General features: G+C 42.8%; 1 protein-coding gene across 1 annotated transcript; it reads right to left on the bottom strand.

The window, feature by feature from the left end:
* Nucleotides 1-7210: 7210 nt before the first annotated feature.
* ptprsb (protein tyrosine phosphatase receptor type Sb) lies at nucleotides 7211-54730 on the bottom strand (the record flags this gene model as incomplete). Its single annotated transcript, XM_079173779.1, has 34 exons — nucleotides 7211-7323; nucleotides 7811-7946; nucleotides 8079-8233; nucleotides 8994-9119; nucleotides 9229-9355; nucleotides 9712-9890; nucleotides 10400-10685; nucleotides 11079-11233; nucleotides 12074-12193; nucleotides 12788-12963; nucleotides 13384-13507; nucleotides 13805-13902; nucleotides 15545-15657; nucleotides 15871-15882; nucleotides 16781-16938; nucleotides 17676-17894; nucleotides 18075-18162; nucleotides 18403-18656; nucleotides 19254-19348; nucleotides 20034-20696; nucleotides 20913-21030; nucleotides 21263-21289; nucleotides 21437-21630; nucleotides 21796-22113; nucleotides 24182-24326; nucleotides 24563-24699; nucleotides 25900-26101; nucleotides 28279-28658; nucleotides 29299-29568; nucleotides 35152-35262; nucleotides 42370-42558; nucleotides 49819-49960; nucleotides 50996-51144; nucleotides 54583-54730. 34 exons carry the CDS (start codon nucleotides 54728-54730, stop codon nucleotides 7255-7257), a joined length of 5883 nt encoding a protein of 1960 aa, XP_079029905.1. The 3' UTR covers nucleotides 7211-7254.
* Between the last annotated feature and the right edge of the window lie 13158 nt (nucleotides 54731-67888).

Below are 67888 nucleotides of genomic sequence, written 5' to 3'. Positions count from 1 at the left end.
CAGTTTGTGGAAGGTTTTGCTGTGCTTTAGGAAGCTCTGTAGGGAAACAATGGGGTTAAACAATACTCAGTATGTATCTGGGATTTTTTTTCTTACATAAGAAACAGGTTTGGTGTTCGTTGTCTGAAATAATTGACTTTAAAATTATGTTTTTTGGCCACTTGGGGGCAGCAGACGTTGTGAACACAATACTGACATATCATCCCCTTTGAAGTTGATATGGGGAACTTGTGCAAACATTTGTTAATTTACACGTCATCTAGCAACACTATTATTCATGTCATGTTTCTGTCCACCTGATGAATGTAAGTCCAATATTCACCCTCTTTAACTCTGTCGTTGTCTCCAACAACAACTGAGGGAGATATCTGGCTCTTTAGTTGCTTTATAAGTGTTTTTTAAGGTTTCTTTTCTCTGAAAACAGCTGCCGGACATCTAAGCAAAGAGCTGAAACTCACAAAGCTCTGTTAAGCCGAGGGGAGCAGCAGATTCAGGTGATAATTCTCTGTAGGTTCATCACTACGAGAGGTTTTCATGTTGTCACATTGTTTTCACGTTGTCATTTGATGCATTGCTATTATTAAAAATACAGATTATAGCCACTTTAATTCTCCTTGTGCTGCAAAGATAAAACATTTGTGTTGTAAGGAACAGGAAGTGGCAGGATGACGAGAAGCAGTCTTACATTTTTATGGACGAGCCCATCTGAACGCTCGATGTTCTCCTCTGCTATGGTCTGCTGCCTGAGGAGACTAAAGATACCACATCAGTACTTTGTCTGGATACAAGATTTTATTGTTTTTCTTAATCCAAGTGTAGTGTTGAAGGCAGAGTGTACCTGGGGGACGTGCTGGAGTTGAGGCTGTGATTTAGCTCCTGGATCTCCAGTCGGGCATCGTCCAGACTTTGATATTGTTTGGATTTCTTACTGCTAAACCTGCTGCTGCCTCTTCTTCCTCCAAGGACTTCAACTGCGTCCGGACAGCTGTCCAAAGAACATAAAGTAAACAACAACATAAAGTTAAAAAAAAATATATATATATATATATAAAAAGATAAATGGATTTATCTCCGGTGGGAACGTCAGTAAATGTGTTGGATTTAGTTCACAGAGTGAATGTGTGGACGTGCTGATGGTAAACATTTCACCATATTTGGTTGGTAAAAGATGTGAATACGCTTTTCTTCTTTGTTTGTGAGGCCAATCTAACAGCTCAGTTTAAGAAGTTCCTTTACGTGGAAGCAAAAGTTAAACAAGCTCCAAACTGAACACCAGCTGTGTTGACTCTGCTTGGGCTAATTGTCAGCTTGCTAGACCTGTGGTTAGTCTGCTGTTTCCAGGCAACACAAATGATGTCTGGACAAAAACCAGCAGCTACAAACACTGGATACATTACAAGATTATGGAGATTGAGGGAGACGTATGTACACTGTTTTTCAACTGTAAAAGATAATATATAAAATAATGCAATACTTTAAAAAATTGAAATTAATTTCAACAATATCTCAGGAAATATGTGAAAAGTGCAGAGAAATGAAACGTGTTCAGAAACAATTATGTATCTATACTTACATAGAGCTGTCCAGCGATAATCTCCTAGATCTCACAGTCATGATGGAAAATAAACACTTTCAACTCATACACATGCACACTCACACACATTCACACAGGCAGTGAAAGTCTCTACTTAATGTCTTTAGCTCTCTCAAGTTTACAAACTAATTTTGAGTGATTTTTTGGCTTTGCTTCCTGGAAGTAACCCTCACGCACGTTAGTAAGTAAGAGGCAGGTAAGACACAAAACATTACAGTAGCCTACTTTTAGGGCTGGCTTCTTAATGTTCAGTCAACCAATCAGCTCTGAGGGGGAGTTTTTTTCACTCAAAACTAAACCAATCAGTGATGGCAGGAAGAGTCGCTATGGGTGGTACTACCCTCACCTTTTGACACAGACACGGTTTAAAGCACACGATGTGACACAGGTATGCAGAGATAGCTATCGCCACAGTCAGCTGTCATGTGAACTGCCCAGCCTGCACAGATTGAGATCAAGGAAGAATTAACACAAACCCAACCTTTACCAAACATGACATTGCAAATTCAGTATTTCCATTTCTCAAAGACGTAAAGAATATATAACATATTCAAAAATAAATGTAAGCTTTGTGCACGATATCATTTGAACTAAAACGCTTTTTTTTTACACTCATGGCTCATGTACATACACAGGACTTTGTTGTAAATTTGCCAAACAGCTCTGAGGAGGAAACAGATTGTGTGGGCGATGTCATTTGGTGAAGTGGAAAGTGAGTCATTCTCTTTTGTTCTATTTGTGTTTTACCCAGAACGAATTTTTAACGTCATGTTTGAAGAGAGGCATTTTCCATCAATAGAATTGTATTGTACTTTATAGTAAATACTTTTGTCAGTGATTTATGAATTGTGTTGCAGGTCTGAAGGTTTAGCTTTAAAAATGGTTTCACAGGTTTTGGCTGTTATTGTTTGAAAATGTATGTGCATCACTAGGGTTCTGGTTAATCGTTTTATCTTTCATTTTAAATTGATATTTCTTAATTTTTTTCCCCTCTAATTCATATTTTGACTCTTATATCAATTAATATAATTTACTGCACACTAGTCTTTTAGCACAGTTTCGTGAGTATGAAGCACAGCAAGATGTTGACACGTTGACAGTCAGTGTTTCCAATTTGCTTGTGAGTTTTGCATTTTGAATGTTCCACAAAAAGTGTTCTAGTTCAAACATTGTGCTAGACAGTATGTGTTATCACAAGTATGATTTACTTTTGCAATCTGCCTGAAGAAATGCGCCATCTTTTCAGGTTCTACTGGTGTAATGTAAAAATGTAATGTGGAACCATTCAGAAATAATCTATGATAATGTTTTATGATCAACATTTAATTGTCCTGCAGAGTTAGAGTCAGTTCTCTTGATTTTTGTATTATATGTATGGCTAAAGAGTATAACCGTGTTACAATCCACACCAATGCCAGCATGTTCAGGTAAACATTGACCTCTGTGACTTTGTATGTGATATGAATCGTCACCATGCGAGGCTGAAAGAAAACTAGACAGCTATCTGCATATCATCTTCCTTGTGCCTGTCTCAACACCTCAAGAAGGAAATACTGCGATGGATCGAACAATCTATTCCCCACATCCTCTTCCTTTTCTTTTTCGTCGTATTACATGGTAACATTAAATACAAAATGAGGTTGGCTGTCTGACAGATTTCAAGGTTGTAGCAGGTAAAGGGTCGGCTAATCACACTCAGCAACTCTTAACAGACCATCTTGGTCATAGTCAGACAAAATGAGGATGCTGCTTTTATATCGTGCATGTGGTAGTTAAAAGTGAAACACGCGTAGAGCTATTCTGTCTGAGAATCTGACATATCCAGTGTGAGTTTCATTTTTAGTGAAATACAGATTACACGTCCTCATGTATGGGTGTGTGCCTGCATTCACTGCAAACATGCTGTCCAAGGAGCACATTCCTCTTCATCTTACAATCACACACACATAACGCAAGTAGTCTAAAGAATGTTACCGATTTAAAGAAAGGGTTAACAAAAGTAGTCTTTGAAATGTAGTTCGATTCATAATCACACTGTCTTTCCCGGTTGCTGTACTGTCTGTGTGATCAGACTCATTTGCTTTCTTGCCATAAATTAGATAGTTGACTGTCATGTCTGTATATGAGGCTAGCGCCAGCAGCCGGTTGGCTTAGCCTAGCACAAAGACTGGAAATGGGGAAGCAGCTAGCTAGCTTTAACCAAAAGTTGCGAAATCCAACTACAAACACCTCTAGAGCTGTAACACATTATATAGTGTTAGTTTAATCTGTACAAAAAAAGTGGGTTTCTGTTACCTTCAGACAGAGCAAAACTAAGCTAGCTTCCCCCCACCTTGCTGTGTTCACCTAACTGTCACAGTGTCTGCACACATACAGGTGTTTTCACTTATTCTTGCTGATTAAACCTCTTCCGGTTGAAGGTGTGTTGACGCTTTGATGGGAATTTATTAGGTCACAAATCGTCATCTACCAATTAGAATAATGAAGGTATAATTTTTCCCACTCTAACAGGTGCAACAAAGCCGCCTGAGAAGAGGTCTGATCTAATCAACCAGATTAACTGCACCTGTGTTTGTTCAGAGGCTTGAACTGTTTGTTATGTTTTGGTCAAATTACTGGTTCAAATGTCAGGAATGAAGTTTCGTGCTGTAAATTGCAGGTTTCCATGCTCATGTCACCTGAGAGTTTGTAATATGCAAATATGACTTTGAAAGTAACGTTAAGTATTTTAATCATACTAGTGGTTAACCTTGGAATCTTTCCCATCTCTACAATCCATCCCATCTATGACATGGATGTGGCGTTATCCCTCTGTCCTGTACTGTAATGCTGCAGCTGAAGTTACAGTAGAACTGAATGCAAGTTCATTTTGTGGCTTTGTGTCAAGTGTATTTAGTAAAAGCTTGCTGCAGTGACAGGAGCGCATTTCTCTTTAGACTTACTTTGGTCCCATCTAGTGGACGAGGAATGAATAACAAAGAAAAAACCGCACTGAAATCAAGCAGCTCATTGTGCTGTATATCCAATCATCCTGCTTTTAATACAAAGTCAAGATACAATATCTACATCCATGGTTTTGAAAGGAAAGAACGGGTACATAAGTGAGGGGGGATGGCATCATCAGAGCTTGCCCTCAACACATTTCATTTTATGTTTCATGTGTGTGGCTTTTATATTTCTCTTGACACAATAATCATTAGAAATCGAAGGAATAACATATGTCATATATGTCACACACTGTCAAGACTTCTGGACCACACATCGATTTCATATCAGAATATTTTCAGATACAAACAATAACGTTTGAGGGTGTGTGTAGCTGGGCCATTGTTAACCTACTCTCTGTCAAAAATACACTTGCTACCATTCGCTTTCCAGCAAACTAAATACCAACAGCTTGAGGTTCTCACCAGAAAGTCTGCTCTATACATCTATCTTCTCGGATCTGCCCTTAGACCTATCACAGTGGGGCTGACCGTACCTGTTGCTGTGATCACGCCACTGCTGTTGCTATATGGAGGTTGAGTGGGGGAGGGCATCACTGTAAACTTAAACTAGGTCTGCCTCTAATGTACATCTCTAGCTAACTAGTCGGACATCAGTAATCAGTATCAAATAGCACCCTACACAGAGGGCATACTTTATAATAATAAAGCAAATAAAAAAGCACCAAAACTGACCATTAAAAATAAAAAAAACAAACAGTGACAATATCATACTTTAACATTGGCTCGCCAAAGAAACAAGTAAACAACGTCTTATTGGTTATAGTTGCTAGATATCCCAAATAAATAGGTTGAAAACAAACGTAAAAAGTAACAAAATAGAATAATAAATATCTTTAAAAAAATCATATGAAATAAATATGACAAAGTGAACAATAACAATAAGGCTTTTTTTTGCGACAATAACAACTACATCACATCCAATCCCACGTTATATCTTGTGCTCAGACGTATGTAACTGTACTGTATAGGACTCCAATGATAGACTGTATGTACAAAATGTGTGAAATCGCCCGGAACATCTGGAACATCGCTGTGCTCTTCAATCATCACGTGGGACCAATAATGATTATATGTCAAATTAATAAAAGATACACATATATATATATAGCGATATCACGGACTTGTGCAGTTGTACGGAGGAGTCAGAGAGGAACATAATTTGGTTAAGTTGGGATGTTCTGTACAGCGTGATTTAGCAACAGAGAAACTTTAAATGGAGTTTATGTGGAGGTGGGACAGTTGGGTGACGGGAGAGGACTGTTCAATTCACCAAATGCGCTCAATGTTTTTTTGGGGGGGATTTCTCTCATTGTCTTTCACTGCCAGTATCCTTAAATAGCAAAACACCAGATTGAATTAACTGCAAAGTGTTGCAATTCAAGTAGGTTAGCTTCAGAGGAGGACGATGATTGGGAAACAAACTTTCCTCCTCGGTTCAAGATACTGTAGGACAATAAAAGTTTAGCACACAATGCATGAACATTCAGCAGCATGTTTAAACACAAGACAGAAGTCAGCATAAGGCAAAGACATACAGTAAAAACACACAAAAAATCATGTCGGCAGAAATGGGACGAGAGCTGTTTTAACGGGATTGAAGCTCAATTCTGTCATTAGCATTTCTTTCATTAAGCCACTGCTGAGCTGACACAATAAGGGGCTGACTTCAAGAGGAGATGAGTTGGAGGATGAACAAGGAATACGGCAAATAACAAGCAAGCTTTAAAATGAAGAATGCACTGGACGACAAATCTCGGCCCAGCTGAGGATATGACGGGCTCTGATCACTGTTCTGAGGCCAGCTGTTACACAGCGACGACATGAACTGATCCTTGGCCAGTGTGGTAAGAGCGGCGTCTAGTCTGACTTTATGTTATGCTGGATAAAAGAGGGAGCCACCTCTCCTCGTAGGCCACAGTTCATGTTCACGCTGCATGGTTTCTCTTGGCACTGTGCGTTGGGTAAAATGAGCATCCCACATGCTTCTCCAACCGTCCTCAGGGTGTTGAGTCTCCACTTTAGGCTTCTGCTGAGGCATTACCTAGTCATCTGCTTTAAACTATATGATCAGAGCCATCTGTGGTAGCAGTAGACACCTTTGAAACAGACTCACGGACACATAGAAATGTTCACCTTTGCACTTTGTAACTCCTTAGTACACCGAACCAGTAGATACAAAGTTGAGGATAAAAAGCCCATTTAGGGTGCAGCAAATATCCAGGCTCTTTGTGTTGTTGTTTTTATTTGTGTGTGTTTTTTTTAATACACATTTAGTATCATAATTCCTGTTCAGAAGCTGTTTGTATTTCACTTGTTCATATTGGAGATAGCTGACCACAACACACATGTATTATACGTCCTTCACACTGGAACACTGAGGTAAGTATATGGATTACACATGGATAGTCTCCACACCCACCAGCTCCTCAGAGAAACCCCTGATGAGTGTGGGTGTTGTTAGACACAGATTTCTTGTTGCTGTTTTTGTTGTTGCTTTTTTTGTCGTTGTTGGTGTAGAATTCATCTTTGAGTCTTCCTCCCGGAAAAAAGGTCAAATGTTCACGTTATTTTCAGCCGTCTTTCTCTCGTTTCGCTTGTCGGTTTGTTTGTGGACCTCGAAGCAGAAAGATGGATGGGTGGTTGTCTCTTCACTTACGTTGCATAGTGGTCAAAGCTACCCAGGTACTCCAGTGCAGCCTGGTAGCAGAACTGGTACTCATCCTGGGTGACAAAGTGAGAGGGAAAAGGGCATTGAACAAAAGGTACGTTTGTATTTTTGCTTTAAACACCTTTTTTCCCTATTCGCTGATTAAAACTCAACTGGGAAGATTAAAATAAATGTAAAAGTAATAATGATATTTAAGAATGCACAATTAAATAAGCACATTTTTAAATAAGACATAGATAAATAGATAAAGCTACATGTTTTAGAAGTTTTTTAGGTGGTACAATGCATGTTCATCGGTGTATATGAGGGATGACATGTTTTCTTTGAAGACAGAAGGTACAAATATTCCATATTTTGTCACCAGGTGACTGATATGCAATTATGCACATTTGTCAGAGAGGAGGGATATTTTCACTTCAATAGTATCATCATTATCAAAACAAAGTAAACAGAGTGTAGTGTGCTGTATCAGGGCTTTCCTTGCTCGTGTCTGTCCGGCCTCATGAATCAGTGAGTAACCACGTGCTGCTCGGTGTTTACCTCAGTCTGCACCATGGCTGGTCTCTGTGTGCGCAGCATTTTGACAGTCTGGAAGATGTCCACCGCCCCTTCGTAACGCATCCTCTCCAGGACAATACTCAGAGTGATGAAGACACCTGTCCGCCCCACGCCAGCACTGCCGCCATGAAAGAAACCATTTGACTGTAGTTTACGACGTGCCGCATTCTGACCAACCTACTGCAGTTATTAATATGCAATCAAATGCACTTCTATTTAGCAATGAAAGGTTCTATCATGAGCCGCTTACCTGCAGTGAACGCTGATTGGTCCATCCTGGCCAAACTGCTCCTTGGTTTTGTGCACTTGGCCAATGAAATCGATGAAGCCCTCCCCAGATTTGGGCACACCTTGCTCTGGCCAATCAGTGAACTGGAACTGACGCACTGTCCGGGATTGGCCATCCTGAGGGAGTGAGGAAATGAGTAGTGAAGAAGGATTTGACTAAAAACCCGCGGGTTTGGTTGATCTGAGAATGTATCTGATGTCTTTTTAACTCGTATGTTTATGCTTGGAAGGTGTAGTTTTTGTTTATGAGAGGTGATTATTTTAAGAGCTCATCCTTGCTGTATTGACTGAGGAGTGAGACTCTGCCAGGCAATATCCTTTTTCTCCCCTTCTAATGATTACTGTTATCTGACGCTGGATCAGTGGCTGTGGTTAACTTCAAGTTGTAACGTCAGTACGTCTGCTATTGTCAGCCACTCAGTAGGCAATTACATCTTTTCTCTTCTGCTCAGCCTCTCTGACTCCCCTTTAATGGAGATCAATAGAGCATCTGTCGATGTGGCGTCAGGGCAGGACAGGCTTAACTGGAGTTATCTATGACTGGCTGATATATGCGCGAGAGGACGTGCACACACAGTCACACACACACACACACACGTTGTCAAGGTGATCTGGAGACAGCATGGTTGAATGAGTAATCTAGGGGCTGCTTGCTGATAGCGTTAACCTCTTGTGTAACATACATTCACATACAAAACACACACTAAGCAACACACGCTACAGGTCGATAGGACACGCTTCGCACCGCTGCCTTCCAGCAGCACTGATGGATTGGGTATAGAGCGGAGAAGTCAAGGAGTGTAATGTTACACTGCTGTTTGAATAAAACATACAATGGGAGGACAAGTCTTTAAGCACACGGACGTCATGAACTCACCCTGGCATCCGTAACTTTGAACTCCCGGAGGATGTACTGAGGCATGTTGTACTCAGCCATGGGGTCCACCACGAAGTACTGGTACCTGGCGGAGCGCTCAGCGGGCCAGTACTGGTGACACTTCTCCTGAGAGAGCAGGACAGAAAAGAAAGGTTTGATGACATTGTGTACAGGGCTGACATTTGCTGTTATTTGTATCACTTTGCGTGTGCATGTATGCTTAATTTACCCCTACCCGTCCCATTTCTCTCAGTTTGGTGAGCATGACCACGATAGTGGAGTTGTGTTCCCACAGCATCCGCCAGAAATCCTCCGTAGTCTCAGCCAGTGGGCCCTGGGTGGCAATGTAGCCTCTCTGCTGCCTGCACACACACAAACACACATGCATTAAGAAGCCATCTCCTCCATTCATTCCTCCTGTCTTCCCTCTGTCAAGCATCAGAATGAAAAGGGGGTCAGCTTCAGGCAAGAAGAGGAACAGTCAAAACACGTGTGTACAACCACTCTGAATGCCTGAATCATCAGAAGCACTGCGACCGAAGCGCGTGCCGTGTAGCGAGACAAATAGTGGGAACATGTATACAGTAATGACAGATCTGACAGGACGTGACAGGTGGAAGCACTGTGGTGAAAACCTATCCAATCCTTTCCCTCATCAAGCCATCATAAGAGGACAAGGGGATCAGGTCATGTTAGTGTTTTCGGGATGAAAATATACCTGTATCCGTCTATGTAACTGGCGTTGATGTAGTCGGAGCCCTCCAGGCCTCTGATTGGCTGGAGGCAGACGCGGGTGGTTTCATAGGGCATGATGTTGACCAGTCGGTTCTTGAATTTGTTGCAAGGCAGGTTGGCTGTGACGAACCGGGACGTGTGGGCTTTGGTGTTAGCCAGCCGCTGGATGGGGCGAGAAAACGTGAACGTGTGATGATGTTTTATAAACAAAGAAAATGATCTAACAATCTAAAACTGATTTTGCACGCAAGACTGCAGGATTATTCAGGATTATTTGCCTGGTTAGCTAATGTACAAGGCCACTCTAGGGGTTCCACAATTCAGGCGGTTGCAAAATAAATCTGAGGGGTGAAGAAAAATATTATTGTATTTGTATTTTTTCTGTTACACAAAATGTTATTAATTAATTACTTGTTTTTATATTTTTTATTTGTATTCTTCATGTGTTTGTCACATTAATCAAGTCAAACTATTTTAGAAAGGAAAAGCAATCTCAAATCAAAGTTCTCATAGACTTATGCAACGTGCAACAAGAGATTATAAGTAGAAATAGCTTAGTTTTAAGGAGCCACGAAACAAAAACATTTGGAACCACTTTTCTATTCCTCTTTTTAGACAAAATATCAGAATGTAATTTGGTACACAACCTTTCCCCCTGTCCTCTCCCTTACCTTGAACTCCAGCTCCATGCCGGTGATGTGCTCCCCAGGCTCCACCTTGGACAGCTTCTGCATGTAGGAGAACAGACTCCTGGCGGCCACCTCGGTGTTCCCGCAGGCCACGGCCTCCAGCAGGGCCTCGTGGATGAAGCTGTATTGGTCCTCCGTCTGCACCATGTAGTTCCTCTGTGAGCGCATCAGGGTCACGTGACCGTAGATGTCTACAGTGCGCTCGTGTCGAATGCGCTCCAGCATGGCGTCGATGACAATAAAACAGCCAGTGCGACCAACACCAGCACTAATAGAGGGAGAGGAATAGGTGGCATATCAGTCGGCTAATAAGGAGGAGTTTAGTTCTGATAATTAATTTAAAGGAACAGTTCAACATTTTTGGAAATGGGCTTATTAGCTTTTTTTTGTCTACAGTTAGATGAGAAAATTGATAACACTCTCACATCCGTCTGTCAAATAGGAAGATAAAGCCAGCAGCTGGTTAGCTTAGCATAGCATAAAAAAACTGCACACCAATTAACTCATTTAATCTTGTTTGTATGTAAAGACAACAAGTTATGATTAGAAAGAACAGACATAATAGTAGTCTCAATCTTCTCATCTAACTTTGGTGAGAAAGCAAATATGCCTATTTCCCAAAATGTTAATTAATTCCTTCGAGATGAACCTGCGTGTGTACCTGCAGTGAGCGATGATGGGTCCGGCGTCAGGAGGGTTGCAGGCTTTGACCCTGCGGAGGAAGTTGAGGAAGGGGGTTGGATACTCTGGCACTCCGTGATCCGGCCAGGATGTAAACTGGAACTGACGCACCTCTCGCCGTTCACTGCTGCCACTCTGATATAAGAGACAAGCACAAAAATAAAATAAATATGGCTTTACTATCACTGAAATGATCTGTACAGGTGCATGTGTAAGCTCCATCTCTTTGCATTATTGAAGGTTGCAACACAAAACCTATTAGGTAAATAAAGGGAAATGACACAGAGTGAAGTTTCTCATATATGTCTGCATTAATCATGACTCCATTCTAAGAAAGTCGTCATTCAAGCCATGACTACTTTCTTCATACAGAATCTCCAAGAAGCTTTTCATTCGTACAAAAAAGTTATTCCTATATATACTGTATATATTAAAGGAATACTTTTATTTTAGACCATAAATATTCCTACGTTGTACACAAAATGTATTGTACACAGAAGACAGGAATAATACATTGCTACATATTTCATGCGCATTGTTCTCTACTGTATGACGGATCTCCTAACTTGACGTTTCCCAACATATCAACAACAACTTTGAGAAGCGGCGCTACACTCGGAAGCTACAGTTGTCCTAGTTTCTGTGTTTGTAAGTAGGCCACAGAGACAGGCTAGTCTGGCGGTCCTAGATTAGCCGTGTGCTGTAAGAAAGTGCTCTGCTTCCAACAGTGATCAAATGTTAGCGCCCGACACAGGGAGGCTGGCCTGGTTTGAACACTCCATGAAGCTCACACTAATCTCTCCTCCTCCGTGTGTCCCGTTCAGTGACAGACGGAAACTTGTGATTACTCCAGTTGCTCCTGGTTCATAACTGTAAACTTGAGAGATCAAAGCAGCTTTCACTGGATACGACAGTAATTACTAGAGGAAAGGACACAGCGGGGTGGGTACAGAAAAAAAGAGTGAAATGATTTACCTTATACAGGGAAAGGGTGCGGACACAGAATGTGGCCAGCTCCATTGTGTCCAGAAGGGTGACCTGGATCATCCCGTACGTCTCTGTGCCGCGACTTGGCCAGTACTGGTCACACTTTATCTACACGGATAATGGAAACGCATCATCGTCATCACTAAAACTATATAGTTTATATATAGTATATATAATAGCTTTCAGACTGAACTAAAGCAACATTGCTCTTCAGTTTCATCATTACTTTTTTAGCAAACAGCTCCTAGAACTATAGATTGCCGTTAAAGTAAGATAAGATATACCTAATTGTCCCCAAGTGGGGATTTTTCTTGGGCAATATACACACAGCTGCATTAACTTAAAACAACACGGAAAAAGATGTAAAATATTGCACATTCCGTGTGAAATAAAAACTATAAATACATAGGCATTATAAAAATGATGAAAGAAATGGTAAACCCATATTGGATCAATCGTTTATGCGTAGGGCAACGCCAGGCTTGACTTAAACATTGCTTTCCTAGGTTTGTAAAACAAAATGTAACAAATAAAAACATAGATATTAGTGTACTGAATTGTTATTTATTAAATTAATGGTATCCCATACCAGCTCAGCCTATTGTCACCGATATCTGATCCATATATTTGAGTCGGCATCGGACAGATATCTGGTATTATTATTGGTATCGGTGCATCTCTAATTGTGACTGGCTTATCTACCCGTGACTTCTCCTCAAGGCGCGTCATCATCACCACAGAGGCGGCCCGCTGCTCCCACACCATCCTCCAAAAGTCCCCGAACGTCTCCGCCAGGGGCCCCTGTGTGGCGATGTAGGCATTCTGCTTCCTGTAGCCATCAATGTAGTTGGCGTTGATGTAGTCGCTCCCCAGGATACCTGCAAACAAGACACTTGTGAGGCTCTTGCTAAACTGCAATCTGCATAAGTGACACAATAAATTAACCTGCATGTATGACATCAAACAGCCTGACGAACTGTTCGTATTTGGCAGCGAATGCTGGATGACTAGTGGACGACAACAAACAAACAAGACTCTGTCGGTGTAAATTCATGAGCTGCAGATCAAATCTATTCTCCCCCTTCTTGTTCTGGAGGAGTGCTGGCTGCACTTGAATGCTCTCGCGCTGTTTGTCAGTCTCATGCCACTGCACACAGCCCGTCTTGAGCACTGTTTGCAATTTCAGATTTCATCCATCATGCAGCCCCCCCCCCGGACACACAAATACGATCAGACTCTCCCATTAGGATCTCTAAACATCTTCTTTAACTTGCCATTCTCTTCCGGTTGATCCTCACCTTCTATGGGAGCCAGGACGACTCTCGTGTGGTCGTAGGCTATGACATTAGCGTAGCGGTTTTTGGGCTTGTTGACCTCCAGGTTTGAATGCTCCCAGGTGAACTGCTGACTGGGGTCGATTGACTGGGAAGAAGAAGCAAACACACACACACACACAAACACAAACACACACACACACACACACACATTAACAGTGCATGGTGGCATATTTAATGGTGCATTTGAGGATAATGGAAAGAGAGTGCTCTGTGATGTCGGCAAGCTACCGCAACAAATTGCAGCGCTGAATAAATCATGAAAATATAATCTGCACACAGAGATACAAATGTTAAGTAATATTTGCTTCATGAAGCGACGTCTTAACAGGCTTAACATCTCTAAACAATGAGGGTGCTCATATGGAATAATGCAGTATCTCACCTCGTACTCCTGTGAGAGTCGCAGGTTGTCGTTCGCTTTCAGCAGCTCGATGTGCTCAGCCAGCTCATTGATGGGGATGGGAGGATGGCTCATCATTCCTGCGTGACAACAAGGGTCAGAGGTGACACAGACTTCAGCTGAGTAACCTAAATTATCGCAGGTCAGCATCACTCACATGCAAAGTCGTGAAGATAGTTCTACAATCAGAGAACATCTCATATCATTAAGGAACACGTCGAGGCAGAAAATCAATTTTGATCCATGTGCGAGGACAAAGTGAGGCGAGTCTTGTTTGTTTGTAAATTGTTTTTCTTTGATAAATTGCTTTCTCCGTGATCAGAGGAGCAGCGACTCAGAGAGAACAAACCGACAGAACACTAATTAGGAGCACAGACACACAAACACACACAAAGGAAGCAACCTATGCCTCGTACAGTCGTTCCTGTTCACAGCTGGAGCGATCTATTGCCTATTCAAAAGGCATGCAGCTACAACAATTAATCAAAGAAACATTGCTTTGTAGGCAATAAACACACTCTATTTCAGTCAGAATGCACTCTCGACGTTTCTAGAATTGTAATGCATCTCGATGCGAGAGCCTTTAACTCATTCTGCTGGGACAGCTATCAAAAACAGGCTCATATCAACGGCTATTTTCTCCCTCAGCCCAGCACTGCAGCACCCACAGTAATCACGACAAAATGCTCCTGTCACGACCAAAATGACCTCAGATGGCATCAACCGGTGTAGTTGGAAACAAACGTAATCTTTGAGGAGCATCTCAAAAGCACAAATCTCAGGAGAGACGATGTGGGTGCGGTGGGAGCTTCAGGTTTGCAGCCATATGAGAGTTAAAAACTCATACGATAGATGAGAAGCGCTCAAGTGCTTTGTCCTGTGGGTTTATTTTGCCTCCCACGAACATGTAGAAAAATAAAAACTCAGACCTTCAACTATGGATTAAATAAACAGTGGCGTCGTTTGACTATATATATTCTGGCAGATGAAGCACGAAACATCTCTCCATGGTGACACACCTTGCCACCTTTTCAACAAGAACTCTGTGAGACCTCTGTAAACTGCAACCATGAAAATATAGTGAGAACAGTGATTCACTTCCTCAAGGCAATGTGTTTTTTAGATGCGGCCAATTTAAGGGAAGAAGTGAAAGCAACGCATCCTCGGCCTGGTGCCACAACCAAAGCAGCTGTGTTGTTAGAGCTCACTCTGTGGGGGGTGGAGAACGGCAAGATCCATGTACGTACTTCACAGTGGGGCTTTAGTTGGTTAAGCTGGCAAGGACAGAATTAATTCCTCTATAAATGATCAGTCAACCCACAACACACCTTTTGATATATCAATGTGACCATTAAACCCAACTGAGAAACAGTCAAGAGTCACAGAACAGCTTTCTGCCTTTTCTGATGTGCTATCTGCAGCCTGGCATGTGGATTGTGGGCGAGCGGAGATGATTACATTTTGTCACACCGTTCCGACAGCCGTGACTAAGCACTGACTGTCCTACCTGGGCAGAGGCCATTTTCATCTCAGAAACGACTGACAGCTGCCGGGTTGGTTGTGGTGCGGAGGCGCATTTTCACAATCTTGTCTGCATGATCTTACCAAAGTTAAAATTAGTCGCATGAATATTTCATCATCAAATGATGAGCAATCGGAAGTACACTCCAGTATTCAAATACAAAGTATGTTTGGGTGCCTGTGTGGGTCCACGCTTCGTACCGGGAGTCTGGAAGTTGATGCGTCTCATCTCCACAGGGTCGGTCGGGTGATGGGCCATCATCTCTGCGTTGCTCAAAAGGCTCTTGGTTCCGGGTTCAGAGTCCTTGCGCTTGCTGCTCAAACACCAGTGAGTCAAAAGAGCAATTAGCACATGCAAACAACCAGGGAGTGACGTGTCATTAGCATAGCTACTTAAATGGAGTAAATAGTGCATTAACAGATATGGTGTTTTACAGCTTTGTACAATGTTCTCTGTGCAGCATCTGGTGTCATGTAATTGCTGTGGGTTAAAAAGAACAAAGAGCTTGACATTGGTTTAATCTTACCTGTCAGGTTTGCTGCTTCCAGTGAAACAAGAGCAAGGGAAGGAATAATTAGAGGAAGAAAAGGAAGGAAATGGACAGATTGTTAGAGAGGAAAATCAATATTTTGCATTAGTATTCAAAAGCTTGATGGCTTGCAGCAGATATACAGGCGTGTATAGCAGGGACGGACTGTTTCATGGCTGTGGGGATGGTAGTACAAACTTCGTAATTGGAAGAAATTTGATGAATATCAGGCTGAAAGTTGAGCATTTGTGGGAGGATAGTGGAACATTAAACAATCCCGGTACAAACAGTATAAGTGGGAGCTGCTGGCAGAATGTGAGCACAGAGCATTCTAGACATAAACTTAATGCATCTTAAAAGAATGAGGCTGGAAAAATTCAATATTTTTCAAAACTAACAATGAATTGATCCCACAGTACTAAAAAGTATTGTCTGTGGAGCCGAAGCCTGAAATAACGTATTCCTCTGTCAATAGAGCTGCATGGTTGTCCAACAAATATAAAGAAAACACATCAACAAGCTACACAATTGGATACATTTTCCTTCATTGCCATGAACATGGACACTGCAGTTAACTGTGAGTGAATCCCACATATGCCATACTGGTGAGAAAAATACTCAATAGAGCAACAAATGTGTATTAATCCGTTGCTGAAAATATTCCCTAATAAATACAATATTTACTCCCATCTGTTTTAGTAAATGATCAAGCCTTTTTATAAACATGACATGGTTTGTGACCCATTTTAAAGATGTATATCATTAGTAGGATGAATAGTGGCTTGGGTTGACTCACTCAGAGACACAAATAGCAAAGTCCAAACATATTGCGAGACAGTCTGAAGAATTATTGGTCTTTTCATGACAAATATCCTTTAAGAGTCATAATCAAAGCTGCCCCACTCACTTTTTGTAAAGGAGGATAGCAATGACGATGCAGATGATGAAGACCACAGCCAGGACGGGTCCAACCACCCATATCAGACCATCACCTGCGTCGAGGGGCTGGGGATCTGAATCCGGGGCAATCACGGGGTCTGTGTAGGGGCTGGCCACGTACATTTTCTGTAAACGAACACACAGGCACACAGTCAGGAAAACAAGACACTGGAAGTGTTCTTCTGTTTGTTTGTCTATTTAAGAGATACCTGACTAAATCATAGCAGAATTTATTCACAACAGTCCAAAAGAGTGAATCCCACGGCTCTTTTACCAAGACTCAATACAGTGTAACGTATGTCAACAAAAAGCTGCAGCATTGGATTGCATTAGATTGAAAGGGTGTTTCTGTAATTGTGTACATTAGATTACATATGATCTGTCTTTGCATTTTAGAAAACACATGAAGAATGTACCTGAGCCTACTGACATTATATGTCTCGATAATTACAGTAAACTGCCTTTTTATTAGTTCTAAAGGACTTTTTAAGAGCCTCCTCTAATCTAAGTGTCCCTCATAAAACCCATCTAAAAAGAAATTAATCTCTCCCAATTCAAGTCATTTATTTACGTCTGATTCAATTCAAATGCACATACGATCCAGTGCACTGCACAAAGCGTATATCACACACTGCCACAGTAGTACACTCACTCTTGATTAGCAGTGGTGATGGAAGTACGCAAAGGTTATTGCCTTTTGCTTACACCACTTTGACTGACATACATTTTATTGTTTTAGCAGCCAGTCCATATTGATTACAATGTATAGTGACAGCCTGCAGCAGAGAAGCACAGGCAGCGAGGAATGAGGGAGTGGTTATAAACACAGAAAGGAAAGAGAAGTGACACGGTGGCTTTCGTACCCCGGTTGTGGAGTTGAGCTCAGCCAGGATGAAGAAGACGTACTCCTGCCCCGCCTCTAGAGCTCGGTTCTCAAAGCCTCCGTAGTCCAGCTGGTCCCCCAGGGTGAAGAATGCCGGTAGGGTGGCAGGTGTGAAACGGGCGGTGATGTAAGCCCGCCGCAGGTCCACCTGCTTCTGCTGCCTAGAATCCTTCTGCTTTTGACTGATGTCTTTTAACAGCTGAGAGATGGAGAGAGGACAAAATGAGACGTTCCAATATCTATGACTAATGTTTAAACGCTGTTGTGGAATTATAAAGGGTAAGGTGTTCTTAGCAATTTGATTGGGCGTGTGTTTATAGGCCCTTTCCTCCTTCAAGGCACAAACATCAGTGGGTGCTGTCATTGTTGTGGTTCTCACCTCCTCAAGGTCCATTTCATCTGGGCTCTTGAGGTGTCTGATAACGCCGCGGGCTCTCCGCAGCGGAACCACAACAACATACACGTTCCTGTGGGAGCAGAGGAGGACGAACAACATCACACCGGTTGCACTGATACAACAGCAAACATCTAACCGTTTCCACCTTTCCTCGACAACTTGTTGCACTAAAGACTAGCATATTGTAAGTCAGGTAGTGTCATCATCATGCCGCACACCTTTAGAGAACATCTGAAACGAGTACAACAAGTCTAAGAAAACCATGGCGAGGGTTTCAGAAACTGTGACAACATCTAAAACTCCATCTTACTTGACAGGAGAGCGAGTCTCCAGCGACGGCAGGACTATGGTGACTGTGGTCTCGGTGTCACGGGTGTGGTCAATCTCAGGGCGGCGGATGGTGATTGGCGGGGAGGTCTTGGCGGAGATGCGGTGGCGAAGGCCTCCCATGTTTCCCTCTGGAGCGGTGATCTTAAAGTCGTAGCTGGTGTCAGGCTGAAGGTTTGGGATGACTGCCTTTCTCAGACGAGCGTCCACCTCCATCTTCTGTCGGTTATATTCCACCTAGAGGATGGGAGACGGGTAGTGAAATAGGTAAAAGGCAAATATGCTTCTTTATATACTGCATGCTGATGATATCCTATTGTACTTTAACGCGTTAACACCATGCCCGCCTTTGAGGGCAGTCGGCCTAAATTAAAACAAATTTTTATCATCATGTGATCCTGGAAATTAATTATTTTCTTCTTTGAAGTTTTCCATGGTTGATTGCAATGTTGCACTGTCCCACTTTACACCATATTTGAATGAGAAGCTTGATATCACTCATATCTGTGCGTCTGTGCGGCACATATGAAGCTACCACCAGCTGGCTAACTTAGCTCACTAATCAATACATTGTATCTTGTTTGTTTAATCCATCCACCCAAAAAAACGTTTTTTTGATTTTGTTATTTATAGTAAAAGTTGTCATGAAATCCTACATAAAGCCCACATCCCATGGGAACAGTTGGAGTATAACTCAGGTCGGGGCCATGCATATAAAAACACAGAAACTTAATGTGAGGTATTATAATCAAGCATCTGACAAATATTATTCAAAAAAATGATAGGCTAGGCATAAGTCACAACACATGTACATGCACCAGTCAGTGGACATACAGTAAAGCGGTAGGGGTTGGCGCTCTCTGGAAACTCCCAGGTCAGAAGAACACTGGTCTTAGTGGCCAGGTTGACTGAAAAGTTCCTCGGCACATCTGGGAAACAAACAGAAAAATAGAGTCACGCGAGGCGACTTTTGTTATTCAAATCTGCGGCTCCTCTGCTGTCCTTCTGCAAACCGGTGAAAAACAAACGTCAGTCAGATTTCTTACTGGGGGAAGAACACATGATGGGATGGGCAGGTGATGAGGAGAGTGGATGTCAAGAGTAATAAGTAAAGATAACAGACAGACCGGCTGCAGGAATCTGACATGCCACATTCACAGAGTGTAAGGGTGTGTTTGTTAGACTCAGAATTCAGCATGTCAGCAAAGGCTTCGGAAAAGGTGGAAGTGGAGGTCGATCAGACAAAAGAAGCTTACCTGCAGATACAGCCCCAGACGCTGGTTCTCCCTCGAATTCAGACTGCACACTTACCTGCCGTATTAGATGCCGTATATCCAAGCCCTGTATTGACTTTTACCTGAAGGTTTGTGATAAGCAGTGCTCTTGAAGCAAACATCCATTAACATTCAGCCTGCTTCCACTGGTGGTGAAGGGTAGGTGATGAAGGTATAAGTGAAAGAGTGGAGGAGGTTGGGGGGGAGTAGTCGTGTTCCTCTAGACTCTGCAGTTGGCCCAGATTTCATATAGTCTAGTGGTTTAGAGTGAAATCCACAGTAAAGGGAGCGGAGATGTGAAGCTGAACCAGTGCTTAGAAGGTGCTGAGGCCAGCCCTACCTGTTTCAAAGGCCAGGGTTCGGCCCATCAGAGGTGGACTGAAGGGGCCTGGCCCTGCCTTGTTGTGGACTCTTAGCTGCACCTCGTAGGCCGTGCTGTGATTGAGGCCCAGGATGGTGTAGCTGGACTCACTCGCTGGTAACATGATCAACCAAGGGGGAGCAGCGGGGGCTGGTATGGCTGACGGGCCGGGGTCACTAGAGGGTTTGGGGCCCGCAGCCTCTTTGTAAGATATGGTGTACTCTGTGATGACACCATTGCACTCCTCTGGGGCAGGGGGCAGCCAGGAAAACTGAAGGGAGCAGCAGGTGGCATTAACAAAGTCAGGAATTTTGGGGTATCCCAAGGGTGGGAAGATGGGAACTGTTATCTCCTGTTGCACCACGTCGCCGTAGCCCGCTCGGCTCTTCGCGGAGAGGACGAAGACGTAAGAGGAACCTTGGGAAAGGTTTCTGACAGTGAAGTTTTTCTCTTTATTTGTGAAATTCACTGTGGTGTCTAAAGAGGTATTCTTCAGGCCAAACTGTAGGCGGTAGCCCTGGATCACCACTGGGACCCCTCGGCTATCAGAGCCTGACTCAGAGCACTCCACCGGAGGAGCCCACCGAACCACCACCGATGGACCAGATCCTGGACGCACCCAAAGTGAGGGGGGGCCGGGCACTGCAAACAACAGTGTAGGCAGCAGAAAATCAATCATAAAGTATATATATATATATATATATATATATATATATAAACATATATCATGTAAATCTTAAGAATTCAAATTGATTTGGCTGTTTATTTACTGCTGGCTGGTGCAGCTTACTGTAAGATCAATTCTTGAGTAAGTTACTAAATCCAGTGCACTGAACTGTATACTTGGTATATGCTTACCAATCCCCAGGGTCTGCACCAGTTTGGCTTTGCTATGCGCTCCATCCCCTTTGGTGGTGTACGCTGCCACTGAGATGGAGTACAAGGTCTCTGCTTTCAGACCTCCTAAAATCAGCTCCTGTGGGGGAAAACACATAAAAATGCTGCTAACTCATTCCTTTTAATGTGAGATGTTACACAGATCTCTTGCTTTCCTTTCTTTACAGTGACGCATCAGTGAGGAATAATCAAAATGTTACATACAAGAGGCTAAGCAAATCTCAAGTGGTCAAACTCAATAAGGACTTCATAGCTGTCTGTCTGTGTAGTGTATTGGATGCATTGTGCTGGGATGGCTAGTCTGCACTCACATATTGAGTTGAGTCACCCTCCTCCATCTTATCCCACAGATGAGACACACCCCGAAGGCAGCCGAGACAGATGACACAAGGATTGAGTCAAAGGACAAAAAGGAGAGAGAGGGAGGATGTTTAATGCTAAAATAAATGAACATCTTTTGATCAAATATTTGGTTATGACATCACCTGAGACTCATCCAATAACAGGTCTTTGATCCGGGGAAGGTTTCGCGATTCACCGCTCTCTGCGCGGCTGAAACGCACTTGGTACCCACGGACCTGGCCTTGCCGTAACCGTGGCAACACCGACCGCCAAGTGACCCGAAGTGCTGAGGAGTTGAGCGGCTGGACGTCCGCCTGACGAGGGGCTGCACTAGGAACTAATCTCGCACACACACACACACACACACACACACACACACACACACACACACACAAACACAAACACAAATACAGAGTTAATTAAGCAACCAACAGTCTAGCCAGTAAATAATCAACTAAACAATCAATACTGTTTAAGTCTGATCTATGGCTCTCACTCTTACCGTCCTCATCAGTTCTGCAAATCACAACAGGGCTGTTGGGTCCGGTCCCCTCTGCAGTGAAGGCTGCCATGGTGATGTTGTACCAGCTCCATTTCTCCAGCCCCTGTAACACTGTCTGCCCCTGCTGGGCCGGGATAGGAAGCCCCTTCACCTCCTGGCCCTGCCCTCCACCTTCAGCCCCAGAAACTCTCTGGTATCTCAGCTCATAACTTGCCAATTCGCCATTCTGACCCTCCATTGGAGGCGGCTCCCAATTTACTCTCAGCGAGGTGGAGCTGGCACGCTCACACGACACACCCTCTGGGGCAACTGAGGGCTCTGATTGGACATGGGGCAAGGAGGGCAATTGGCAAAAAGTTTAGGAGAGACCCATTGGGGTTGAAAACAGCAAGAAAGGGGGGGGGGGGGGGGGGGGATATACGCAAAAGGATAGGCGATAAGGATAAAAAAGGAAACAATAAGAAACTAAGGTAAACTGAAATGAAAGAGATAACGCCGGACAAACATGAGTGAGACACAAAAGGAGAGCAACCACATTATATAAAAGCATAATGTTAGCCTAATGAAATAAACCAGAGACGAGAGTATCGACCCTGAGTGGACAACTTAATTACACCCAAGGAGAATGTGCATCCGATACCCAATGATTATATCTTATCCTCTAGCCGTATACTAATGGCATAAAAGGATCCAGATTTATGAATGAAAAACAGGTACAAGTCTTTCTTTCTAAAGCAGGGATGCACAGCTCAGTACACAGGAGCACAGACAAATATACACATTTCACAACACCAGCCCCCATGGTGGCATAATCCTTGAGTCGGGATAATAGAGTGGTCTGCAGCGTTCTACTGCTGAATAGGGGAAGGTCCTGGGCTTCACAAAAAACAAACTATTACAGATCTCACACAGTGCTGGAAGGATTTAGGAGGCAGGTTAAAAATAAATGTAAAGAAAAGAACAAGGAGCCCGGGAGAGAAAGGCACTCAGACGGATGTTGAAAGTCAGGCTGGAATGAAGAATTGCAGACAAGAAATTAATCAGAAGGATGGCTTGCATATTTACTGTAACAAACCAGCCAAGAAGCACACATCACCATAGATCCGGTATCCCTCACCCTATGAGATGTTCGTATAAAAGAGCGTGAACACAACCACACACCTGGGAACATGGCTGAGGCGTCTGAGCTTGTGTGTGAGCTCGGGAGTGAATAGCATGTGTGTATGTGTGGGAGTGTAATAGTCATAGCTGACAGGTTCAAGCATCTATCCACTCAGCCGTACAGCCACTGTTCTGTTGGCCTCGGGGGACAATCTAGATGTGCACCAAAGCTTGGCGATAACAAAGCGCACATAACCTCCCAGGGAAATGAATTCTGCTGCATGAAATAGTCTGCTTATCTGGCACCTTCCCCTTCCTGAAACCCCCCCCCCCCCCCTCCCTCTTTCATTCTTTTTGGAGGTAAAGAGTGAAAGAAAACCATCTAAAAGTGTTTAGCACATTTTGCACTTGGTTCTAGAATAGGATCTGATTGTGAATACACGGTAGGAATCTTTGAGTCTGTTGAGAGATTATGAATACTTGACAAAAACTTACCGTTGAAGCGTTACAGTAGAGCGCCATTCAGCGCGGGACTTGCTTTTTTCTCGACCACGACTACTTAATTGATTCTTTTCCTCGCACCATTTTCTCCATTATACCTGCATGTTCTTCTTGTGTGCAGATATGAGTTGACTCGATATGTCAGAGCAAAATAGTAGAACTCGATTGACCGTAGTCGGCTATCAGTGACTGCGCAGAAAATGAAATAGCGAAAAAGGAGACAAGGAAGAGAATCAAAGTTCAGCGTGGAACAAAATACAGACTGGCACTTACCTGTCAACACAGCAGGCCAACCACCATCCTTTAATGCTCCTCGCCACTGGCTGCTAGCCAATAAGTGGCGAGCATTTTCCCCTTTTCAAAGACATTAGACACTGACAGAGTGGAAAAAGTGAAAGAAGGGTGAAGAAAAGGAAGAGTGAAACATTAATCGGTGCTCCATCTCCATCTGTCACGATGTTGTGGTTGTGTAAGAAAGCGAGAGGCTGAGCGGAGGAAGAAAGGCACAGTCAAACATAGATGGATGGACGGAGGGTGGGGTTGGACAGATGGGTTGATAAATGAGATAGATGGAGAGATGTGAAAATGGTTCCCAGGTTTTACCGGTTCAGGAGCTGATGTACTTTGACCTGTGTGTGTGTGTGTGTGTGTGTGTGTGTGTGTTTAGAGAACACATTTTTGCATGAGATTTGGGTACAAGACTGAAACACAATACGATTTAAATTTGCGGCGCCTGCGTGTGCCTGCAGGTACAGAATGTGAACCCAGTCGAACTGAGACGTACTGGCTTGCGACGTCCTCTGCACCAGTTCGTTGGTGAACGCTCCGATGCCTTTGTTTGAGATGGCGGCCAGGGAGAAGGAGTACTCTGTGTTCGCTTTGAGACCCTCCACTGTGTAAGAATTCCTCGGCCCGAAGGTCAGCTTCTCCTGCGAGAGAGAAGAAAGAAGAGCAGAGGACAGGACGAGAGGTGAAGTGAGGGGAGTGAAAAAGAAATCATTAAAGAGATGAGACTGTCACTAGCAGACACAGTGGCACTGGACACTGGGGTTAATCTTCTAAACGTCCTACTTTTATCTGTCCTCTCATCCCTCTGTCTTGTTAAGAAATCCACCCAGCAGACAGGTTCATAAAAAGAGAGTACGGGAAGAGTAAGAGGCCTTACCAAGCTGCCAAACTTGACAGGTTTGTAGAGCAGCTCATAGTTGACAATGCCCTCCTTTGTGTAAGCAGGTTCCCACGTCAGCTCAATGCTGGTGTCGGCCACCTTTCCGACTTTAAACTTTCCTGGCTGGCCCGGGACTGAAGGGGACAGAACCAAAATGTCAGTCAGTCTTTATATCGAAATAAATTCAGTTTTCTTCCACATTCTTGTGCAGTTTTTTTTTCTTAGTTAAAGGTCCTGAAAACCTCTTTACTTAAACAGCATTTTTACTGTGAAAGGATTCTACGTTAATATTATATTATCTTACAAAGTTAGAACGATACTGGTTATTCACATATGTGAAATATTTTGCAATTATCTATTAAATCACTTCTTAAAACTCACTTTTACCAAAAGGGCTTTTTCTAATTTGACTATCACTTTTTACTACGTCAATTTTAATTACGTTATACATTACGAAATGCCACTGTCAATCAAATCTGATGAAACAGGACTGTTTGGGAGCGTTTGTTTTTGAGCGTTAAATGATATTATATTATATATATAATTTTATATCAATTTATTTTCTCTAACTTTAGCTGTAATCACTGCTTGTTAAGTCAGAATAATTTAATGTTACAGAGAAATTACCAAGCTGGAAATCAATCCATTTTAACCATTTTAACCTTTTTCAGGTGATATGAAGTCTTAGAGGAATTAAAAAATGATGTACCAACTCTCAATGTCATAACATACTCCCATAAATCTCCAAAACACTTGTATTTTTGTGCAGTTTTTATAATATCTCATTCCTTTTGTGTGCTGGAAAACCGGGAGGCTTTCATGAGACATCTGATGGCGTAGCAGGAGCTCAGGCTCCGCAGAAATTTAAACCAATAATACCATCTGAGTAATCATCTCTTTGTCCCTCCCATCACATAAAACCTGCGACTTCACAGCAGCTGTCACGGTGACATGAGCAGCACCGAGCTAATCCCGGTTTCCTTTTCACAAGTCTCTGCAGTTCAATCCCAGCAGGTGGAATTTGTTCCTTCTGAAGAAGTCATATTTCCTGAGAGGTCAAGCTTATTTGCGTATATAGCCTGTAGTGGATTGCCTCAAAAACTTTAGATAAGACACTGGAATAAGCTACTTAACTTTGTATACCTGCACACACACAAATAATGAGTCATTTGTGCTCTGTTGCATGTGCTCATCTGAAAAACAAACCATTACTCGTGCACATGAATAAATGAAGATCACTACTTAGCTGTTATTCATACACCAGCATGCACAAACTTCTACTGATTGTTATGTTTTACATGCACACACACACACGCACACACACACACACTGACCTCCACGCATGACTTTAACATGGACGGGGTCTGAGAAGGGTCCGTCCCCTACAGAGGTGAAGGCTAGGACCTGGATGGTGTAGGTCTTCGAGGTCACCAGGCTCTGAATGGTGTTGATCACGCTGTCATGGACGTTGTGGATCTGCCACTCATTCATGGGCCGGGATGGGTCCATGGTGTAGTACACACGGTAGCCTTTCACCTACAACAGAGGAGCACAGAGAAAGGAAGGCTGCTAGATGAAGAGCACGGTTTCTGGATTGGGACTGGATTGTAAGGTCACCCCCCCCCCCAACACAGACACCATGGTAATCCATAATGCCACCTTTCATACACAACCACAATTTATTACAGCTAAGGTCATCATTTATGAATTATCTTCTACTCCAGTCCAGATGGTCCTGTGGATTTGTTGGTTCCGTGTTTAGCAGAGGTCACTTTCACAAGGTGATGTCCTCACATCTGGAGCTGTTGTTCAGTTGACCCTGATAAACAAATCTCACTCTAACACACGTTTTTAGACCAGCCCTCATATTGTAGAGCATACGATTTAATCACCTCCCGTAACCCTCCAGGGGGATTTGTTTATAGTTCAGAGTATATGTAATCCTGCTGCTATGCCATCACCCTTACCCTCCACCTCTACCACCTCTCCTGTTATTACTCTTTAATATCTATAATCCCCATAATCTATTCTGTCTTGCATTTTTATGAACCTACTATACAGTTAGGTAGGCTAGAAAAGGAAATAATCCTCAAGAGGGACTGCTCTTAATTTAGAGCGGGCAGTCCAATTACATTTTCTTTCTTTAGAGAAAGTGGCAAGGGAGTTACAGGAGGGAAATCTCTGGCAAGACACAATCCCTGCAAAGGACTTGAACCAGCACACTCCAACAGCTCCCAATGGTGACTTTTATTGAGGCCTTATCGTTTTAACCTCGTGTGGACCTTTGTGTAATTTTGAAATGTTGTTGGTCCGTAGCAAGTGATTCAGTTAGAATGTTACTTTTAAACAATCATTTGTTATATGTCCCCAAACAGCAATTGATGGCGTACAACAGAAAACACAAGAAGGACATGAACAGTTTAGTTCAAGTTTGATGAAACATGTGAAGAAATGGATTAATGGTTTTTGTATATGCACTGAATATTACATGTGTCCTAACAGACTTAAAGGGAAACACCACCCGAATGAAGAATTCCAATATGTTATTTCCATGGCTTAGAAAGTTCAATCAATATTTGTGAACATGAGCAACTCTCTCTCAAAGCCAGAAACCAGAGAATTAGTGTTGCCATCCATTGTACCCGAAAAACAAACAAAACAAACGACAGGGTAAAGTGCAATGGACGCTCATTCAAGTCGATATTCCGAGTCGGAAACTCGGGCAGGATCCATCTAGTCCAAGTTCATTGACATAAACAAACCTGACATCACAGCATGGTGGCACACTCAGTGAGCCATGAGCAGAATTACCTCATCAGTTTCTACTTCATGCAGTGTTTGGGATGTGAAACATGCTGTTACATCGTAATTGACATTTCCATTTCCATTCATCCGTCTTTGCGAGCACGCGATAGGTTACAACAATACTCCTGTATTTAACAGGGTCACCATGGATTTTTAAGATGTCTTAAATTAGATTTTCTTTTATTTAAATTCATAATATTTCTTAATATTTGTAATTCTCTTTGGTAATGGCGCTGTGGTAATTGATGTAGCTCCTCTATAGATGCCTGTGAAGCGCATAAACTTCCCATTATAACATTAGTTAACGACAGATGCAGTGGGATGCATAAATATTGGACGTTGGGAAAAGTATTATCGACTAACGACTTGCAATGAATTGTAGCGCATGTCTCGAACTTGTAATGTCATCAACTGTAAAGTCTGGAGCTGCTCCACAGACAATGAAGTGGAGACTGATTTTGAATTATTGAATTTATTTTATTATTTGTTCGATTGTAGTGTTCTCGGTTGTGAAACAGAAAATGTACCCACATACTCAGAGTGCTCTCAGCGCCATCTATAACATCGTCAATTCAATTCTTTATACTTGATCACACATTGAAGAGTTGTTTATTTGTACTAATATTTTTGGATTGTCTTCGAGCGTACGATGATTTTTGAAAATGTGGTTAATTTCCCTTTATGTTGAAATGGCAGAGGGTATGACAGAGTTATTATATGTTTTAGTTGTATCTAAATAAGACACAATCTGAGACTCTGGATGTAAAGACTGGGAGCCGTCACATCAAACTCTGCTTTTATTTGCTGCAGCCATTTGCCAATATATTTAGAACGTTTTGCTGTTTGGCAGGAAAATAATAAAAGCAAAAGTAAAAAAGAAACTCAAAAAGAAAGAAATTCGGTCCCACCTGTCCATTGGGTTCCTCCGGCTCCTCCCAGCGGACCAACACCGTGTTCTCAGATATAATGTGGGCCTGGACGTTTCGGGGAGGGCTGGCCGGGGCCTGCTCCCCTGTGCGGGCCTCCACACGTGTAGAGGGGGGGCCCTGGCCGATGCTATTGAAGGCTGACACTCTGATTTCATACTCTGTGTTGGGGTACAGTCCCCCGATGCTGTAGCGGGTGGTGGTGATGCTGTCCACTGTCTCGTACTTGCTGTCCGGCCCTTTGGCTCTGTACTGGATGATGTAGTAGGAGACAGGGTCTGGGTTACCGGAGTCCCAGGTGATGGTCACACTGGTGGCGGTGGTCTCTGTGACAATGGGTGTGCCGGGAGGCTTTGGCAAAGCTGGGGATTAGAGAGAGGGGAGAGAATCACATTACTTACTATGTACAATTGATTGTTTTTTTGTCCATTCAGTACATGTAGTACTAGTACATTCATTCATATTGTACATGATGTACATCGTTGCATCTATTTGTACATGTCACAGTGACATCTCTTCTATTCTGTATACTTTGTAAACATCTAGATACATTTTGCACTGCACTGTTTACACTACTAAGATGCTAGACTGCAATATGTTGCACAAGTACTCACTGTGTGCAATGACAATAAAGTTGAATCTAATTGAATTACAATTTTGAGGATACACTATTTACATGACATTCATTTGGTAGCTGTTTCTGCTATATTCTGCTATATATGCTATATTAAATGGCCTAATGATAAACGCACAATAATGAGGCTGCCTTGATCATATTTAATAAGTAGAACTCTTTGTTAAAGTAGGGTACCAATGAGCTTGACAGGTGTCAAATGTAACATTATCATCCTAGAAATTTAGAGTATCAAATTCTCCTGACATGCACATATTTTAATAAATGTAGAGGAAACCCAATCAAACTGGATTCATCCTTCAATAGAGCAACAACTGAGATACTCTTCCACACCGTTTTCTCTATCTGGGAATTTGAGCATCTCTTACTCTTTACTAAGACCTGAGCGGTGGCCTCGATGATGCCCAGGCTGCTCATGGCCACACAGGTGTAGTTTGCGGACTCCCGGACACCGTTGAGCTCCAGCACGTTCCGTCCAATCGGCATTTCATCCTCTGGGGTCAGGTCCTCGCTGCCCAGCATCCACTTGACGTAGGGCATGGGCGAACCCACGGCCACACAGGTGATGTTGATGCTCCCTCCTGGCATGATCTCATGGTTGGAAGGGAGGATGGAGAAACGAGGGGGCACACGGCGCACTGGGAAAGGAGGAGAGTCGGGGGAAGAAAGCCAGGGGGGTGGGGGTTGAGGAGTAAGGTGGGGGTCGAGAAAAGTCGGGAAGGGATTGAGGAGGAGAAAGGGCGGAGAAAAAGAAGGAAGGGGGGAGGAGGAGTGAGGGAGAGAGAATCAGAGAGAAAGAAAGAGAGGAAGAGCGAGGCAGAGAGCAAGATTGAGATTGGGAGAGAAAGTGAGGTCAAGAGAGATAAAAAAGAAAGAAATAGAGAGAGGAAAGAGAGGAGAGGTAACAGGAAGGGGGGAGAATGAACTTCAGGGTTTTTACAGAAAATTACAAAGGGATATTTCAAGTTTAGTCCCAATTACTTTATGGTACTGATGATTCCAACAGAAAAGACAGAAATATTGTGTTGAGCTCAACCATTCAGTGAGCTGCCTACTCAAAATAATATAGTGACAAACTCTTGAGTATCATTTGAACCAGGACATGACACCTATAGTCAGTTTCTCTTCTTAAAAAAACTAACGTTTTTCTTATTGGCTATCATTGATTTAAGCAGATAAATAAGACTTTCTGATTCAGGTTTTTGATTACAGTTGTATTATTATTACATTTCCCCCTCCAAGCAATGACTAATCATGTTAAACTTGACCAGAAACGTCAGTGAGAAACTTTACTTCATTGAGATTTCTGAGCCTCGAGGTGCTTCTGCATTCACTGGGCTCTTTTCTACAGCTAGTATGCATCATAGGGGCCGATCAATAGGCCTTGCCAGCTATTTGTGTCCCCACATGAAGTACAAGTAAAGTGGCAAGTTATATCCAATACTGGATCTGTAGGCGCTTGGTTGACTATATATTAGGGAGAGATGCATCGAGAAACTGAACTCATAGGTCACTTGCATGCCTGGGCGACTCAAGAGGGATAAAATGGTGGAGAAACACAAAGAAGAGAACGAAGAACTGAAGAGAGGGAGACAGAGAGAAGCGAGACAAGAGCAGAGACACCGGAGAGATAGACAGAGGGAGAGAGGAAGTTAAGAGAGAGAGAGAGAGAGAGAGAGGGGGACAGAAAGAGAGAGAGAGACAGAGAGAGATAGAGAGGAACAGAGAAAACAGAGAGAGAGATAGAGAGAGAGAAAGGAACAGAGAGAGAGAGACAGAGAGACAGACAGACAGACAGACAGACAGAGAGAGAGAGAGACAGAGAGACAGACAGACAGACAGACAGACAGACAGACAGACAGAGAGAGAGAGACAGAGAGACAGAGAGAGAGAGAGAGAGAGAGAGAGAGAGAGACAGAAAGAAAAAGGCAGCTCTGCTTCTCTTCCAGACAATGACAGGCAATGTAGCAAAGGACAGCCACATTGTACAACAAGATACTGTACAATACATAGGATTCATAACTGATACAGTGTGTAGTCAAATGAATTGGAAATGCAGACAGGAGTGGATCGAGGGTTCTAATAGGGTGTTGTGGCAAATTACAGAGTGATCATTGGACACATTAAGTAAAGAACATCAAGACAGCATGAAAGAGGCAGAACAGGAAAGAACGAGTGCGAGCAAAAAGAGAGATATGTGAGGTAGTATGTGCATGTTTATAAGTTAATAAACTTATGTACATGTTTCTGTCGGTCCTACACATCAGGGTGCAGACAGAATGCAGAAGAAGAAGAGAAAAAAAGGGGGAAGGGAGAGGAGGGGAAAAGACAGGGAAGTGGGGATAAAGAGAGAATTAGAAGAGGGTTTTAGGGGAAGGAGGGAAAAAGGGGGAAGAAGAGAGGAGCGAGGAAGAAGAAAACACATGGATCTATTTAAAAACACGACTATATACCAGCGTCAGGCCCATTCAGAAAGTAGGTGCTTCCAAAGTAAGATAAAAGACTAGTAGAGATCAGATGTTGAAGGAACAGAAGAAGAAGAGGATACCCCAGGGTCACAACACAGGAAACAGAAAGAGACAGAGAGAGTAACGGACAAACATCTCTGCACGAGAGAATGAGAGGGAAGGCAGACAGAGAGCAGAAACATTGTCCTACAACTAAACTCAACACTAGGAAGCTCATATGTGTAATAAAACATGAACATGAGAAGCAGCAAATGTTCTAAAAGTGGGCCAAAAGACTTGACATAAAAATATAATAAAATAAAAAGTTACAGTCGCAAAACAATGAGGTTTTTTTTTTTTAGATGACTTGGAAATCCAGCAGTAATTGTAATATATCTATATAATATAAGAAATAAAAAAATGAAATAAAGATAAATAAATAACTTTGGGTAAATTGTCTGCATAACCTCCACTCCTTAATGTGTAACATCATTACTTGGAATCTTCATGGGCCACATCCCCCCTACTCAAAGAATCTAGAGACAATTGGATAGAAGTTAACATTCTTGCATGATTTCAACAAATTGGAAAGTTGCCGTGACGTCACTATCATTTCATAAATAACGATAAAGTGCAATGCATTTGGAATACTTGGAAGATACCCAGAATTGGATACAGAAGTTGAAGACAAGAAAGAGACAAAGAGACAAAAACAGGTAGATCTGTTAGAAAACAGACATGATTAGGCAGGCATCTCCTCATCTGAGCATGCTGGAGACAGACAGACAGACAGACAGACAGACAGCGCCATGCACAAGACAAACACAGCAGGTGCAATGCAGCATCACGCAACACTATCACTTTCATTCCTTCAGTTATTTTATACCTATCAATATGGCAAAATAAAACAACAACTAAAAAGACAATTTAGCTTATGGATTAGTTTGGTCATATGAGCAACAACAGGATGAAGGTGGAGACTCAAGATGTTCGTTTAGTAATCTGAAACATGGACTCAGCAGTATTTCTAAGAGGAATCCACTGCAGACACATCGCAGAGTACAAAAAAGTGAGCTCATAACGAGAGCTAATCCTTCACATGCTCACAGACCCTCTAGCTTTAAGTTAATCAAGCCGGGCCACATGACTCCCCTGCATTTCTATACAGTTTGTGAGAGCCAGGAGCTTCAATCTTTATTAGCGGGGATATCATTAGTCCCGTCCTCTGCAGGGAGTCTGGAGGCTACAGGCTGGGGGGACCTTGGCACAGCCATAAGGATTACCGCGGCGTCTCAGCACTGCTTCATACCCGCTCAGCTCCGTCACTGAGCTGACATTTACGCTGCAGCATCCAGTCAGTCTCAAGGACACTGCTTTTATTATCCACTGTAATAAGAGGGAATCATTAATATCCCCTCCATTTCTAAAAATGTGAATGGATATGATTAATTTCAAATGTCATACAATAGAGGCGTATCGGAGTGTTTGGGGAAGATAGCGACAGTCGGAGATACAGCACAGGCTGTAATACGGAGTTAAACACGTAACGTTTAGTGTTACTATGAATCTAGAAGATGTGCAGTATGCAGAGCCTTTACTTCAGTAATACCACACTGTAAAAATACTCAATTATATGTAGTGCATGTCTTAAAAACAACATAATACTTAAATTGACACTTTCCCCTGAACTTTTGCCAGAAGTGGCGGTCACGAGCTAAAGTAAAATGCTGAGCACTGACTCAGTAATGTCAGTGAGATAGCAATATCTAGCTAATGTGTGCTAAAGCTAGCTGACATTAGCCGCCAAAAGCCACGGGTTATACCGGAACAAGGTAGCGCTGTAGCATTAAAGAGAGAATTTAATGGAGAAAGGGCTGATTTCATTGCTGAACTTAAAATGTGAAAGAGAAGAATTTGTTATTTCATCTTTCGAAATGTTATCGTATCTAAAGTAAAAGCACTCGAATGCCAAAGAAAAGTATAATTTCACCGTTGTAATTGGACGAGGTGGCGCTAATTTGAACTATTTAAATAACGTTGTGTAGACTAATCTATAACAATGCATCGTGATTTATAAGGTCATCCTATTCTTTGTATGTAAAATGTTAATTTGTTAAGTAACCTGTAACTATAGCTGATAAATACATATAATGGAGTAAAAAGCACAATATTTCCAAGTATTCCAACAAGCATTATTCTCAAGTAAAGCACAAGTATCTCAGATCAGTACAGTGCTTGAGTAAATCTATTTAGTCGTTACCAAACCCAGGTGATGTGATGGTTCTCCATCTTGAGTTTATGTCATGAATCCGGCCAAATAACTGATGTTTCTCCTATTAACCTGCACGTCACATAAAGCATCAACACAGAAGGGCGTCTGCAAGCGTGACTGCGAGTGCAAGATGTTCGCCCAATGCAACAAGTGCAGCACCGGAGCAGATGTGAGGACATGAGAGCTGAGACACAACCTTACAAATGAGGGTACAAAGGAAGAAGAACAAAACAGAGACAGTAGCAAGACATGGCAGCACATCAAGTTCAATAATACAATCCGAGCATATCAATAGGACTGAACACACACACACACACACACACACACACTGAGCCATGCTCTTGTGTCAGTCCGTCAGTCAACAGACATGCAAGCGGTGCTCCTTTCTCTTTCTCTCTCACTCCTTCCATGCAAACATCGCCTCTTTTTAATCTTCCAATTCTTGGGTCTCCATGACAACAAGATCATACCATGCAGAAAACATTGATCGGGGAGTGAAGGCAATACCAAGGGTTTCTGCACACAAGGCCTCACAATGCAGTCAATGCACTCTGCTGCGTAGGCAGACCACTTCATCATCGTAGCAGCTTTAGAGAAATCAACTCTCTTCATTTTTGGAGACAATATCATTTCACTTCAGATCTACACCGGTGTCCTTTGAACGTTTTCTTTTTTTTTTTTTTTTTTCCTTTTTTGTTTCTCTCTGTTTCAATAAGTGAAGCTTTCTGAAACAAAGGAGTAACAAAAGAAAAGAAAGAGCACACCAACCTTCTCGAAGCTCTGAGGGATGAGAGGGGGTTGATGCAGAACACAATGACGTGAGGGGTGGGGGGGGGGGGGGGAGAGAGAACGGGGAAACACAGAGAGAATAAAAACGGCCAGCGCAAAGCCACTCACTCCACTGCATCACACACACTCACCAACACGCACACATCGCATACACACTCCTCCGATATCTCACTTAACAGAGAAACTACAACTTATAAATCTCAACATTGGTCGTGGTCTTTCAGCCATAAGCCAGTGATACATCAGCACAATTATGTGCAGAATTATGGCATTAATATAAACATCCTGAAGTATAAACTATACCCTGATTGTTTCCAATTCCATTCAAACTGCCAATCAAATCTGTGCATCTTTTGTGAAACATTTTGCTCTTAATCTGCCTCTCGTACAGAAGCGGCTTTAGTAGACAGATCAGTGACGTTTCATGCAGTTAAACCAAGGTGTGTTCCCAACTTCATGTTCAATTTGATGCCACTGTAGGGGGCTCGCACCGAGGTTTAAGGTAGACTTGTTAAGGGTGATTGTGAGAAATACCAAACAACAGGGTCAACATATATTGTAGACAATGGATGAGTTAGTAATACTTATTTAAAAGCACAGAAATAAAAGAAGACTCTATTTATACCAAGAGCGACTTTAATCATAGGGATTTCTGTGTGTTTGTCTGTGCGCGTGTGTGCGTGTGCACGTGCGTTTCTGGGTTCAGGTCCTACCTCGCACATACAGGTTGGCGGGGGAGGAGTAGCGCACGCCTTGAGAGTTGGTGGCCACACACTCGTACTTCCCTTGGTCCGTTTCCTCGCTGTTCTCAATCTGTAGCGCTCCTGCAAGACAAAAAAGTGACAGAAAGAGAGAGAGAGAGAGAGAGAGAGAGAGAGAGAGAGAGAGAGAGAAAGGAATAAAGATGTTCAGTCGAGTTTGTAGAAAATGTTTCTGCTGCTATCAGTCTTTCTTTGCTTCATCTCCTTTTCACCCTGGGATGTTTGTCTGTTATATTTGGACCCTAGGGTATCCTCACTTCTATTGCTTCACCATCCAATAAAGTCAGCTTTGATGTTATATCTGTGAGGCAGCATCTGAATGGGCCCGAGCTCTCGTACACCAGCAGTTGCATTTTTTAGAGAACCGTGTATTTTCTCTTTCCGTGCTCGGCAACACATAAAAAAAACCTGGCAGAAATTCCTTCCAAAAAGTTTGGAAGTCAAAAGCAAGTCTCAAAATGACATTTTAAAAACTTAGATGACACTTGAAGGACCTTTTGTTGTACACCGCTTCACAAGCTCGTGACTCCTCTCCTACAGCAGCCTCACTGCTGCTATGAAGAAAGAAGTCTCGATCTTGGCTTTAACCCACGGCGACAAACCGACAACGCTCTTTATCTCCTCAACTTGTTTCTTTTACTTGCTCATTTCTTATCCTCCTATTCTGATCCCATCGTGGTAAACAGTGTCTCCCTAAACGCGCTATAATTACACACACTGTTCCTCAGGAATTCTTTTGTTTCACAAGGTGCTATTCTTACTTTTTTTGGGGGGTTATTTTTTTTTGCTAACGGCCTTTTGAATTACCAGCAGTGATTTTTTTTTTGCTCTTTCAGCCTGCTCTGTCACATTCATCTCATCTGAAACTGACTTTGACATGGAGCCTAAGGAGGAAGCACAAAACCATGGATTACACTCTGCTGCAGGAGGAGATGAAAAGGACACATTTCAAAACGCACACACACACACACGGAAAGACACACACACACACACACACACACACACACACACACACACACACACACACACACACACACACACACACACACACACACACACAAGGCCAGTTTGAGTCTGATACAAAGCCCAGTGTTTTGTATCATCGTATTACAAGAAAAATCTACATTAAATGAGAATGAATAATCCTTTTCAGAATGCAACATTATTTTACATACATTATATAAGTGCTTTATTATTAATTATTATTATTATTATACAGGATTTGTTGCCTTTCTCAGTTTTGGTCAGGCAAAATAAGATAATAACTTGCAGCCCTCAAGGAAGTCCCTCAAAATTAAATGTAATACTTAAGCTAATGTATTTACTAGTTCACTGCAGACACATGGTGTGTTAATATCCTGATGGCGAAAAAAGCTTTTAATTGTTAAATCTTAAAAACCCGGCCAGTTAAGCACTAAAAGGTTCCGCAGGGGAAAACACTGTGTGTGTGTGTGTGTGTGTGCGTGTGTGCGTGTGTGCGTGCGTGCGTGCGGTTCACAGTCTACCACAGTCTGCACCATAGCTGATCAGTATATGCAGAAGTCTAAACAACATGCTTTTGGATTCTCAGAGGAGGGGATGTTTGACTTGTTAAACACAACGAGGGCACGACTGTGTGCATGAGTGTGTTTAGTGAGCTGAGGCCCTGCTAGCTGAAGCTGTCATCCATTTGCTTCTGTCTTCCGCAGCTACATGAAAGGAAAACAGCTCGTGCCCTCCTCTTCCTCTCTATTTTTTCATCTCTCATTTCCCCGCGGTACGGGGCAGAGTTGGGAGATAAACAGGAATAAATTATCTGCTCTACAAGCCGAGCCTCCTCTGCAGAAATCGGTGGAGAAGGAGAAGCGAGGGAAAGACAGAGTGGAGGAGAGATGGAGCTGGACAGGTGGAGCTTTGCAAACAAGAACTCATCTGACAGCTGGAAGCAGCTCGTATGGCGAACCATCAGCACGAATTTGAAAATGGGCGATTGAAATCTTCTTTTATGCAAAACATGTTGTTACCATACATGAAAAAAAAGACAGGCGTTGAGTATATATGCACGTTTAAAGGCCACCACATCTATACATAACCAAAGAGCGTAGACAGATAACTGGCAATGGACAAACATAAAGACAGTCAGTGTGGAAAAGCGGGACAAAAAGCTGTAAAAAAGGGAAAAAGAAAGATAACAGAGAAGAAGAGAGAGCAGTTTGTTAGTAAGTCTGGAAGCTGCTGACGGACCCAGAATGAGATGGGACTTCAGTAAATTCAGCTGATGTGAAATTGCGGAAGGTGTATAATGTCCACTGGGCTGAGACTCAGCCGGTCAGATGACAACAGATACGGCTAACCCGATATCTCTGCCAGAACATCTAGGTCAAACAGATCCCATGGACTCCCGTCTCCCACGAGGTGAGACATTAACTTTAACGTGGATGGGACATTCACCAACAATCAAGACAGACGGACGCTGTTTTTACCACAACCCAGTTTACTCAACTCAGTTGAAAAGCAAACCGTTGGGAGGTAAACACAAACATATTAAAGACAAGACAAGATATTTAAAGCAAGTTAGCTGTTGAGTATAGAGTGTAATTCATATTGACCTGAAACAATTAGTCTATTAATGGCTGGACAGAAAAGTAAAAATCTGCAACAATTTTGTGATTAACCGGTTAATCTTTTTTTTTAAGCAAATTGACAAATATTCACAGGTTCTGTCTCTTCAAAAGTGATTATTTGCTGGTGTTTTACTCTTATATAACAATAAATTGAAGATATTTAGGTTTTGAACTGATGATCAAACCAAATCTGAAATTTGAGGATGGCACTTTGGGCTGGGAAAATTGTGACAGGCATTCGTCATCATTTCCTTACAGTTTACAGACCTAATAATCGATTAATGAAAAAGAATCAGCAGATTAATTTATAATGAAAATAATCAGTTGTTATATAGGTTCTTTGCAGATATATTTTCGCCCTAATTTATTTCACAAACGGACATTGAGTCAAGAACACATCACAGCATGACTGTCAGTCTAGAAACATGATCAATAAAAGGATTCGTCTCTCTTTATCTCGCCATTTTAAGAAATCCTTTTTAAAAAATCCAGAATCTTCACCAACAACTGATCATTTGTTTCCATGGCCAGCGTCCTAATTTCCTATCAAATGTCATTGTTTGCCTGTTAATCAGCAGCTCAAATGTTGCACAGGTAACATTTTGAGATAAGCGAGCCTGCCTTCAATAAAAACAGTCATAACTAGTTTTGAGGGTCGCCTGAACAAATGTAATATCATGGTTAGTCCAAATATCGCTGTTTTACTGTAATTTAAAGAAACTAAATGGTGTCTTTCTGTTTTAATCACTTCCTTTTTGCTTTAGGTAAAAGTGACCTAAACTGTTACCATAACCACAACCTTTGATTCGATCACAGTACTCGGTCAACACCATCCATCCATTACCCCAGCAGTCAACCTCGGTGGCCTTACTGCACGCCATCTGTTAGCGTGTAGGTCTACGAAGGCCGTTGGGCGCTTAGGTAAACTCTCCAGATCTCAGTCCCCAAATGTCGGAGATGGACAGCTCGCGTGTCGTGGTTCTCCTCACGCGCATCTCAACTGGTGCAGCAGATGGCATGGAAAAATGGATGGATGCCTTGGTTGAGGAGTAAAGATGTCAGGAAAAGTGCAGCTCTATACTGTGCCATATGTTTTGTACCCTCAGGAAACCAGATGGTGTGTGTGCACGCAGGCGTGTGTGGGCCGATGGCCACCGTTTGGACAGTTACCTGCATTGGCAGGACACCCCAGGTGATGGATACTTATGGGCTGTGAAATGGCTTGGAGTCGTCTTTTGTGGGATTTGAGTGCAGTCATTCTCAATATCATTTTTCATCCTCACCCAAATGGGCCATAAAAATATTTCCAGGACCAAACAAGAGACAGAAAACGAAAAGAGACAGAGAGAAAACAATAATTGTGTCCCAAAACAGATCCCTGGCTGCGGTCCAACAAGAGCTGGCAGCCGTCCACTAAATCAGAGGCGATGCTTGGAAGGTGCCCCCATTAAACAGATTTTAAAGGAGCTTTTCATCCATAACACATCTCGGTGCTACTTTGTGTTGCTCAGGTGAAATTGATTTCCTCCAAATCATTGCGCTGCATTGTTTGGTTCATTATACAGCGCATTTTGTTGTTCAGCTTTGCAATGCTTTAGGTGCTTTGAAATCCTATTAAGCTCTGAAGTGAATCTAACTGTGCCATTTGTCTTGCTCCGTGGCCTCATGTTCTGTACCGCTGAATCAGTGTCATGTCTCTGTGTGACACCCTCCCAGAGCAGACCAGGTGAAACTTATTATGATAGATACTGCATATACCAATGATATTACTGCACTTACTAAGAGAGAAAACAGTGAAAAAGAACATTGTTTCAAGATGCACGGAGAGATTTTTTTGTTAGCTCCAAGGCCACCAACGCTTTCTCATAAATTATAAGTAGAGAATGGAGAAACATTTGCATAGTGTTTATCATAATTATGGATCACTACACTGCTCCCTCTGGCATGAGGTGTCTACTGGACACACTGCAGCTTTAGAAGTTTGTCTCACCTGCATCCATGCAGTATAGCAAGACTGGCTGGTGGCTAAATTCCACCCACACCCACTGCAGAGCATTTTACACAGAAGCCATTCCACTTTCGGTACCCTGTAAATCACGATGGTGAGTATCCATTTTTACACATCAGTGGGTAACTGGAAATCAAATGCGAGGAATGGGAGTTGGAGCTAAAACTGGTCTCAGCACAGAAAATGGCCGACTCGCAAACACTACAATTGACCGGTTCATTAAACGCCTCCCCCCCAATCATATCAGCATACATTATCATAGCGTGACATGCTTTGGATCTCTACCCGATGCGGTGTAGTAACAGCCAATGTCTCTTTTGGCTTCTTTTTTTCATTAAAAACAAAAGCACAAGAACAAAAGTGTAAAAAATGGACTAAACAGTGTGTTTGCTAAAGAAGGCTGCAAACATTGGCACGTTCGGTAAACTCGCTGACTGTAGCCATCAATTTGCATATTTAAGAATCTTTCATGTGTGTCTAGTTTTGAGTAAGCCAGAGACAGGGTTTCAAACTCACTCACAGAGCTACAGCCAGTGATGGAAGAGGTACTCGGATCCTTTACTAAAGTAAAATAAGTACATACTACTGTCATGGTCTTGGGTTCCATGTTCTATTTTGATGTCTGTTTCCTGCTTTATTTTGAACTACTCATGTTTCATGTTTGGTTTTACTTCCTGTCTTAGTCCTCCACTCACCTCGTCTCCTGCTCACCTGTTCTCAGTTCCACGGTTAGTCAGTCACTATTTATATCCCCTCAGTTCCTTTGTTCTTTGTTGGTTTGTATTTTGTGCTGTAAGGAGGTTTCCCGTGCCTGTATCTGCTAGCTGCCTGCTCCCTGCACTGTGACAACTACAGTGTAAAATAAATACTCAGTTACAAGTAAAGGTCCAGCATTCAAACTCTTATTTTAGTAAAAGTACAAAAGTCTTAGCATCAAAATACACTTCAAGTACCAAAAGTAAAAGTTATCATTATACAGAACGGCCCATTTCAGAATCATATATATTAAATCAATGGATTATAATTATTGATATTAATGTGTTCATCACTAATGCAGCTGGTAAAGGCTGGAGCTACTTCATACTGCTGGGTAATAATACATTATGTTATTTATAAATTAATTTATATTAACAATCTAAATCTGTAAAATAACTAAGGTTATCAAATAAATGGAGGGCAGTAAAAAGTACAATATTTTCCTCTGAAATGTAGTTGATAGAGACGCATTAACTGGAATTACAAAAGTAAATACAAGAACCTAAAAACAGTTAAAAGCTGTACTTGAACAAATGTACTAAATGTAGTTACACTCGACCAAAATCTGATGGTTACCATTGTCACTTTAACCGGCAAAATCTGTGCTCAACAGCTAGAAATGAGGAGATTCTCGATTTAAAAAAAATGATTCATGTGGTTCAATCTGACACCGCTGTCATTGTAAACCGCATGCGTTGTGCTTGACAGGTGCAGCAAACAGTAACCAACATTTGGGAAGTGTGAGACTTCAATTTGTTTCAACAGCGTAATGGCAAACTGTGCAAACTGACATGCAGACACAAGGTTGACAGAGGACACTAGTGATCAGTGAAGGATATTGGCTGACAGCAGGCAGATATCAGAGCTGGCAGGACGGAGGAGCACTGCACGGAGAATATGGATGAAGCAACAACAAAATGGTTTCGCCTCACCATCACTTTCATTCCCCCTGAGGACGGCGGAGCGAGAATGGCTCAGAAAATACATATCTGCCTACTCTAGGAGACACTGTATCATCTATACAGAAGAGCATAAACAAAGCTGAACAAACGGTCGTAAGCACAAAATGTGATTCTTCTGTTTTTATTCCTCAATCTATCTGCACAGACGCACTCGTCTTCTCTTTTTTTTGTAGCAGCAAAAACGCTTCCCTCCCTCTTTTGCCCGTTACTGTCTCTGGCAATTTAAGGGATCTTACATTCAGATTTTAGGACACTGAGCTCATTTCACACAATTTCAGGCTGGGCGGGTCAAAAGATAAGAGGAGCATCAGTTACATTATCATGGGGTGTATCTATTGATTTTGAGAAAAGAGAATTATGTTTTTTTTGGTACATTGATTATTATATTAAGCATTTATTTCAAAGATGATTTACTTTATAATTGTTTATGAACTTTATAGTGTATATGAGACCTGGCTTTTCCCAATTGCATGCTGCCGTGTATTTCTTTTTTTTACATTTATGATTCACAATGGAGAGAGATTTGTGCCTTTAAAATGCCATGTTTTTATAATCTTTTCTCCCAAATGTTCATAAAAACATGCATTTCTTTTTTCTTGGCTTAAGGGGCCCCACAATTAACCTTTTTATGAAATTGGCTTTAAAAAGGTTTTACACCCCCAAAGGATGTAGATAAACACAGAGTGGAGCATGTAATCCCTCAATCATAATTAAAACATGATAATCACCAAATTTAGAGCAACGGGGATTTCACCTGATAGCAATGCTAAGCTTTAGAAGCACTGTTTGTTTACTTATTTTCAAATGAAATAATCTGACAATAACTGCTCGTCTATCTCACCTGATCGGAGCTGTTTGATGCGCCCCTGGCTGCTGATGGGGTCGATAGGGAGGAAGTCTTTGAACCAGGAGATCTCTGGGTCGGGGATGCCGCTGGCTGCGCACAGCATGGTGGCCGTCCTCGTTCTCTCCACCACCTTCAGCTGGGGACCCATGTCTATACTGGGGAAGCCAAATGGCAACAGGTCCTCTGGAAGGATGAACAGAAAGAAATAAAGTATTCAGAATTGACCGGGGAAGGCAGCGTTCAAAACTCATTGCAAGTAGTCGGAACACGAAGTACAGATGAGGTCGATGGAAATGTCATTCGATTTGCAGGTATTTGGTCATGAACCAAAGTGCTGGAGAAAATGTTTAAGTTATTACACTTCCGATCCTGATGGGAACCGGAATGTTTGTACCAGATTTCATGACATTTCATCCAGTTTCTTTTATTTCACTTAAAAGCTAAAATGATATCCTCATGGTGGGGTTAAAGGAAAAGTGATCACCAACATTATTCGGATGCATCTGAATCATGTGCAAGAGTTCAAATTCAGTCTGGAGCAAAGTGATGGACTGAGTCACTGTCAGACAGACAATGCCCCGCCTAGAGTCACGCAGCTCGTGATAAAGACAAAAAGACAAGTGATAAAGACAGGCAGAGACAGAGGCTTGTGGTCGTGGGCCGGCTTACACGATGTGAGGATTTCTCATGTTTTGGAGCAAATCCACTGGGACAACAATAAACAAATGTCTTTACTCATAAATCTTTGGGACAATTGATCTGCAGTTCTTTAAACACACACGGTCGACTTATCTGCCTGTAGAGAGACAGAGTAAACCCTGCCATGCATTGAATCCATACTTTCCTTCTTCCAAGGTGAAACATAAGACTTGCTCACACACATGCACAGTGATGTGAGAGCCACTGAACAACCCCCCCCCCCCCCCCCCCCCCCCTTTAACACCTGCAGGCCCTTGAAAGTGGAGATAGGGGCGAGGACAGGTGACCTACTGTACCCTTCCTCATCAACGCCGCATGTTCGCTCCTACAGCCAGCTAGTCATTAAGTGATCCAGTAGGCGGCACAGCCACAGCTAGGTTTTACTGTGTGTGTGTGTGTGTGTGTGTGTGTGTGTGTGTGTGTGTGTGACGGGCCATTTCTTAAAGAGTATAAACATACCGCCCAGTCAGCAGGAGCTACTTAAGTGCTGCACGCACACACATATAAACACAGCCAGACACACACACACACACACACACATACACACTCCTTACCTAGAAACACAGGTGTTTGGTGGCAGTGAACTGTGAGTTTCCCATGGTGTGGCTCTGTGTTATGTGGTGGTAATGATTCCTGTCTAATAACTATGCAGAGAGCTGCTCAGAAACAGCAGCAGCAATTAGAAGCTGGGATCAAGAGGAGGGGCAGGGCACTGGGGGTAATAAGGACTTGTTAGCAGTAATTGTTAAAATGTACCAACGATTAGAGAGGCTGGTCTGGGATGTGCCCGCATAGCGTCTGGATATGTCTGATTGTGTTGCGGGGCAGTGGATAAGTGTGTGTGTGTGTGTGTGTGTGTGTGTTTCCTGTGTCTCTGTGTGTGTACATATTTGTTTCTATGTCTATGTTCTCATTTGCATCTTCACAGATTTGTGCGATACGGGTAGAGAAAATGTACAGACACGTCCACACATATCCAGGAAAATCAAGGTGTGTGCATGCAGAAAAGCAGTTGCTTTTTATTTCACATACACACAAACACATTCGCACACACTTTCTGTGGTGAATGGGATTAAGCGTCTCAGTGACAACAGTCCAGATGGCCAGACACGTAATCAAGCATCCATCAGCACTCCTGCTTCCTCCTCTCCTTACCCTTTTAACCACTCTGTCCCTCTCGCACACACACACACACACACACACACACACAGACACCTCCCCCATACCTGGAACTATAATTATATATTCCACTTTCCTACAGCTGCAAAGCAATTATGAAGATGACAATTCGCTCGGCTAATAAATCAAACTCACAAGAGCCCCTTGATTGTCAAGCACAGCAAAAAAAAAAAACGAAAAGTTTGCTCGCTCAAGCCGGGCATCTTGGACGAATCTGGATCCAAACAGTCCCAGACGCAGACCGCGGCCGCATCAACTGCTCCTCTCCTCCTCCGGGCCCCCTGCTACCTAACCACATGACAGACGTGTACCATCTGTCTCCAAACACTCTGCGATGGGGATGAGAGGCTGAGTGGAGATAGGATCTATCGCTCTCTTTCTCTCGTTCCACAGTCATCAGCTTCGGAGCGACCCTGCCAGATAGGATTGTCAAGCCGCTTGCGGAGAGGAGGATGGAGGAGAAGTGCCACAAAAAGCAAGAGAGCAATCAAAGCTCAGAGGAGAGTCTGGTGATGAGTCTGAATGCTGTGGTTAAAGCTTAGGTGGAGATCAGGCCTTGCGGCACGCAACGTTCTGATATCAGCCAACGGAGACCCAGGTGGAAGGAGGGGACACCCCTCTTCACCGTCCCCGACTGATCAATACTAATGATCCACCCGAATGGAGGCCAGTGGTACGGCCATTGATGAAACACGCAGGAAGAGAAAGCAAGGAGAAGGGGCTAGATCGATGGGGAGGTCAGGAGGCGAGCTCCCCCGAGGCGAGAAAAATGCCAGACCTACATCTGCTCCCCTCTGCCCCCCCCACCACCCCTCTCATGAGAAGGTTCAGATGGTCTTTATCACCCCTCCGGCTACTTCTACATGGACTCCCTGGCTGTTAATTAGAGCTCGCCACTGCAGCGGGCTCGGGGCGTGTGCATGTCTGCGTGTGGGGGTGGGTGGGCTCAGTATTCCAGTCAGATCTTTATCAATGCTGCAAATACAGTGAAGGTGGACCTTGGACTGAAACATTAGAGAGAGGTAAGAGGAACAGGGAGAGAGATGGAGAGAAAAAAAACAATAGAAATATATTCTAAAGATATATGAAATGATTCTATATGACGAATTTATAGTGCAATTCTGTTTTGTTTTCAATTAATATAATGATTTTAGAATAAACAGTGTGTGGGGAAAATTCCATGGAATGTACAAATGAGAAATGATGGTGAAGCTCTGGGGGTTGACAGCCACACTTGAATATGGACGGATGGATGGATGGATAGAAAATGTAACTTCTGCTGTTCTGCAGATAGAGATAACCCAGCAGACAGATAGTTGCACTGGACATTGAAGCACAGTTCACTGGAGAGGAGAATAGGGGGCTACAGGTATTCAGCCAGGCTCCGAGATGAGTCAGCGACTGCTGGAAATAGATACTGCGGGCATGGCCTTGATCACACTTTTCACCAAATGAATCATTTATCAAACACAAACAGAGCTGCACAAAAGCACCGCTTATGTTCCATCTCCTGGTTGAATTGATAAGACGGCCTATGGAAAAATGCGCCATGTGTATATAAACACTGAGTGTGTCAACAGCTTTTGGGGGAACATTGGCAACGACCAACGAACATTGTTCCCTGCAGCTTTGTGTTTGTGTGTGTTTGTGTGCATCAAGAGGTTGAGAGCTCACATTTTGGCCTGGTTATGTTTGCAGAAGGGCAATCAGGCCTGGTGCCCGAAAACAGTCGTTGGAGCCAACCGAATCTGGGCAAATATGCAATTCATGCATGCGCGTGCAAGCAACACAAAAACACAAATACTAGGAAAAACAGACACACAGATACCCACACACACACACGGAGTCAAAACACATAATGCATTTGATGCAAACAAACAAACATGAAGCCAGGTTTTCTTTTCCTGTCTCTCTTTGTATTTCCCTCAGTCACCCAAAGACAGATACACACACGCACACACACTATAGCTTCCCCACAGAAAATCATAATTTGTCCTGGTTAACGAAACCGGTTGACTATTCATCTTTCCGTTCATTTCAGCGGGGAATGACCACGTGGATGAAAGAAGCCCAAATAAAAGCCGATCTCAGGGAGCCTGATTCAGGATTAATCTGCCAGCGCTTGGCAGTCTTCAGAGGCTGTAATGCTTTGACTCCTGTAGACTGCAGGAGGGCTGAAGGGGAGCACTTTAAATGCTAATGGCCCTTTATGATAATAGATCACAATACAATACCGAATCGGACTTAGCATCGTGGATGAACCCCACCAAATACCCACATGTGCCCCACCACCCTGAGCCCCACTCTGGCCCTCCTCACAGATCCAGCAGCCGGAGACTAAACAAATAAAACCTGATGATCTCACACATAACACTCTGTCACATACAAACATACTAGAAGAATAGGACTGCAGGAAAAAAGAATAAGAGGAAGGAGGGAGGGAATAAAAACGGTGCAGAAGAAAGTGTGCATATGATGAAAGAGCCGGTTCTCTACTCAAGGAGTGTAATCCTCTTGCAGGCTGAGTTGATACTCTCAGTTGTTTCCAGACCGAAATGCTGCTTGAGCCGCCGGCCTGCCAATGCAGCTGCCGCCTGGGGGGAATCACTGATCTGACTTTGTTGTTCATATGAAGGGTGTGTGCCGTGGTGGCAGAACATCTCTCCTCCCCCTTCTCTCTCTCACCCCCTTCCTCCCCCCATCCCTCGCCTGCCTTTCTCCTAAAATGGGACACTGAGAGGTGAGTATAATCAGGATTACTCTGCACAAACCAGCCGCACACACACACACAGATATGCACACGCACACACACATGCCCATGAACAAAGAAATCCATGTGCATGCACACACATACACAGCTGCAATGATGAGAATCTCTCGCCCACCAGAGCTTTTTCAAACATGCAGAACTGCAGATATTCATATCTCCTGAAGGCAGAACAACACAACTGCAGTGTCCATAGAAAAGAGCAGTTCGGGTGGAAAGGGGATGGGGCGGGTTTGGGGGGGGGGGGGGGGGTTGGTGCAGCAGAGAGCCTGTAAAATGCAAAGGGAGAAGGGGGGGGGGGGGGGGGGGGAGTCGGATAGACAGTGAGGGTCAGGCAGAATAGATGGCAGAGAAAATGAAAGAATGAATAAAACAAGAGAGATGAAATTAGAAACGGACTTCGCTGTGGGCCAAAAAAGAGGCTGCTAGCCAAAGACAGAAAGATATATTCGGTGAAAAGAGAAAGGAGGAAGACGAGAAGGTAATGGGGATGGGATGGGTGATGTGTGATGATGATGTTGAAGGCACAAAAGCCTCCCTGACCATAACCTGCCACATCTCCATCCATTAGGCAGCCTACAGAGCAGTAGCGCATATCCTGTGGCCAACCACTGGCCCCTCACATTGCACAACGTTGCTATTAGTGTCAGTCAACCACTAAACAAAATGATGCGATGAAACACATCAGGGGATGAAAAGACTTTTCTTGCTCAGTAATGGTAAGTCTCTTTTCTTCGTCGTCAGTGGCTGCTGAACCTTTTCTCCATTGAGCCGTGTTTCGAAAAAGAACACGACATTTGTGCACTAACAGCATTCTTTGGTGGCATGTTCTATCAAACAGCACATTTTTTTAAGGAATAGAGTTGTGAAGTGGAAGTAAGTATATTTAAGTACATTTTCCATTGAGCAACAAGAAGAAAATACGAAAAGATTTGCTTTTTTAATAAATAAAAAATGTCACTTTTTGCTTTTACATGCAAAAAGGAAACTATGACTCCCAAGGAGCCTCTTGGCAATAAACACCCAATCACAGACTTCCAATTGCATTGCTTGAGCTGCTAATAGCAGGCTAATAGCAGCAAAACCTAAAGTTTACGCTTTGTATAAACGTGATAATACATTCAGCAGTTTAAATAAGTCGACTTTCACATTCTGGATCAATCTTTGGTACAGCTCTGATCGACTGACTGGCTTCTTCTCCACAGCAATTGCTGCTGAGGCTTATTGGTATTGAAATGATATTAGAAACATTTGTCACACCAAAAATCTGTAGTATCCTTAAATTATCAAAAATACTAATTTGTTTCTATAGCAACACACTTTATGGATACCATTGTAAGAAAACTTTGAAATAGGAAGCTATGTATGGGTGACATAGTCCTTCATCACCATATCGATAAATACTGCGATAAAGTCATTTCTTCGAAATTGTTCATGGATAAAGTAACCAGAAAGTAATGTATTTTAGGTAAATCCAGTAAATTAAATACCTAAAATGCTTATTTAAAATATTGCCATACAACCTGCTTTTTGATTTGCAGCATTGCCCACAATAACCCAGATTCACCCCGAGATATCACAGCGACACCTAACACCATATGGCAAAAATCTGTTGGTTGACAGATTTATATGTTCTAACCAGCATATATTGTATCGCCCACTCCACACAGAGGGAAGAAATACTTCCAGAACCCTCTGTTGCTAACTGTCTGCAGTGCATCTCTGCATCCGTATACGGTGTTTGAAAAAGCAAACTATGGCTACTAACATCTTTCAATGCTTGAAAGATTGGTTTAAATATTGTTTAATTCACCACAGTCCTGTAATGTATTTATCAGCTGATGAGGAACAGTAAATTACATTGTCACAGAGGGGACAGGGGATGTCATGGTACACAGATCTCAGTAAGAGAAAAGTTTACACAAACAGGAAGAGGCACACACGGCCACACACGCTGAGAGACTTGCCCTCGAGGTATAGTTTATGTGGTAATGCGCTTTAGATTGGGGCTGTGTGTGCAGAGATGACGGGCTGGGTAACAGATGGACAGCAGTCTATTCCCTGGGCTACCAGCCTTCTGCTTACCCTGCCCTGCCAACTGCACAGTCCTCATCCATCTCCTGCACTTCTACACCCCCTCCGCCACTCCTCCGACATCCCATTTCATCTGTATTGTTTCACACCATCCTGTAGTGTTACTTAACTCGCCTCCAACCTCCTCATCCTCCATCATCCTCCTTCTCACCTCTCCTCGACCTCTTCCTCCCTCTTGCTTTCTCTTCTCCTCAATTTTCCCCCTTGCAGAAATGAGTTGGCTGCCAAACCGGGGCCTAATCCCCTGATTTTCCTTCATGTAGTACCAGCCCAAGAGGCCATCCCTCTATTTCCTCATCCTTTCCAGCTGTGCTGTGCGAAAGCCAAGTGCCCAGATCCCAGGCTTGCAGCCACATGCTACAAACTTTAGCTCATAGCATGTTGGAGCGCCACATTGGATACGTTTCCCTCCTAGGAGGCAGTGCACATTAGATCGACACCCTCACTCTGGCCAGCTATTGGGATGCTGAAGTACCCTTTAGCTAGCAAGTTAGCTGGCGCTCTCTGTGGCCAGATCACGCTCTGTCGCACTCAGAGGGACTATAAAAAGAACAGTGCACTGAAGCCTGCTGTGAAAGCAGGGTGTGGCATGGCTCTATTGTCACATCTACAACGGACAGCTCAGGGAACCGGAGACGACGGTGGTAACCAGGTGTGTGCGAGTGGAAATGTGCGTGGAGGGTGTGGGGGGGGGGGGGTCTCACCTCTGATAATGGCCAGCTTTGCAGTGACAGACACCTCTCCTTCACTGTTGCGTGCCACGCACTCATAGATGTTCTCATCTCGAGGTGCTCTGAGCGGTTGGATCCTCAGCACAGCACCTGAGCCTTCATCAAACTCTATGGTCTGGACGGCCACAGAACCACAGGAGAAGACACATTAGTTACAGCAGAGTAAACAGACGGATAACTGGAAGAATAGCAAACTACAATGTTGTAAATAATTAACTTAGCATAGTTTTCTTTTACCGTAATAATGTGATAACAATCATACTGTGATACTTCATTAATTTCCTGAAAGGATTGTCTTTTTCTTTTTTTTTCTTTACTTGCCCTCCCCTCCACGAGGTCAGGCTCAGCTATCGTCCTGGAGCTGGCAGGGATTCAGAGGCTTGCACAAAGACACTGCAGCGAGGTAAACACTTACCAACATGGGGAGCTTAAACGTGGGTCCTCTGGTTGAAATACATTATCTCTAACCATTGGGTCTTATTAGTTCATCAATATTAAATCAGTCCTCTAATGTGATTGCACGGCTCTGTGGAATAGCCTGCCTGATAGCACATAGCTTAGGGACAACAATATATGCATTTGAATATGCAATCTGATCCATATTTTTATGTGACACCTTAGAAAAATGCTCTGTGATTCCGTTGCAACAAATTTGTCTTCGTGGATTATATTTGAAATTTGTGTTGTTTTGAAGTTAAATTAACATTCTTGTGATATATACTTTTTGGGGAATGTGCTTGTTAACTCACTTGACGAGAATTAGCTGAGAAAACTGATACCACCCTCATGTCTGTACTTTAACTTTATAGCTAATGACAGGAGTTGATTAGTCAACTAGTAGCATGGTGCTACTGATCGTTATGCTACGCTAAACTTGTCAACGCATGGATCTTGCTTCATATTCAGCTTACAGACAAGAGAGTGGTGCCAATATTATCATCAAACTCTATTTCACAAAACAAATGTTGAACTACGCCTTAAAGAGCAATATCTGATCTAGCACGAATAAATATTGAAAGATCTATCTATCTAGAAATATACTGTGTAACCTAGACATGGTAATAGTACACATCCACATGTCTTTATCATGTACTGCTTTGTATTCATGATGCTTCTGCAGTAGGAGTTGACCATTGTGCATTGTGACAACCACCTCGATACGCTGGGAGTTGACCTTCTTGCCCTTCTTGTTCCAGTAGACGACAGGCTTGGGATTGCCACTGGCCTGGCACACAAATGATGCCACACCCCCTGACACTCCGATCTGGTCTGTGGGAATCTTGGTGAACTTTGGGGGAGCTGAGAGACAGAGAGAGAGGAAGATGGGGAAGAGAAAAAAACAAAACACTCGTGTGAAAATTGATACCCTAACATCCAGAGTACATCAAACTGACTCCAAAGCCAGCAACGACCCCCTGCTGACCACGCCCCATTTCACTGTCAGTGACCGGTCAGGCTGACTTGTGTTCTGATGGCTGCATGTTGTGCTTACTTCCTGGGTATCATCTAGAGGACACACTGAAGGACTTCCTGTGGGTCATAAATAAAAGATGGGGTTGGGCTTCAGAGGAATATCTCTCTCTCTCTCACTCTCTCCTCTCTCTCTCTGTCTGTCTGTCCATCTCACCCTCCCTCTCTCTCTCTCTCTCTCTCTCTCTCTCTCTCTCTCTCTCTCTCTCTCTCTCTCTCGTTCTGCCTCCTCCGGGGCAGGCTATCCTTGTACTGCATGCAGCACAGGCTGTCATGACACATGAGTGTTTCACAGGTAGAAAAAGTGTTGGCTGCACATTCACAGCATATAAGTGGTTTAAATTTATAAATATCAGAGGTGCCATTTTGTGCCTGCATGCTCGAACTAATACGAGGGGATTTGCACTTTCCTTTTGCAAATTCTAATAATCTTAACAACTACAGTGAATTTACCAACACTTATCGTTTTGGTTCCCAGCTCTGCCTCAGCGGTGGAACTATTTTTCTTGTTATGACGCATCTAATGTGGGATATATAAGTGCAGCTGTTACCTTTTGCAAGAAAATAGCAATTTCTAAGTCCGATATTGAGCCAACAGTACTGAACCTATATTTTTCGCAGTGGCTGAGTCAGATCAATCAAACAACTTCATGCCCCCCCCCCGCGCGCTATCCGTCTGTGGCCTGTTGCCATGGTGCCCAGCTTAACTCCTCCTCAGCTACAGAATCACTGCCATCCATCAGGGTGAAGTCAGGATGACCCTTACCATAGCAACCTGGATCTCTCCTCCCACTCCCCCTGTGTCTGGGTGGGTGAGGTCCTGCTGTGTTGATTCGCTTCTGCTCTCAAGACAGAACAGGAACACACACAAAAAAAAAAGAAACTGCCTATCAAACAATCGCCAGCAAATTCTGTTTGCCCGTTTTCCCACTTCGGCTCACTTCACTGGCTAACAGCCACTCAGACCACCTTCCAGTTTCACCGCAATGCCTTGACGGTAAGTGGAATAACACTGTGTCAAAAGACTTCTCCTGTGCATGCATGCTGCAATGTGTGCCTCTAAAAGACAAACTCTGAATGTCAGAAATAAAGTGGTTTCATTTTATGTTCGCCATAATCCTCAAGAGGAAGCAGCAAAAAGCTGGCACAGTATAGTCACTCAGAACAAATTTATGCCCACCATTTTAGAACTCAAGAGCGGGATATTTCCTGCCTGTTCGACGCTTCACAAAAGCACACTAAGTATTGAGCAAATTGCCCTTTCCCCCCTGCCAACAACGTGAGAATGTGAAATATCAAAAGTCCCCCAAAAAAATGTCATGGCTGAAAAATGTCTTCTCCTAGCTGTGGGATTATGAATGAATTTCATGTTCCTCTTACGACTTCTACATGGGTTTCAGTGGCTTTATGTTGAGTCCAAAACTGTGTTCTCTTAAATGCGCTTCAACACCAATCCTCGTGCAAAACGGAGCCCACTGGCAATGTTACCACTTAAGCCTCATCTCAAAGCCAGGGGAAAGCACACCAAGGCACCGGCTCTGGGTGGATTCACACTGAACAGAGACTTGTTATGAATTGCAGGTTATAGAAAGCTGCACGGAAAACGAGGGACTAATGAGGATCTCTGTCTCTTTAATAGTAGGTTTCACTCTGACGCACTAGGCAGGTCTACCACGGATCTACCGCTGGTCTGTTTTTTAATGAAACACCTTTGTAACCTATACTCATCTGACTGACTTGTGCTCAGATGTGACTGAAACCACCAGCAGGTTCCATAATGTTCCATTATGGTGCCTTAAAGACTGAGTGATAATGACAATACCAGCCGTGGTCTGACAAGCCTTTTAGCCTCTTTTAGTAATGCATCTCTCCCTGTTTGTGTGTCAAATCTGTTTGCATCTCACAGCCAAATATGTCCAACAAAACAAATGATGTGATACAAAGATGATGAGGACAGCTGGAGTACACTGTGAAGTTGAAGGACGGAAATGTGTACACATCGGATAAACAATTAAAAGGAATTATTCATAGCTAGATTTGCATGATTTTGACATTGTTTGTGTCTGAAAGTTAAATATGGATCATTTTTGTGGGGGAAATAACAAACATGTTTTGCATGGAATTCAAACAGTAATGGAAAAAATGATAATTTCTGTAATGAATTCATTAATTTTCAAAAAGGTGGAAGAGATTTAATTTGAGCCATCTAGTCTAAGGAGATACAAATCTCACCTTTTAGGACTACTGTCTGTTTTCCTTAAGGAGGCCCTATTGGGTGGAAACAATCATTCAGAAAAGATAGAAAGGTTGTGATACCTTTGGGTAATTTTGTTCCGTCTCTGTGTGACTTTACAGTCAACACAGCCTAACAGTGTAGTTTATTGTACACCTGTGAACTAGGATGTTCCCGTTCTGCGTGTGCAAAATCATAAAAATGTGATAAACTTTGCAGGAGAAACAGTAAAGAACACAGTGAAGATTTGCAAAACGAATTGTTGATGGAAGAAAAAAACATGTTTATTTCAATTTGTCTTTATTGAGAACGCTAGGGAGATATGGGAGAGTGCTTTTCTACAGCACTATCCCTTCTGCAGAGACACACTGTAGGTGGTCCAAAGGCAGAGATTTTCAACTGAAAGTTATTTGTTGTGTAATTCTACCTCTTCACTCAATATAAAAATATTTCCGATATGACGTCGGTCTTCTCGAAAGATCATGGCCTCAGATTGCTTACACGACTGGAAAATGAAAAATAGATTCGACAATCCCCGGTTCCTAACAGCGAGAAGTGCTCTCTCCATCTTTAGCCTGCATCCTCTTCCGGAAAAAAAATCAGCTTGGTTATATTTTCAGAGCAGTGACAGCTGGGTGTGTCTGAGCATGTGTGTGTGTGTGCGTCGTTGTATGTGTGTGGACTACCGAGGCTGTGGAAATGTTGTAATCAACGAGATGATGAGGAACATGCTCATGGGACCTACAGGCTTATCAAGACATATTAACAACGCCACAGTCCAGAGCTGATGGACTGGCAAGGCCTGGTTTCACTCCTTTGACACACACACAGGAGGTGCATACACACACGTTTCACATATCGTCACACCTTTTGTTCGTCGCATTGACTGCTGACAATATACCAGCTGCCATTCAGCTATGAAAGAGAAAGAAAGGTAGCCTACAGCTAGCAAGGTAATGTGTTATCACTGCAAAATACTGGCATAGCTAGCTAACTAGACAGACAGACAGATAGATAGATAAAGTTAGTCATACCTAGTGCTCCACACACACTGCTCAAAGGGCTGGTTAACAGGATAATCAAGGGCAGCAGCAGAGCCCTCAGGGGAGAGGGGCAAATGCGGAGCCCCAGGTTAGGCCTCCTGGTCTGGACTAGAACTCCACCTGTCCCGGACAGAGGCATGGCACCACCGTGGGTTGGTTGGAGATGACGGAGATACAGGTTGGGCTTCACTCAACAAGGGTGGGCACTCTGCGGACACATACAAAAAAAACACAAAAACAACAACAACATGAAGGTCAGCTGAAACCAATGAAAGGCATGTCTCCTCTACCTCTGATTCACCGTGCCGCCTTTGGAGCGGCAGCTGAAATGTCAGCGCATCATGAGGGGAGAGGGGAAAGCATACAATAATTCATATGAAGAGAGAACATCCTCACGAAGAAAATTAAAGACAAATTCATGCTAATGCAGGATTAGGTCTTTTGATTTAGCCAGAGCACTTGATTTGGGATTAACAGCTCAAGCAGGCCAAGCTCTGACTGAACTAATACCAGAACAATGGAGCCACTGCTCAACAACTAAGACAAGAAACAGACCGAAATAGTTTCTCTGCGTACTGCCTCTGTATTAATAAGAATCCTTTTTCTAGTGAGCCGTGAAATGAGCCGCAACGGTACATTTTTAAGAGTTTTTTTTCTTTTTTGTCCTCAGACGTCCTAATAATTTCATTTAACTTTAGCTTTGGCCTAATTCCTTTTTAGCGCTCAGTATTTTACTGTTCTGGTGGCATGTAAAAGAGTTAATGCAATAATACATCTACAGACTAAGAATACAAAACACTTAAACAGAGAGGATTGAGGGGTCGGTAGGAATGCGGCAAAATTCAATAAAACCAAATGTATCAGAAAGTGCTTGTTTAATAGATGTTGCCCCTCTTGTTAATCTGTAGCCTGGGGGGGGGGGGGGGGGGGGGGATCTCTGTCAGTATTTTGCTCTATTTCCTCACATAACACATACGATGCCGCACATATCTGGAAGTCTGAACATAATTCAGCTCTGTCTGCTGTGCAGAAGCTCCTTGTCTGGGATTCAATAACTCCTTAGTCCTATCGAGCTCCGCCGACCCCCACCCCTCTGCCCGATGTGTCAGAACGCAGGTGGGGAAGCCAAATAAGAAGGGAGCCTTTGTTAACCTGTCAAATATCTACACAAATTCACGTCTCCCCTCAAGTACCAGCACAGGATAACATATATGCTCTCCGGGGAGACATAATATGTATTCACAGGTGACAGGCCACATTGTGATCGGCACATAAATATGTGCAAACACCCTGTGAGCGCACTTTCACCCTGACATCCCCGATACAGGGGCAGAAGTGGAGTAGTAGTGGAGATGGGGCCGACCCTTCCTTTATGACCTGCCCTTTACTAAATGAAAGAGGCATATCTGGTGAGATACATATTCAAAGACTCCTCCAGCCACTTATTGAGCTAATGACCTGCTCAAACACATTACTGTCTGCCGGCTCCTACACTAAAAATAGCTCATCTGAAAACATGGCCGCCTATCTGATAGGGGCTCGTTTTCGCACCGCTTTGCCCTCGTCTTATCATGCGCCTCGTAATAGACGTCGAATAGAAAAGCTTTCAGCGTCCCCCTTTTTCAATTGAACAATGCGATAAGAAAAATCAGATCAGGGCTCATTCAAGCACCATTGGCAGCATGTTAAGTAAATTCTCCTCTTACGGAAACTCAATTTGCCGCTTTTAATCGAACTAGGAGGACTGCTCAGCATGGAGCCACACGGCCACTGAAACGTTAGGTACTACTCGTATGTCGCAGTGTCTGCTTCCTCTGTCCTGTGTGGTGGATTTGCTGGGGCCTTCATACCTCTCTGTGACCTCAGTCTAACTCTATCTATCATTCTCACTTCATCCACCCCTCCCCATTGTCTATCACCTGCTGACAAAGCCCTCTCTACTCTACCTCACCCTATACGTAATCCTTAATCTTACCCTCCCGCATTAGTCTCCATATTCCTAAAATCTCCTCTTCTCCCATCTACTTTCATCCGCTTCCTCCCCTCTCCCCTCTCCCCTCTCCTCTCCTCCTCGACTCCCTTGTTGGTAACCTCTTCTGCCTGGATGCCATCTCCTCCCTGGCACCTTTGTCATTCATCTTCTCTTTCTATACACACTCTAACCCCTGCTTGTATCCAAATCCTCTTCCTCTCCCCCAGCTGCCCCATAGCTGGTTGCTCCAGCTGTTGTTGGTCCATTGACACAGTTCAAACAAAAGGGCTTCGAGCATCCCGCAGCTGTGAGCGTTGAAGGAGCGAGCCAAAAGAGATACAGACGCAGCAGCAGACCAGGCCGGCCTGGGCACGTCTGCGCTTGTGCTAATGGTGTTTAACGCTTTCCAGCCACGCTCTTCCTCCCAGCAAATGTAGATAGACAACAGCCGTGCCCTCTTGCTTGTCGCAGAAGTAGAGTTAAAAGGCGTAACCGTTGTGAGCATGAATATTCCCATGACTCAGACCTACCTACTGCCTCTACAGCCCCCTCACGGATATGACAACCCGCTCTCCCCGATCATCTGGCTCAGCATCCGAAGGCAGCAGGCGTTGGTCTTATTGCCTTTTCAGCGTGACAACACAGATGGTCAGCCAGACAGATAGATTGATGGGGGTACATGTGCTATTTATTGCGGGGGAGGCTGATAATGACACCATAGCTCAGGTGGTGAAATGTACACCGGTTATTGTGCTCCATCAGGCTGATGAAATAACAATGTTTAGGTGGCATCCAACCTGCCCCTGCTCCGCTGGGTCCCTTGGAAGATGACATGTTTTGTTTTTCTCACCCCCCCCCCCCCCCCCCCCCCCCCCCCCCCCCTTTACCCATGATGCCTTTCACCACAAGTGGGTTGAGATGGTCTCACAGGGCCTGTCTCCATGACAACGAGTTACGATGGAAAGACCAGATCTGTTTCCTGCTAGCAGTGAGAAAGCACACCTGATAGGAGGCTTGTGTTCTTTTTATGTCTTTAAGCTTTAATACTGATCCAGTGCTGTGGGCAAATGTGTGTTATGGTGCTTGGGGGACCCGACAGAAGAAAAAGAGTTCAGAAAACATACTTTTCTATTTATATTTAAGGGAAACACAATGGGTGGAAAAACAAAATCCAGCCTATGGCTGTGCAGTGCACCACAAAGCTTTTTAGGGTTTGACCAATACAATTACATCCACTGTCATTTGTCCTCTTCTACATTTGTACCAATGATTCTGAACTTATAGCATACACATATATATTTTTGTATTAAATTATGTATGGCTTTGTGAGCCAGCTTGGAGAGGAAAAGTTTGTTGTAGGGGCCGTGGATTGCAAGAGGACACAAGGAAGGGCTGGGACTGATATTAATGTTTCCTATGACCCTGGAACCTGTAGGCACACTACTCTCACAAAAAGCATGCACACCCACACCCACACCCACACACACACACACACACATGGCAGATGGCAAAGCATCATGGGGGAGATTGGCACTCACTCTCTCACACGTCCCTTCTCACTCTTTTAAACACACAGCCCACAGACACACAAATATACAGACACACACACGCATGAACATGAACACACACACACACACACACACACACACACATTGAGGATCAGAGGCACAGGATGGTGCACGGCTTACTGCAGGCATGAGCTGCACCGCCCCGGTTACATTTTTAGCAGTGAAAATAAACTATTTGAGGCTCCTCTCTAACAAGAAAACACACCTGTCACTCAAATACTGCGATTCTTTGCCCTGAATATAAATGAATCAGGAGACTTGGGTGCTTCAACTAAATCTCTATCAGTCTTAATGCCGCAGGATGCTGAAATTAAACTGCGGTTCGCCGATACAGTAAACATCCAAACAATGTTATCATGTGAAGGATCGACAAAATACGATTCCCAAGCGGAGGCAACATCACTGATCTGAAGCTATAATAAATGTTGCTGCTGGATTTTCACACAGCTGAGAGCAAATATGACTTAAACAGCAATCTCACACCAACCCTGCAGGTACGAAAGGAAAGCCATCTATTTCATTATTATGTGTTTCATGATCAAGTATACCGCTAACACAATATCTCATTCATCAATTATTCTAGCAATATATTCATTCATATCATATTTATGATCATTATCAGTAATTCTTTAATCTGACTAATTCATTACTTGATTATTTTTCAATTCATGTCACTTTAAATGTAATCATTTGGGGGGTTTGACTGTTGGTCAAAAAGGCCATTTTAAGACATTACTCTGAACTGTGGTAAATTGAGATTTGCAATTCTCCACATTGCATTATTCATTACTAAACTAAATTATGAATAAAATGACTAATTACACACTAAATCATTAGCTTACACAAAAAAATAATAGCTTAGTTGATCATAACAATGAATAATAAAGTTGACATACCAAGGTGTATTTTCTTGTGAAATAATAAATGATTCCATTCTTAGGTGTGTTTGCTTTTAGCTGACTCTTAATGTGTTATTTGTTTTTAATACTGTTTAATCTGTTGGTTTATTTGCGTTGTATTTTAATGCTGCGGTCTCGGCCTGGTCACTCTTGCAAAACAGGTTTCCAACCTCAATGAGACTTACTTGGTTAATTAAAGGTTAAATAAATGAATACATAAATAATAATATTTGTTTTATCTATATCTACCTAACAAAATGTGTTTTTATTTTCATGTATGAAATAGGGGGAGAATACTTTATTGGTTTGATGAAATCATATTCATTTATTTATTTGTATTCATTATTTCTTTCAGTCATCGATCAAAGTATGAGGTAAATAGGTATAAGTACAGACTTACTTTAGGTCTATTTGTGTGGATTATTTGTGTATCTGAAGGTTTTTAAATTCCTTTTCTTTAAAGAGCTGTGCATTTTCCATTTCCCGTCTTTGATGAAAGTGTCTGTAGATATTCAGGTATCGTGGAGTGTGTGTCTCTGTTTCAGAGCTTTCAAATCTCTCTCATATGTCCCCTGTGTCTTCAGTGGGACGTTTGCTTTCATACTTTATTATGTGATCTTCAGAAAACCAGCATGATTTTCTTATTATCATGAAATAATGATATCCGAGTGATAAAAATAGCTTTCCTGGAATAATGTGAAAACAGAATTGAAAAATTGTATCCTCCCACGTCCTCTCTCTGGCTTTCTCTGGCAGGGAGCATGAGTTTTGCTTGAGGCCAATATTTAATTAACTGATCACCTGCAGCTAACAGGGTATAGAGCATAAGACACTAGCATGGCCCATTGCTGCTGATGGAAGAGTGTACAATTTTCTTAACTCTAAGCTTTGATTTTCTTCATTTTGGCCACATTTACAGCAACATCCTCGCTGTCTGACCCTTCAGTCTAATCCTACCAAGAAGTGAAGGAGCTATCAGCCTCTCACACTGCACACCAATAGAATCACACACCAGCACTACCAGTATTTCTGACCATTTCTGCGGTTAGATCGCTCAAAGCCCCTAAAACCTTCTGGATGTGCTTCAGTTTTTGTTAATCACAACCCCATTTCATAGCCAAGAAAACATGGATTTGTGATTGAGGAACAAAGGGACGGCTGGCGAGAGAAGCGTGACTGAAATCGTCCCCCCTCCCCAATCCTAATGTGCAAAAATAACCAAACTAAGTTTCTCTTTGACCTCAATCTCTGCATGTCTAGGACATCGCAAAGCTGCTGCAGCCCAACAATAGTGCTGCAAATGTGCACCCACGCATCTTAAAGGGGCTCCGAGGTCAAACAAACCAACGCAGCCAGAAAGAGGCATCCAGTAATGGATGCATTGGCCTCGTATGAGCCCAGCAACAGATGGACTGGCTCCCGCTAAGCAGGAAGTGTATTACCCAAATGGTATAAAAGTACATATAGGGCAGCTTATCGGAGGGGATCAGAACAGAGGGAATCTAGTAAAAGTGTTTATAGGCGTGAAGTGAAAGTCACAGTTAGTGTTGCTGGGATGAAGAGTAAATCTTTATATTTCCTTTAAATTCGATATTGTAATATCATTAAATATGGCCATATTATTATTAGAACATATTGTACTACAATGTTGTCTTAAGTTACATTCATTTACAGTACATTATTCTCTAACCATTATTTCAACAACTAATGGTCCTTTAATTAATCTCTAATGTAATGCCACCTGCTTTTGAGGTGTTACGTTCACGCACCAACTGCTTCTGCTTACCTTAGCAAAATTTAAACGAAATGTAAAATCAATTTTGAAAAGGGATAAGAAAAGCATATTATATATAGCTATAAATACTTTCAAATCTTAAAGATATTGCTTTGAAAACACAAGCTAAATCTGCCTGGTACTCAGTTGCAAAAACAGCTGAATGTTGTTTATAATATTTATATTTCTTTAACAAAGGTGAGAAAGGTACGAAGTTATGTAGCAGTCAGTGTGAATGTGCCCACAATCTATATGCTTTAACATGTCCCAAATTTGGTTCAAACGGGAGCTATGCGTCACACTGCTGGGTGAAATCCTCACAGCTTCTATTACGACAATTTTCATGCTTTGAAATAAGTTGAAGGATTACTTTCTCCTCCATGAGCTGAGTCAATTTTTCAACCCCTTAGGCTCATAAACCTCTTTCAAACCCCCTTGGGGTAATGCCAAAAATGCAATGTCATCCAGCTAAGACATGGCTGGGTTTTTTTTTTTTTCTCACAAAAAATCGACAATTTGCAGATACAGTTTCACCTGACAGGTGAAAGTTTCCCCCTGACAACAGCGGCATCGCCACATATAAACACCTACGCAACGTTCACACCAACTGAAACGACGACTCAGAGCTCACAAACACCCAAACATATTTCGTAATTTCTTTCGGCAACCTCTCTCTCCCTGTTGCTTGCTCCTCAGAGGCAGCCGATCTCTTGTGCAGCGACTCATTACGCAGGCTGATGGTTGAGTCCTTGTCAACTCACAGTCCAATTAGCATATCTAAGGCCTGGCACAGACTCTTATCCTGGCGGGAGAGAGAACTGTATTTACATACTGATGTCCACATAGTTATGCACTTGCATGTACATCCCTAATTGTTACACAGCTCTGACACATGAGAGAAGAGGCATTGTGTAAAGGACACGATTGCAGGGCCGGTCCCCAATTCAAATGTAAGCCCCACCTTTGCGTCTTTGCATAAATCTAATGTCTGTCTGTCCGTCTATCTATCTATCTATCTATCTATCTATCTATCTATCTATCTATCTATCTATCTATCTATCTATCTATCTATCTATCTATCTATCTGTCTGTCTATCTATCTGTCTGTCTGTCTGTCTGTCTGTCTGTCTGTCTGTCTGATTAAAATTCCATGGAGCAGTGCACACACACACACACACACACACACACACACACACACACACACACACACACACACACACACACACACACACACACACAGGAAAGCAGTGTTTCTTGTCAGCCACAGACACCTCAGCCAATTAGTGAGCTTCTCCTGGAGCAGGATAAGGCTCCATGACAACAGAGAATACCTTCATCTTCCTGGACGTCTTTGTCATCATCCCTATCCATCAACATATTTCAATTGCGCTTCATTAATGAGACATGCCAGCCATTTTTACCCTCCCTTTTTCCTGCTGTTTAGCAAAACCTACAGATCAGTCGGGAGACAAAGAAGGGGTGGTGTAAAGCAGATTTCGGGGCTTGTTGATAAGCTCGCCTTGAGAGTGATAACGGGAGCCTTGAGTGCTCTGTAAATGGATTCAAAATGGATACGTCCTTTAATTGATTTATAAAATGAATAGCATCCTTTTGCAGTCACACAACAGACGTTTGAAATACCAACATACGACAGGCACAATACTGCCCCGTTCACTGTTGCCCACTGGTTTGCATGAAATGTAATCTTGCATCTAATCAATCTTGGAGTAACGCTTAATTCATTCTTTGTTTGTGTAGAATATCTCCAGCCCCTTTGGGAGGTGCTTATTAATTTTCTGGAGACACACTGCTGTGTTTGCCCATGATCCAATTTTCTCCCGTGTATTTGCGCTGCCATGGTATCACCTGTCTGGATTGGTCACATGCTATGTCGTCAGCTGAGGGCTCATTAACTCACAACTGCAACACTGTTCTGCAACAATACTGAGATCACCTCTGGACATAACACACATCTCACACCACTTACTGTTTGGTATATGGCGTTTAGTAAAGCCAATAAAATAAAAGTTGATGACCGACAACTTAAATGATCATTAACCATGAAGAATTCACCGCTGAATAGAAATGCTTTCTGAGGCTGCATGTGTGTGCTGGTGAACAAATCCCATTTAGGTGCAACAAAACAGACCAGCCTTCGCAGCTCTGTCACTAACCAGCCATTGCATGACTTCCTGATGGAGATGAGATTTGTGACGCCAAATGAATTTCTCCTTGAGGGACGATAAAGTTGTGAATAGAATTGAAAACCAGAGTAATGGGGTAGAAAAACTGCATTTGTCCTCCCTCTCATTGCTGGAATCAGACGGAGAGTGCATCTCGGTAAGTGGAGAGATGAAATGCTTGTCAACGGTAACAGACTTGCGCACGGACGCTCTCCACCAATGACTAGCCATTACTCTCACCTCCGTCAAACAAATACTTCATCCAACGTGGCATCCTTCAGCGCCGCGGAGACAGAGTAATCATGAAATGCCCCAAACAAATGTGAGGCTGCATTCAAGAGACATGTCAACCAGTCCCCACTATCCCCACACACACACACACACACACACATGTCACACACTGCGGAATGAAAGAGGCTAATCTTCTACCTTTTAAGTTTTCTATCTGTGAGCTGTGGTGATGGAACAGTGCTGTAAGTTTCCTGGACGTTGTCCCTTTTCCATCCTGCTTGGTAAAGGTCTTTAGCAGAACTGTTGCACTGATGCAATAAAGATGTTCTTTCACTAACCGGCATATGGAGGCGTGCCAAAACCTTCTCTTTTCTTGCTTCCGCAGAGCTGACTACAACATATGGTGCACTTGGATTCGGATAGGCGGCAGAGGCAGCAGGTCTATTTTGTTTGACTATTTTAAAATCTTACAACTGTATTGTAAGACATTTCTAAACAAGACCACAGCCATTCTAGCGGCTCTGTGAGGCTGTACTGAGCAAAAACGCTCACAATGACGACGCTAACATGCTGATGTCAAGCACGTATAATGTTAGTTGAGTGCATATGCATGCTAAATCACTTGCTAATTAGCTGATGATGGCGCTAGATGAAAAGTTAAGGTGTCACCAAAGTGATTCATCCTGAGGAGGAAATGAATGTCTATCCATCCAATAGGCCAACCCACTAACTAGCATCTGTTGTATTTTGCCACACAACATATAACATAGTGATATAATAACCTGGACCTGATAATAAGATAATAACAACACGTAATTAGACACAGAGATACAATGTTACTGTCGACATTATTATTCATCCCAGTCAATAAAGCAACTCCAAATGAAATTCTTATTTCATATTTCGCAAGATCTCAAAAATATGTTGGCCCCCATCCAGCCCAAATTAATTCATCCAGCTCCAAGAGTTGAAAACACTCTTGAGGTCTTGTCAAGCGCTTGAGGCAAGGTGCATATTCCAGGATTTGAACATGTATTGGCGGCTAACTGTACACTTCAAAAGTAGACGGTGTCCGCTCTTTCTACAAGTTCTGATTAGGCAGTTTGTCTTCTGCTTTGTCAGCCACCTTGTCAGTCAGTCCTCTGCTCCTAATGACTCCTGTCAGTCAGGGATGTAACTGTCAAACCGAGTCAATGGCTGCTCTACCCACTCCTCATCATTGGATAATGAGCCGTGCACATCGACACATTTAGCCATTTTCAGTGCAAATGTCAGCAGAACAACAAGCTCTCACAACATGTTCCCTGGTCATGCAATAAGCAGAAACTTCTCTGCAGAGAAAGAGACTCTGTCACATTTAAGCAGAGAAAAAAAAGACAACGGCGAGACGTTGTTCAGGAGGAGCAGAAGGAGTTAGCTGTTGAAGTAGAGAGAGGAGGGCTGACGGAGGACAGCGAGGCAGCGGCAGCAGCAACGGGGAGATGATGCCCTCTTTTGCATAAGGGAGGAGAGGAGGATGGGGGAGGGGAGAGAAGGAAGGTGAAGATGTCTTCAGATGTGGCAGTTGTGATGAAAAGAGAGGCAAATGACTGGAGACAAGAGGTGGAGAAGAGAGGAAGAGTGTGTGTGTGTGTGGGGGGGGGGGGGGGGGGGGGTGGGTTGCATTATTCATCCCTGCTGACCCATCAGAATCTCTGATTCATGTGGAGAAGGGCATCAGTCAAGTCACAACCGATCCCTTTGCCTTCGCTCATGTGCACACACGGAAGCACAGACACACGATGAACACACACATCATTGCAAATTATCTCCTGGTTAAAAATAATAATTATGGGCCCGGTTTGCTTTTGACAGCGTCAACAAAACACTGAGATTGTTTTTTGCACAACAAGGTTATAGCGGAGTTTCTATCTGTTCTAGGATTATGTTCCAATGAATAAATGACCTGTCTACATCACACCAGTCAAAGCTATAAACAAACATGTGTGCTAGGTCTGGATGATGGACTTCTTAATTCATTTTGCACATAACTTTGAGAGTTTTTTTTTGTTAATCCACTATCTTAAATTAAATAAATGATTATGAACTGATTATACAATATATCATCATATTGTCAGTAGTATTAGTGTATTTTTTTGACAAAACTCTGTTGTCTACATTATGTAAAATGTATTTGTCACACACATCGTAATTTAACGATAGAATAAATTGTAAATGGAAGCTGATACAATAATATGTAAATGTTTAATGGTTATTTGATGATGCACATATTCATTATTTGTGAGTATAGTTATGCGTTTTGATCATGAAATGTGATATAAATTAGAGCAATAATATTGTGCTATATGTGATTGTTGTTAATTTACTGTGTGCGTGTGTTCCCATAGCAATCATATTTAGGGCTGGCGGATATGTGCTTGAAATCAGTATTATAAGAGATTTGTTCAATGTCAATATACATTATTAAATAGCTAATGTCACACATAAATGATCAGAGTGATGTTAAGTGAAATGAACGGACAGTAAAGACAAAACCCTTCACATGAACTTAAAAACCTTCTTTCGTAACATTTATAAATAAAACATAGTCTGACTTATTCACTTGACCACCTGAATTTTGTAATACAATAAAACCATATTCTATCTATCACACATCATAATATGATTCCACAGACATTTCATAATAGTGCTTTGCCCTTTGGGGATGATGAGACTACCCTGATTAAAACAAAGGTTAAATTAATGAATAAACGTTATCATTTTACTGCACATCCTGGATCCTCCGTTGCTCATCCTAACGTTTATTTTTTCCACCAATTTAAGTTATTCTTTGTTTGTTTGTGTTTTAAGGGGGTGTTCCCTATCCATATTAAAGGTCGAAAGACAGAAAGTATCTTTTTTTCTCTTTGGGCTATATGAATAAAACTGACTTGAGTTGACATACGTTTGAATATTTTAAATGGGGCTCGGATGAAAGCTGTAAAGTTATCAAGAAATATATATTTCAATATTCTTCTTAATATTGTTACAACATCAGACCTAATGCCCAGACCTAATGGGTTCATTCTGCATGCTGTATGCATTGTTTTCAACAGGCCCTGAATAAACAAGTAGAGAAGCGGAGCAGACTGAGTGCTCACTGTTTGGATGGCTTTGAAAAGGTCAATTAATATCAATGGCGAGACAACAACAAAGTTTCTGTCTGCTTGTAATACAGGTGGCTACGCTCCCAGCATCAAAGTCTCCCTCCTTCCAGCTGACTGGTGCAAGAAAGCTGGAGGAGAGCTTCTGACAAAACCCATGGATGGGTACAACATTTAACACAGGGGAGGAAAGTAGAGAGGGGAGCAGTTAGGATAATGCTGCTGCAGAGAATCTGGGAATAAGACTTCAATGAGGCCTTTGACGTGAAACCAAAGCTGCTCCACTGGGAGCGCACGTCATCCGGCATATTCAAGTCTGGATGGATCTTACGGTGGCATCTGCTTGGAAGGAGCAAGAAACCATTGAGGCCTATGGTTGAACCCTGTGAAAAGCTATTTAAGGGAGTACATGCCATCACTCATTTCATAAGCTACCGCTCCTAACAGTGTCGAGATGAATACCTGTGGGGCCGAGCATCCCTCGGCTCATGGAGGAGCGTATTTGATCTGTTTCCCAGAGACCGAGACAGACAGAGGAAATGTGCTAGATGAATAATTCTGCCTCCATCTATACTGACTTTTCCCAGTCAAGAGAATGCAAACATCTAAATAGCAGGCCCTCTCGTGAAGGTGGGGTGCCTTGTGTTTTTATTCTGTTAGGCAGGGAGGCGAGGTGGAAAGACAAGGAAAAAAAAAATGGCAACTACTAAAGAGAGGAATCCATGTGTATAAATGACTGATTAAAATAATTAGGGATGTGGAAATGGTCTGGAACAATAACCAGCAAACGCACGGTGCCCCCGGGGAACATTTCCCATCTGTGTGTGGGGAGGAAGACCTCCCTCGGATTCACCACGACAGAGCAATTTTCCTGTTTACACAGGCCACGTAGCGGAAATACAGAAAACCTAAACAGACATTTGGAGTATACATGATTAAATCCCGAACAAGCAGTAGCCCTAGGAAAATGTGTCAGGATGAATCGATGTATCATTAAATTACACTCTGCCTGCACGCATGAGTGGCTGCTTTAACTGCAAATCCAACTGTGTATCATTATAGACATATGAGTGGTCTATGGACTACAAAAGACCTATCTGTGCAGATGGGCTTGTTTTAAGTAACGCTTGGGAGTAGCAGATGCAGCAGCCACTCTATTGTCTAGAGTCTGGTTAAATAAGTCCATTTGCCTTGCCACCTGGTGCCTTCCATACCAGAACAATCTCTCTAATATTAGAATAATAGCCCATACGGGTTATTAATATGCCTGTGATAGCCCCCTCAGAAGTGTTAAGTATGACATTATCATAATGGGATTTCTACTTCGCTGTGGCATCTTTGTAATACCACTTAGAGCTTCCTCCTTTTAAATAGCCTTGACAAATCTATAGGATGCAGTTTCTGTATTTATTTATTTTCCACGAGGGTTCCGTTCTACAATGCTATTACATGTTTTTTTTCTTTTTCTTTTTTGAGACTTAAAAAAATAGGACTTTACACCCAGACTCGTTCTACCTGCAGAGTGAT

Source organism: Pholis gunnellus (genome assembly GCF_910591455.1).
Source record: "Pholis gunnellus genome assembly, chromosome: 14".
NCBI classification, from domain to species: domain Eukaryota; kingdom Metazoa; phylum Chordata; class Actinopteri; order Perciformes; family Pholidae; genus Pholis; species Pholis gunnellus.
Note: the sequence above shows the minus strand (reverse complement) of the source record. Positions and strands in the feature narration are given on the sequence as shown.